At 47.9% G+C, this 60,948-nt stretch overlaps 2 protein-coding genes across 2 annotated transcripts; both read left to right on the forward strand.

Moving 5' to 3' along the window:
• Positions 1-30,490: 30,490 nt before the first annotated feature.
• On the forward strand, positions 30,491-33,643 carry LOC138182670 (homeobox protein Nkx-2.5). The gene is made up of 3 exons (XM_069118702.1): positions 30,491-31,408; positions 31,526-31,614; positions 31,823-33,643. Exons 1-3 carry the CDS (start codon positions 31,114-31,116, stop codon positions 32,591-32,593), a joined length of 1,155 nt encoding a protein of 384 aa, XP_068974803.1. The 5' UTR covers positions 30,491-31,113; the 3' UTR covers positions 32,594-33,643.
• Positions 33,644-40,019: 6,376 nt separating this feature from the next.
• On the forward strand, positions 40,020-45,219 carry LOC138182605 (homeobox protein Nkx-2.5). The gene is made up of 3 exons (XM_069118639.1): positions 40,020-41,017; positions 43,893-44,109; positions 44,431-45,219. Exons 1-3 carry the CDS (start codon positions 40,534-40,536, stop codon positions 44,753-44,755), a joined length of 1,026 nt encoding a protein of 341 aa, XP_068974740.1. The 5' UTR covers positions 40,020-40,533; the 3' UTR covers positions 44,756-45,219.
• The last annotated feature ends 15,729 nt before the right edge of the window (positions 45,220-60,948 follow it).

Below are 60,948 nucleotides of genomic sequence, written 5' to 3' on the forward strand. Positions count from 1 at the left end.
CCCTGGGATATCATTCTCTTTCTTTTACCTTCTACATTCTTCGATATTCACACGACTGTTCGTCGTCAACTAAATCGAATATTATTTTCATTTCGATACGATCCTTCCTTTATATATTATATTTACTTCGTCTCTGCGTCGCCGTTCGTTTCACGGTAGCTGGTCCCCGAATATTTTGAACGTTTTACGCAATTAACCACTCAACCCGTTCGGTTCGAGCCGCACTGAATCCGTGATCTTTAGTGTGCCGGGCATCCGTAAAATTCGGCGAATTTGCATCGACGCGAGATACGAAATCTCGTCGGCCGGTCTACGCGGCCACTGTTCGTGCCGATAATGGCGGCCGATCGCCGATTACCAGCCCCTATTACTTCATTAAGCTCGCCGACACGTAAATTCCTTGTCGCGACTTTAAATACTAACGAGCGAACCAGCCGATGCTCCCGGATGAACAGTTGTTCCGGCGATTACTTCCAGCCGATCCTCGGCCCAAACTCCCTTCTCCCTTTTTCGATCCTGTTCCTCTAATTGCCTGCAGACAATCGAAGTTTTCCTTCTTTCTAATAACAGAATTATTTCTACGTTAATATCGATGCTAGAATTACGTTGTTCCGTACAACCAACACGATCGTTTCTATAAATAAGTTTTGGATATTTCACTCGTTTCTTCCACCCTTGTTTCTTGATAATTTTGACTCAGAGTCAGTCTACGAATCTTTTCACGACTAAACAATTCTCCGTTCCATATATTCCATACACCATGTCCTTTCTATTTTATAAATTTTACATTCTACGATTTTTACTTTATAGATTCTAAATTTTGCCTTATTATCTTAATGCTTGCGATTATACGGTATTTGTCCAACATTTTTTTCGTCTGAAAGAACGAGATTCAACCGAGTTTCCGTCGACTATTTTAATAGCGACGTGACGCGAAGGGAAGGGAAGAAAGGAGGCCTGGAAAGGGTCATCTTTGCGATCTTTTGCATCGTGGCGTACGAGGTGCGGGGGATAGCATAGGGTAGGCTCGATACGCTGCGAGGCCTTCCGCGTATATCGAAGATCGGGACAAAAGTTAGCCAGGGACACGAAGGAGACAGGCGGCAACAATGCCATGGCCCCCCGCGCTTCGAGCTCTAATATATTGCCGTTGGTCGCTTCGTAGCAAAAGTATTGGACCTTGTTAGGCCTACCTGTATAAGGGCCTGTGTAGGTCCATCCCTGCTCGTTCTCGTACGCACAGCCCTTTCCCTGACTCGGGGAATTTTAATGCGAAAAATTGGTTCCGCCTCTGGTTTTTTCGTTACGCCGAGGGATTCGATTTAACGTCGGCCGATTCTACGTCTCGAACTAGGTGTATTAATTCGGATACGCCTATCATCTTTCCAAGAGAACCGTTTCAAACGGTTCCATGATTTAAAAGTATCTTGCGATCGTTGCTCGTAAAATACTTGATATTCTTTGGGTCGGTGATGCCCATTTTTTCAAAACTATACCTAAATAGCGATATAAGAAACGCATCGATGAGTTTAATTTAGAACCAAGATAAAGAGGAACTTTCTTCGAGGAAATATATTAACCTGGAAAGATCTCGGATACAATTTTTACCAATAAAGTTAACCATAGTAAATCGTGCGAAGCAAAGTTTCATCGCTCTCGCGTCAATCTCGCGTTTCGTATATTTTCCACGGCTTAATAAAAAAAAATTGAATAAAAAAAAAAAAATCTAGCGATTACCCGTATTCGGGGTCGTGTACACATTCTTAGGCGAGAAAACTCCGCGAGATCCAGTAGCAATCTCGATTATTCGACCAAGCTGGAGATCTATTAATCTTGATGAGCCACACGTACCCCGCGGGAATCCAGGCCGGCTTACCATCCGTGGCTAATAAAAATCGGTGGTAATCTTCCGCCGGTTTGACCAGCCAACACGACGATAAACAAACTAATAAAGCAACCCTCCGAGCTGGACGATTATCGTCGCCGTGAACGTGCTGCCTTTCCAAAATAGAAATCGAAATTTTCGACTGTATTTTTAATAAACCGACGGTACGGGGTGGTGGTGGTACGAAGCCACCCTCGAAGAACGATTATTCCATTACCACGGGCTGGTGGGAAACGTATACAACGAAATCGTCGCGTGTAATCTCTCGGCCTGTAATAACATTCCTCGATTTGCATACGGGCGGAGGTTAAGTCATGAATTTATTGCCACCCCGTGTGTGCACGCGTGCTATACCAAACGTACATCGATGTGTGGGCATGGGTAGATTGGCACGCGTGCGCGAGTATTAACCTGACACGCGTAATATGCGTGTCCGTTACCGTACACCTATATCGGGACCGATTATTAATTTCTGCGGACGCTGGAAGGGACGTCGCCGAACAAGGGGTGCTGGGATATTGCGCGATATTATATGATAATGAGGCGTGGTTAATCGATAGGGGATTCGTACGGATAACGCCTATCAACGGGCAAATTCCGACAGTTATCGTTAAATTGCGAAGATTCGTGCAATTCATTTTACGTATAGCTTGTTTGCAAAGATCGCGTTCTAATTTTGTATAACGTTTTAGTACCATCGCATTCAGTCACGCAAACCTACATGTATATTCGTTATACGTAACACTCACGCCTTATCGGACCTCATCGAAGAAACGCGAAATCGAAAAATCTTTTACTTCTACATTCGTCTTCGATAACGCGAACGAACGCGCGTCGTATAAATAACGTGCGCACTTATATCGGACGCTGTGGAAAAGTTTCCATTGTAATCCGACGACCTCCATTCATCCACACATTTTTTTCCCCGACAAAATTCATAGCAACTCAAACAAAGAGGGTTTGACACCCTCTTTCGCCAAAAAATCCCATCGTTTCCAAAATTTCCCAGTGGCGCTGTTTTTCACCGATCATTACCCGTCATCGTCGTGCGAAAAGCAAACACTACGGGTGATTTTTACGACTGGAAACGAACCGTCGGACCAGCAAACGTATCATCCAAATCCGACGTTTTAATCGTGTTTACCGGTGCTTTAACTACGGATTAACTTCTGCGGCCACTTTCAGCTCCCCCGCGGTGAGAAACGGGATTCACGGTGGGGCAGCCAGTTCTTTCAACCCCTCGTCGGGACGATGAGGGAGGAGAGCATATGCCACGAGACACGGGGATAACGATGCCATAGAAAAAGTACGCGGTACGTTACCGGTGTTTAACGCGCGTGCGAGTTTCGAGTATTCGAGGACCGAGGGTGAAGAGACAGACGTCATAGGCCGCCAATTGACTCCTATTGTCGCGCGAACGCCACGCGTGGTATTTTCGGCGCGACCGGCATCGAGACTCTGTGCCCTTTGTTCGTCAATCGCGATTTTACGATACACCGGTTGCCGATCGACTCGTCGCGCAATTCCAAGCGTTCGATATCGCGGTGGCTGGAATGGAATCCGCGTGTCCATTAACGAGATACGCTGACCGGTGAATGGCTATTAATGGGTTCGATTCAGACTGGCATCTTGCTCTGTTCTTGTCTTTCAGCAGCGTATTCGAACCAACTATTAACAGGTTTGATTCAGACGTTTCGAATGGGGAGTTCTTTCACCGTCTATCCTCGTTCAACGGAAGAACACGGTACCCGCCTAATTTCTATCGTTTACCCGTTATGGTCTTATATTTCACTGAAATAATTCATTTTCCTTTTCACCTTCTGGCACTTTACCCCTCGATCTCGTGGATAATTACCTCTTCAGTCGAAAACCTGATAAAACTGACAGCTTCAACGAGCGTGAAATATCGAAAGCAAAGACGCAAAGAGATCCTGAGAGCTTCCAGTCGAGTCGTAAATACATGCTCGGCAGTCGATGATTTCTCGACCATTCTCCAGGAGTGTGAAGTGTTTCCGGTGACGAAGAGCAGCGATAAATCGATGAAAAATCACCGGGAACAGGCACTTCACGCCACCGGGTTTTCACCGATCTACTTTTTTTTTCCGTTTCCACTCGAGGATCGTGGTGTATCACGTGCAGCCGACAGAACGTCGCTCGAGCGCCTCGTTAATTATTCCTCTTAACGGTAAGCCGATTTCACGCTTTGTACCGCGCCGACTCGCGAACACGGGACCCCCGATGGCCGGGACAAAAGGGAGAAATTGAAAAACGACGTCCGCCTACATTACGAAGAGCGGTTATGCGTGTATCCGCCGGCTCGACGCGGTGCTCCGACGCTTAAGAGACTCTTCAGCACACGATCTCCTCTCGTTCTGAATTATAAGTTGAACTACACGCAGTTTACTACGTGTAGGATAAATATTGACTATCGATTCGGTGCAACTGGTTTAGCTTCGATAGAGTTTGCTCGAGCGAAAGGAATTTATCGTGAAGTTGTATACTTCGGAGCGAATCGATGCGACGAATCGTACGACGTTTTAATTCTCCTTGTTAAAAAAGATTTTAAATTAGAATCCTTCTATTAAGAGAACATTACGTATATATCGGTACCTTTTCCTATGGCTGAAGCAAGTTGGTCGTAGAGAATCGTCGATAATTCCGACAGAAGGAGAATACCTTTTTACTTATTGCAATTAACATTTATTAGATCGATGTTTTCGAACTTTCGTCTCCGTCTCAACTACGAAACTCTATGATTTTGTACTCCGTGATATCAATAAAATTACTAGCGATGTATCGATGTAAATTTGGACGGCTCGTAGCATCTATCGCGGTATAATTACGGTTCGTCGAAAATTAGTCTGCTCTGGCCCTGGTTGCCAAACAAAACGAACCGAAACGTCACCACCTTCGATCTTCTTTCGAACCCTTCGATCCTCTCAACGATCCCGTACAAACAACCAATCATCGATTACCAACGAGCAAGAAAACCACCTCTGTCGTTGTACAGGCATGAAAACGCATTTTATTCGACACGGAACGATCACGAGGTGGCAAGAACACGCAGTAAAAATAAGCAGCATGCGCAGGAGGGTTAAGAATGACTCGTCGATGCGTTTCCGAGGCCGTGACTCTTCTCTCTTTTCAGGCAGAGAAAGAGAAGGTGAGAGGTGAAAAGAGCGAGAAGAGACTGCGAGTATGGGGATACAGGTGGGGTTAATGCGGCTAATAAGAGAGAAAACAAAAGGCGAACCAAGACGAGGCCACAGAGCCGGCATGCGCGTCCGTACTAATTACGAGGAGCATTGGCGCGGGCCCTCCGAGAGAAAATTAAGTAGGCTTAATTAAACCGGGGCTAACAATATGTATTTAAATTGGCCGGAGCGTCTTCAATCCCTTCTGCCACGGCACGCAATGCGTGCCCGCGTAAATAGAGCCGCCGGGCTTTGTTATTTCAATGAGATATTCCTGAGCAGATTGACGATTGAAAGGCTAAAACCTTTGAAGATGATGAAACAAGGGAGACATTGTCTTTGCTCGATCTTTTATCGAGCTTTCTCGATGCGTCGCACTGCTAGCCGATCATTTTGCTCGAAATTTTTCTACCGTCTGTTTCCTTTGCTTTTGAGAAACGCCGAGGGGGAAGAAAAGGATCGTTCCTCGAAGGAAATTTCCACCGAAACGCAGTTGGCGTTTAATAAAATGATTATTAAGAAACGCTTTACGAGAGTCACAGACGCGGCGGCGTGACGAGCCGTGACGAATACACGTAAAGGGGCTAACGATCGAAACAGACGGGCATGATGCATCGGTTTCGACAGTGTTGGCACTTGTCATTTCAACCGGTTCTAATAAAGTCCCTGAGCGAAGCGAGCCAACGCCTTTGAAACTTTACGTTCCATCGATGTCTTAATTATCGCGTCGCGCATACCCTGCCTCGTAAATAGCCGCCAGCGAGGTCTTAATTAAGCAGCGCGGATTCATTAATCCACCGCTAACTCGATAACGGCACACCGTTTTCCTATTTGCAGTGTCGCGTAATTCGTCGATTCATTGTCGTTTATTCGAAAGCGAGCCGCCCCGAAATCGAGCAAACAGGAGCAACCACGGCAGTTCTCCGATTACAAGATTCGCCGATCCCGTGACCACGCGTTTTTCACTTTCTCAACAACCCTGAGGTCTCATTAACGGACGAACAGGAGGGCGGTACGCAAAGGGAAAAAGAGAAGGAACCCGGACGACGGCGTAAGATTCTGTAGGGCCAAGATTCGCGGCGCGGCGTTGGCCAAAGATCCAACCTAATAGAGTCGTAGCCGGTACAGTCGCTGTCAGAAGCGGTGGTCGACCGCCACAAATCATAAGATTAGAATTTTAAATTCGCCGCGGACGCGTCGGGCCAGGGCTCTGGCTTGGCCACGTGGTACGATCCGCGTGGTTGGATTCCCTCGAAATCTCGATTCACGATCTCTTGGTTACACTGGCGGCGTGCAGAGGAGAGAGAGAGAGAGAGAGAGAACGAGACCCACGTCTCACGGAGGTAAACTCCGCGCTGGCGGCCGAATAAAAATCGAACGGGCCGCACGGAATTTGAATAACGACTATTGTACGCGGGACTCGCGAGGCCGACCCCATTCGACGACCATCCCGGACCGGTCCGTTTCGCGAACCCTCCGATGGATTGGCGACTTTTATTCTCAAACGATCCCCCCTCGTCCCACTCTGGTAATCTTTTCATGTCAAGCGCGCTTTATCTCCGGTCCTCTTCGTTCTCGTGGCTGCGATCGATGAAAGGTTTTGCAGTGTCGCATGTTCTGGAACTGGTGTGGTCGAATGGAGAGGAGAATTAGCGGGGAAACATTGTAACGAAACTTCGTGTCCGTTGGCTTGAAATACGGAGAAACACGTAGAAAGTGATCGAGTAGCGTGATCACGCACCGAAACGGTTTCCCAAGAATGCTCGCCTTTTCCAGTCATCGTTACCGCTACGGTCCGGCTAATTACGACATTAACATCGACTCGATCCAGCGATAGATCGTCGGAAGAAGGAGGATAGAAGAAGGATGGAGGAGAAGCGAGGCAGGTCACAACGTGGCAAAGCAGGCCAGCAGGCTGGTGCGTGTAACGATGGCATGCCCCACGTGTCCAATCAGCGTGTTTCTTTGCCGAGGCCACCACGGGCCGCTGGTGCAGCGGAACCCTTGCTGGCGATCCCACAACGAGGGATAAAAGAAAAGCCTAATCAGCATGCGTCCCGTCCAGCCAATTAGAAATACTCTGTTTTACCGACTGTCACCGTGGATCGCGTATTGAGTTGTATCGGCCGAGTTATGTTCGCTTCGTTAGGCACCGATCCCCGAGCCACCGCACCCGTTCGATCCCTCTCTTCCATCGAATCCAAGTCCACCGGCGACCATCTCTTCGTCCTTCTTTCTTCACCCGGACTTTTTCCCCTCCGCCTCTTCGTCCCACGGAGAGATCGACGTACACATCGACCACATCGGTGCACACCCACACGAACGATCAACACACAGGGCACAAGGATCTCTCCCTCCGTACGGTGGATTCTGTATGGGCCGGTGCTTGATTTACGGCCAACGAGACTCGGGTCTCGGGAGCGGAGCTCTCTCGGTAGTAAGAGAGGACTGCTAATAGTCCCTTCCATGGGCTGCGCTGCGCCTGGCCCGCAAATATTCCGCTCTCTAATTGGAATTGATTAGGAGGGGCCCCGGACTCGTTCGCGGAATAAAGACGGAATTGCTGCCCGGCCAACCGGTGTCTCTTTTCTCTCTTACGCGCCTTCTCTCGTTCCGTTTCTCTCCCCTGCAGCCAAGAAAAAATCCGGCCAGACGAGCGCAACGATCCGGCAGGCCGTCGCTGCGTCCATGTCGCGAACCAGGGTGCACAGGCCCCAGCACCCTATTAGCTGCTCCCAGTCCACGCAAAAATCACCCGTTCCCTGTCCGCGCATGGAATTTCACAAGGATATCGTTATTCGCGCTGTCTATCCTTCGACGGTGCAATTAGCGGATGACATCCTACTCGGCCGTAATACGTTCTTTCTTTCTACGTATTTGGCTTGTTCGCGGTTTCACGAAGAATTCCATCCATCCATCCATCCATCCATCCATCCATCCATCCATTCATCTATCGACGAAGCGATTAATACGATAATACATATCCCGAGCGAAAGCCCACGTATGTTCGATGTCTGAATTCTGTCGGAGAATTTTCCCGGGGAAACTCTGCAACATCGTCTCGCAGAGGTCGATCCGTCTCTCGCAAAACGGACGGCGTATTACGAACGAAATCAGAGGGCAGAGAATCCAGCCCGAAGAAATATGCAAATGACGCAGTTCGAGCCTGATCGAGGTACTTCTCTTCTCTCCCATAGCGCGAACGAGAAGATCCCTTACCCAGGATCCCTCCTCCTCTCCTTTTCCATCTTTCTTCGTCTTCGCGCGAGCAACCCGTCTCTTGCCTGGGGACGTCGTCGGGACCGTTTCATTTTATTTTCGCGTCCGAGGCGCGCTCGTTTGCTATCTCAGTTCAACGCTAACGAGCCTGTTAGCAGCAATTATTCTAATTAATATCTCCCCCACTCGACGACGAGCGGAGCGGAACAGGGAACGGTGCTACGCTCGCGTTTCGCCGTACGTCTTTCTCCAACAGTCGACAACCCCTCGAACGTTTCTCGGGCTCGTTCTTCTCGCGGCCGGCACGGCCCTCGTTCCAAGGCGAACGCGACAGAACCAGAAGCAAGGCGCGAGCGAAACGAGGACGGAACGAGGCGAGCATCACCGAGCTTTACGATGCTCCTCAGCGAGGTTTTTGCGTTCGCCGCGTGATTGGCTATTACCGTCTCCTTCCTCGTCGGTTATATAGCGCGCGGAGCCGCGCAGGATTGAGTCCTCTTCGCCTTCTCCTCCTCCTTTTGTCTCTTCCTACCGTGCCATTCTCTTCTCGCTGTAGAGAACCAGCCTCGAGAGCGCCTCTCGCCCGTAAACCGTTCTTCTTCTTCTTCGTCTTGTCCTTCTTCCGCTTCTGTATCCTCCTTTCGTTCGTCTCTTCCTTCCTCCTAACCTACGAAGCTCTACAAAACGGGACACATTCGCGACGGCCGAAAGGAGAAAGCAGAAGAAGAGGCAGCCCCCTTCCGGCTCTGCCTCTAATTGTGTTTGCTCTCGCGTTTAAGGCTTTTTTCGAGAGTCGTCGCCGCCGCCGTCGCCGCCGCCGCCGCCACGTTCCCTTGGTTCGCGAGGCGAGTCGAGTCGTTATATAGCCTGGCCAGGGTTCAACGTCGGGGTCGCCGCTCATTCGTGCCTCCCCTCTCTTCTCCTCCGTTCATTCTCGATCCCTCGATCCCTGGCACGCAGCCTGCGTCTCTGCTCCACGAATTCGACGTGAAATTGCCAGCTCGACTGGAATTTATATAGCCTTCGGCCATTTCCTCCTTCGACGTCTCTATTCTTCTCCGTGCACATCTACGAGGCAACGGATAGGAACGATATCTGTACGCTTTAGGATTTTTATTACTTTTCCACGAACTTTTCCAGCTCTACGTTTCTTTCTCTAGCTTACACCACCTACACCCATCACGATACTTTGCCCTTCCTTTTTATCATCCATAAGGAAATCAGATCCGTTCGTTCCCGTTGAAGAATCGAAAGAACGATCGAAGTACGTTCGCTCTCGTAATACGGCGAGTTAACGGAGAAGGAAATGAGTGCCCGACGCGGAACGCCGCGCTACGCCAATGATCCTTATCGGAGCTGGTACTGGAAGCGCCGGCTACCCGAACGGAAGCTCAATTGCATCGTGGACGGGGCTCGTCCGCAAACGATACGACCGGCACGTAGCCAATGCGATTGAAGCTAATTTGAAATTTTAAAGCCGGGTCCCGGCTTAGGGTCGGCGAAATAAAAGAAGGGGCGCGGGGGAGGAGGAAAGCGGCCTGGGCCGGGAGATCGAAGAAACGAAAAGGTGCGCTCCGCTCGGCGGACTCGGTGGAGTCGGAGAGAAGAATGGCCCCGCGAGACCACGAGAAACAACCGGAAAGAGAACGAAAGAGACGGAGCAGAGGTGCGCAAGAGGGATAGAGGGAGAAAAGGGAGGATGAAAGTGGGTGTAGGTTCTGCGGCTGACCGCAGACAGATACTAGAAGGACGGAGAAGAAAGGAGCACTGTGGCCGAGACAGAGAAGCAGACTGAATTATCGTGATATTTAAATTAACAAATGACATTCTGCATTACCATAGCCTGTCCGCGGCTCGCCCCCTATTGTACCAGCTTCGAATTCCCCGACCATGGCCCAGGGACGAAGACGTCTAGCCAAGACGACGCGACCGTCCGGCTCCCTTCCGTCTAATGCCTCGATCTTTGAATTCGGCGATCGCTACACTTGTATCCGTGATTTCTTCGATCCTGTAATATTCATAAAATTATATTTCAAGCTATGAATATACCAGTGCGAGTTCGTAGAACGCGATACGTGCTCGTACGAAGCAGCGAAAACGATGCTACTCTTCTCTTACTCTCGTAGAACGCGTTGAAATATTTAAATTTATGGAACGCCGTTAATAGCGCAATTTCTCAATAATAGCGATATTAACAACTGTACGTAAACTAACGTACGTAACGGCGTTGATTTAATTTCCAAACACTCCGGTATCTCTCGATCGACGTTCGCGATTATCGATGGTCCGTGTCTTTTACGTTGTCCCTTCTCCGAGAAACGAAGTTTACTACCGAATCGAGCGATTTCTGCCCGCGAGATACCAGCTTTTTCGCTCGGATTTAACGAGCGCGCGGCTCCCTACCTGACCGTATCTCAGAGCAACTACCCTAAACAGCTAATAATCCTGGTCGCGGGTCGGCCATCAAAGTCGTGATCGGCAGGGGATCGAAAGTAAAACAGATCGTTCCAAGTAATTACAGACCCATGCGAGACCTGCTCGGTTGTAATGCCAACGATGAAATAATTATCGACCGAAATCGGCTACCGTTCAGCGCGAACGAAATTTGATCTATTCGCCATTTAGGTTGGATTTAACTGGCAACGACGCAAGACAAACAAAATTCGACCATCGAACGATCATGGTCCTGTAACGTGCAGCTCCCTTTCACCATTTAGATAGGGAGCATATCTCTGAAAATGTGTCTCTCAGGATGCTGTCCAGATAAAAAATATTCACCTAAAATTATTTCAATAAACGAACCCCATAAAAAAGACCCTCTTAATATCATCATCCTATAATACGATTATCGCGATACTACTCGTAACCGTTTTGAATAATAATTTTCAATGGGGAAAATGCACTCGGGCGAAATTTCACCCGCGATAGCGTTAGCTTTTCGCGATAGCTTCTAAAAGATTCCCTCCTCGATCCTTTGCTCGCGGCAATACCTCGTAGTAGTTTAAGATGTCTATCGACGTATCGCCCGAGTATAGAGCCCATAGCCACGGATTTCGAGCATAGCAAAGGACGCCGAGTTACTTCGATCAAAGGGCGAAGCGGAATGAATCTTCGGCATGGAAAAGACTTTCGACAGAATTTAACATACGGCTGCGGCTGTCGAGACTAGGCTGCTGCGAAACGAGTAAAATGGACCCATCTACCATGCTCGTAGATTCTGCGAAGGAAACGTGTCCTTGACGTTGGTAGCTCGGCGCATAAACTCGGTCGGGTTGCTCCCTGGCCAGGCCGACACGGTGGCTCTCTCGCGGTTGCCCACGTCGCAGCCACGTGAACAAAGGGTGGATACACCTACATACGTTCTCACCACGGATTCGCCGGGACAAAACAAACCCGACACGCCGCGACAACAACGGCAACGAAGACACCGACAACGACAACGACAACGACGACGACGGTGACGACGGTGACGACGACGACGGTGACGACGGTGACGACGACGACGGCGATGATGACGTGCCCCTTCGTTCGTCGGTGTTCTTCGCGACGTTCGGGTGGCGACCGTGCGAGCAGAGGAGGACGAGGCACAGAAGCCTTTCGAAGACGACCACGAACGACGACTAACAACAGGAAGAAGAGGATGAAGCGAAGAGTCGCGGCGTTCGGCGAAGAGGCGAAGGAAAGAAGGAAAGAAGGAAAGAAACGGAAAGTTGGTAACGCTAGAAAAGAGAAAGAGTCGAGGCGAGCGAGTAAACAGAGAGAGGAAAAGTATCCGAAGAGTCGACGAAAGGAAACACAAGCCTCGGTAGAAGGAGACGGTATGGAGGAGAAGGAAAAAGACGACGAAGAGGAGGAGAAAAGATGGAAAGAGAAGAGAGAGGAGGGAAAAGGAGCGCGGTGGTTGCGCTCCACACCGTGGTGTATACCGAACTGAAAGATCTGGTCGTTGAGATAGCGGGGTGATCTGTGAGGCCCGGTGTGTGGTACCCCTTTCGCGAGCTGCTGCACGCTTTCGCAAAGGGGGCTGCTACGATCGAAAGGGGCCATCGAACGTAACCGTGAACAGAGAACGGGAGAAGGAGAGCGGAAAGACACGGCGAGCACACCGGCGCGGCGCAGGGAGGCGGAGGTAAGCGAGGATCCTTTCAGGAGGAGGCGGAGTGTGTGTGCAGCTTACGTAGCCTCGCGGACCCTCCAAGGAGCTCTCTGGGATTGAGACGTTGTGGCCTCTTTGTACCAGCCGTGATGCTTTCGGAGCACCGTATTTACGAGTAACGCCGTGTAACCGTGCGCTTGCCAACCGACCGCCCTCTCAATCCCCTTTCTTTTCCCTCCTCCCTCGCTATTTCTTTCCTTCTTCCGTTTGTTTCCGTTCGTACGCCTCTTTCGATCTTGCCTCGGTCGACTATTTCACGAACCTCTCTGTCTTTCTCCGCGCTCAGAACGCGCTGCACATTTGAATTCCAAGAAAACGTATCCACCTCGCGATGGCGAACACTGGTCGTAAGCCGTGTTAGTTTTCGGTGGTCAACGCTGGACAAGATTTCGCCATCGAATTTCGTTTCAAGCAGATTTTTAACGACCAAACGATGCGTCGATCGATCGTGGTATCGATATCGTAGAGGTAGCCGCGCAGGTCCAGAAAATCCGAAAGAAATACATCGGAACAACGAGTTTCCACGGCTCCGAAAATAGTTGATTTTCGAGACTGACGCGGGTAAGCCAGGAGGAAAGTCTGATCGCGTTACTTGGCCGTTACTTTCCCGTGGAAAAAGCTGCGATTGAGATATCGCGGTTCATCAGCTTACCAAAAGGCGGATATCAATCTACCTCAGCGCTCCGGGTCCGGGAAGGAAAATTGAAGATTGAGACATCGCCGGTTCGCTGTATCGGCCATGATGCCTTCGAGGCACCATATTTACGAGCGCCGCTGAATAAACGAACGCTCGCGAGCTCTCCCTCTCCCTCTCTCGTCCACCTCTCTTTCTCTATCCTGTCCTGGTTCGTTCCCCGGTGGATCGAGGCAGGCTGCGCCACTAGATCGCGGCGCATTTGAATTCGAAGGAAATGTACGATCGGTTAGACGGCGAGGACCGTAAGTCGTTCCATCGTGACGAAGAAACGAGGGCCTGAACGCTGCTTGACGCCGATGCTTCCCGGACTATGTCGGCGTTTTTAATGCGCCGTCGATCCGTACGAATAAATCGTCGATCCACGGTCCATAGCCGCCGGTACACACCGATATATCGCGATATCTAACGGTTAATTAATACGTTCTGCTTGTCGGCCACGACTCCGCTTCTGCTCTTGCTCTGCTCTTGCTCTCCTCTTCCGTTCTCCTTCTCTCTTTCTCTTTGTGTCCTCCTCGTAAATACGTTCGTGTATCCGTGCGAGAATTAATTTCGCGCATGACGAGGATGCTAATGCGTTTCGTATTTGTAGCGGTGTCATTTATGCAAATGACCGTTCGGCAAGAGTTTGATTATTAGTTTCAGCTATTAGTCGCTGGTTTTTGTGTTGCGCTTCGAACGTTTTATCGTCTGTTGAATAGTTCTCGTGCGTCTTTCGTATTTCGTCTCGATAAAGCTACGGAGAACAATTCGGCTGGAAATTTGGTCGAACGTTTAAGAGGAGACGTTTAAACGAATGACGCGTGGGTTAGAAACAGTGCACGACTTTTATCACCGGTAGGAGTGTCGTTTCGTTGCGTCGACAGGGTGTGCTCAACGATGATTTAGAATTCTTAAGATTAACGCATTTTCGCGGGATCCTATCAATAGAACCGCGTCACGCCCCTCGTCGGTCGTCGGCTGGCAAAGATTCCTAAAAACTTGACCGTCGTTTTCACCGGAACATGCTGTAGTAAATCTCTCCAGAAATATCGAACAATACCGTAACTGTATTCGGCGGGTTTTGCTAATGATTCACGCTTAATATTCAAGCGCTGCAACACCAGCTTCAAACGATAAACGAAATAACGAGCTCGAAAGATATCGACCGTCTCGCTTTAAGTCCTAATCTAACTACAACCCACCGACCAACTCACCCTTCTCGAAAAGACTATACCCCGTAAGAGGATCGGATCAGCCTCTTTACGTACAACGCAAAGGTACTTCCTTAATTAACCGGCCGGTGACACAATCCAGCTTTTCGTCGATAAAACGAAACGAGACGAACATCGATGATCGACATCGGTCGTAAACGAACCACCATAGCCCGGAGGATTAATCATTCTTTCTGCGTGAACCCTGTTTCCAACGATGGAGAACGATCTGCTCAGGGGTGGCCCGAGCGGATCGGTCTCCTATCTTCGATATCGCTGCTCGATCGGACGAGCGGTCGCCTTTGACGCGAATGACTGGCTCTAATCCGCTAACTTAGACAAACAAATGACAATGGAGATCGGTTATCTCGAGCCGAGTTCCCGATGTCGTAGATAGGGTTGGTGGAAAGGGCCGACCGGTCCAATTCCACCGGCCGATGCACGATTTTCGGACAGGTGGCACGTACGATCGATGCTACACTCTAATGACCGATGCTCCGTGCTAATTGGCAGAGATCCAATGGCGACAGGAATTTATCGTCGGGGCCAGGGAATGGAGTGTAAAGTGGCGCTCTAAGACTCTAAAGGGACTCTACGGGGACTCTAAGGGCCGATGTATTAGCCCTTTGTGGGCATAACTTTCCACGAAAAGACGACAATTTTGATATAAAACACATTGAGTAGAATAGTTAGCTGTTTTAGTAAAATCGATTTACCGTTTTCGTGCCAATCCCTGGAAGTAGGAATGTTCGGTGATTTACGCAAAATTATTAGACGATACAATTTTTGCGTTCTGCGAGTTAGAGGTAAAATTAGTGATAAGATTAGAGGTAAGACTATCGCAATCCATCCGCGACACTTTGCCGTTCGATGGAAAGCTCTACCTTTCTCGAGCTAAACAATCAATCGTCTTCATCCATTTTTCCACATAACAATACGTAAAATCCCATTTTGAATTCTCGCAATAAGCGACATCCTTCATTTTCCTCGATTTCTTACATATTCACGTTCGTTACTACGTAGTTGCGTTCTACGTTTCAGATAACTGGAAACGAAAATTCGGATGCGCAATTTATTCGGAGACGCGGAAACAGAGGCGTAGAGACGGCACAGGTCGAAGGGGTTAACGCTGTAAAGCGGGCCGACGCCGCAGAAGTGTGCCAGGCGCGGAGAAATCGATGCGAACGAGGAAACATGGCTCGTGGAACGGATGGTCCGACCCGCGACCACGATACTAAACTATCGAACGGGCCGCGAGACCACGAATCGTCTCAACATGCACGAAAACGGTTCTGAAACTCCGTTTTCAAAGCAGTCGTCAACTTTTAGGCGGATACCTGCGAGAGGTGCCATAAAGCATTCCGCTTCGATCCTCCGGAGTAGAAATATTTCCACAACCGTGGTACCTGTTCGACGAGAGGGAACCGAGGAAAAACCGAGGCAAACAAAGGGAATTATTTAAACGATGACAAACGACGCTCCGCCAAGTCCTCGAGCGGGATCGAGCCGAAAAAAATTGAATTTTCCCGCTCCACCCCCCGGTGCGAGGTAGAAAATACAAATTACCCGGTCGGGAATAAACGTCGTCGGTTTCACGTTCGACACCGCGACGCGGAGGTCGCCGCGATCACGTTAAAGAACGATTTTTCTTCTCGTTGCCGGGTATTGTCCAGAGTCCTCGTCGTTCCTACCTGTTTCACGGATTGCTTCTCAGCGAGGAGACGCGACGAACGCGTAACCGGTCGCCCGGAAAATTCTCCAGACGTGATCGACTCCCACGCGAAGAAACGTCGTGGACACGATTTCATTAAGGACTCGTCTCGGGGGATTCACCTACCGGCTTTCCCATGAATCGAACTATATTATTACAGTTTTCGGCGTCGCTGATTCCAGGCACAAAAACCTAACAAAGAACGAGTCCAGGTCAAGAGAGGAGTCACTGTCGAGTCACCTGCTTCTTTTGTATTCTTCGAGGGTTTCACGGATACCTCTAATCGACTGTAAAAGAGAGTCACTCCGAAAGCAGCCACTTCAGAGCACCGGTGGACGCCTATTTGATTTACTGGCGAAACACGTGTCGTTCCATGGCCCCGAGTCGATCGTAACGAGAGCGTGAAGGTGGAGACCAAACGGCACGTACGACTTTCGTGGAATTCGACGATTACCTGATGTTCGACAATTATAAATATACGCCTGACGAGGTGTTCGGGGAACGTTTCGCGGTTAATAACCTCTATTAGTACGCGCGTAAAATCGAATGCATTGGTTTACGTCGACGATTCGCGTTCGACGCTTACGATTCTCATTTTAAGACAGCCTTAAAGTAAATCGTCGATTTACAAAACTCGATTGCCACGACCTAAAGGAACCCACCGACACCGGAGAGCAACATTAACGAATACTTAACGTAAAAACTTCATGCTGGTAGTTAGGTAAGTTAATATTTTTACGAATGCAAATAAAGAAATGGGATATAGATTTGTTTTTATCCTTGGAATATTACACCGTATAACGCTCTACACCACTGATATTCTTCGCATAAATAAATGCGTAAACATTCACGGTCTAGAGAAAATGTTACAAGAGTCCGTCAATGTTTCGCCGGCTGATCGACACCGCAATCTCTGCTGCGTCTCGATTCAGACGTCTTGTTCCACGCGACACTCCCCACGATCTCGCCGACAACCGGTAGAAAAATCAAAAGAGGGAGACGCGCTATCGTTCGAGAAGCAAAAGTTCCAAGAAGAGGGAAGAAGAGTAAGAGCGTCGAAGGCGAGGAGGACGCAAACGCGCGCGGTTTGCGCCGGTTTCTCGCATTCGGCAATCAATAACGGGCCTGTATGACAGGCGACGCACACGGCTCGTTTCCGAGAGCGTGGCTCCGCGACGAGATCGTGGGCCCCGTGCAGGTGTTGGTGCCCTGAACAGGGCACCGGTCGCGGAGCCGACAAAGGGCCCGGCAATGGGCGAGCTGCATTCGGCATTTGTTTCTGGGGATACTTAGATCGTAATCTCGCCGGGGTTCTGACTTCGGTGGTAGTTATACGCGCCGTGTCTACCTCTCCTTCTCTATCCCTTCTTGAATACATGAACAGACCCCGCCCCTTCCATCCTTTTATTCGCAGCTTCTTCGAAGAATCGCTACGAGATCGATAACGATCGAGGGAATAACGACGGTGATGGAAATCGAGGAGCAAAGTGGAAATTTCGGGGTTGCGTTCGAGTTTCCAGATCTTTCGCGGAGCTTTTGGATTCGGTTCTTGCGAGATCCTAACCCCTCTAGCAGCGGTTACGCCGTATACGTACGTCGCGTCCAAAGTCAGTCCACAGCAGTCGTCGCAGCGATGACGGATATAATCGGATTATCAAAATTTCTTGCGTATCTCAATGTTTTTGCGTTGGATACGTTGACGGACGAGACTGTGCCGTGTTAAAATCTCGAACAGTCTCGTCTCGTATTAACCTGCTCGTCCGAACTAATCTTCTTCCGTTCAATAATAATCTCGATCCTCCAGTTAGTTGTAGTCCACTTAGTTGTTACAACGTGCATCATATACGCTGATGGCGGAAGATTCGTGCGATCGTAGAGTGCGCTTTCAGCGATGAACCGTGACGCTCGGGGAGTTAAGAACGTAAGAAACTTTGTTAGCTACAAACGATACAAGAATACCGCTATATTCGAGTTTAACGCTATCCAAAACCTACATGGTGTCGTTTATGAGTAATTAACCTGTTGATTGGATCATTTATTAAACAAAAACTTCTATCGGCCTGGAATTATAGGTTAATAAAGTCGGATTAGCTCCTTAGGTTGGCTCGGTTCTTGCGAACGTAAATACTCAGCAACTTGTTTCTAGAGTTTCGAAGCAAAGGAATTATTAGGCGCGGAAGGCGAACAATCCGATCGTGAGCGAAGAATAAATTTCCTACGATGAACAGGTTAAATACTCGAAAGAAATATATTATTTGGCGAAAGACGAAGATTCCACTATTCGCCATTCGCTTCGACCATCGCTCTGGTAATATCGGGCGAAACGTTCTCAACGATCGAAAATCAGATTAATCGAAGATTCGCCACGAACAAGCAAAACATGACACGCTAGCGTGCGAGCGTCTTATGGGAAGTGAAAAGGTGGAATTTTCGCGCGACCCAACCGCGTCCCCGATCGAGTAGAGATAGAAACACGGCCGAGGTGAAATCCCCTCGCACACCGGCCAAGGAGGTTTACGGTGGTGCTCCGCGCACCACTCATTAAGCATGGTAATGCTCGTTCACCTTGCAGATGGTGATCGGTAGGTACCTACTAATTACCCAAGGCTCGTTCTACCGATGCTGTTAGGACGAGACCGTACGGGAACAAAGATTTCGGGCCCACCAACGCGCGAGATCGACTAATTAATTCTTCTGCGAGCGCACACGGGCCGGCGTTGCCCTCTCCGTGCCACGAGCGAGCCTCTGCCCGTGTCTATCGAGAACCTTCGATCGCCCTCCAGACTCGTGGAATCTCCTTGAATTTCACGCGTTGCGATTAACGCTATCTGCGTGAATGCAGGGCGCTGCGACCAACGCTATCGCGTTAAAAGTATTCCATGCAAATACAAGCTATAAACGCGAAATACGAACAAACGATCCGACCAAGATTTCTCATAATTTGCGATAAATGATCGTGAACCATTATGTAAAGAATATACGATACAACCGAAACAACGATCCTTCAAGTGTCTACCAGCTACTCGACCAAGCAAAAGTAAAGTTTCCAACGCGTAGATTCAAATTGATCACGGACTCCTACACCATGACGTTACGTAGTATTTTCGCGTGAGATACTTCGACGTATCTGCACCACAGAAATCTCCCGTTAGGGTCGATCGATCAAAGATCGAACGTATCTTACAAGTCGTTCGCCCGCTCTTTCGCTCCGACTCCCTCCAGAAGCTTTACTTCTGCCCGATCGGGCTGTACCTCGGTGAAGCACCTCGGAAGACGATCTTTCCAATTGCGTCATCGTCAGCGTAACAGACGTGGAGGTTTTCGAAACGGTCGTGGCTGTTCCCCCCACCAGGCGTCAAACGGAAAAGGTGGACACGATGAAAGATTCGCGTCGGCGGCAATAATTATCCGGCATGGGTCAAGTGGCGAGTGTCGGCCTGGGCCGTGAAGAAGGCCGCGCGCTCTGATAATTGACGTGGCAGATCGTCTCTGTGCCACGGCGCAGACGGACGGACCAAACGAGCGAAAGAGAGAAAGACGGGACGATGCGGAGCTGACCGTGAGTCGAACTAACCGGAGAGCTCGACTAAATGGCCGTGCGATGTTCGAGCGCGGCCTGAAAAGACATTCGTATCAATTATGGGAGGTAAAGTTTCAGTGCCCCGCTAAGGAGTCCGCCGCGGAGACAGAGCAGCGCCTTTCGAGCCAACTGGCCCGCTATATATTACCCAGCAGGGGTCCATCTTACCCCCTCCACTGGTGCACGCTGCCCTAACCTGCGCCCTCCAAGAAGAACGCCGTCTATTCTCCTTCATCCACCTCCTTATTCTCCTCGATCCTCTCCTCGCGCCCTCCTCACCCTCTCTCTTTCTCTCTCTCTCTCTCTCTCGCGCGCGCTCCTTTTCTATCCTCTTTTTTCCTCTTCCGACGCATTTCTACCTCTTTCGTCCGTTCGTTCGTGAACCGTGTTTCTTCTGGCCGGTTTCTAGTACAAATTAAATTAATTTTCAAGGGGCCGACATTATTCTCTTATGAATTCCACATAGGGGCCGGGCCCCGTGACCCGTGGAATGGAGATGTTTTCACGTGCCGCTCACGCTCACGGGACGCTCGGCTACACCCTGGCCCGGCCGCCCATTAGTAAAACCCGCTTTCTTTCCTCGCTTTCTTTATACCTTGTTCATGAGCTCTATCTGCGCCACGAATCTCTCCCACGTCCATATTGCACGGGGATGGTCATCTTGGCGATAGTAGCGACGCGGTGTAGCTCGTGCCTTCTACCGTTTTCACCATCCTCCAACGTGCTGCGACACGAATAATTTTTCTTACGAAGTAAATATTCTTTTTCGATCGTCGAGAAAACACTTGCGGCGTATCTCTTCCCAAAAAATCTCTTACCACGACAACCTTCTATCTAGGGCAGAACCTATCGTTCACAGCTTTCCACGAACAATTTCAAACCTCATCGACTGCGCAACCTTCCACTCGTCGCAGCCTCGTTCCGAGCGTAGAAAAACAAGAGGAAAAAGCAAGCTAGAAGAATTAATTTCAGCTCAATTTCCGATATCGGTCGTACCTCGCCGTTGAATCGTCGAGAAGTCTGGTTTGAAATCTCGTCTACGACCGAACGACGGGGTCAAACGTCGCGATAAGACGACCCAACGTGCTGCCAACGCCGAGACGATAAGCAATTTGTAACGTTCGGTCGAAACGGTAAAAAAATAAAGAGCGAGGAAACGGGGGAAAAAGAAAAGGAACGACGGACCGGGGACGCGGGAAGGGGAGCGGAGGGTACAGAGGAAAAAAAGGAACCGTTCGGTTGGCAGCGACGTCGGCGAACAGATATGGAGCGTCACGGTCCCGTCGGCTCTTGCCGTGATGAAACATAAATGTTACTCCCGCTTGTGTAATTCATGTCTAAACTATTTAGATAAGCCGTTATCGCGTACAAACGAGCCACAAACTTGAACCTCCACGCTCTCGCCACCCACCCTACGACGCTAACCCCCCTTTTCTGCCCTCTGTTATCCGCGTTTGCGTAATCTCGATCCTCCTTCTATGCGGCCGTCATCGTTTCCCTCGCACCTCCGTCGAATCGCGTCCGACGATTGTTTCGTCGTTACAGCCAGATTAGTTTCATCGTCGCGTATTATCGACCAACGAGAACTCTTCGGCCGTTTCTAAAGCGTTTATATCGCTTTGGTTTCGAGCATGCGTTTATTAAGAATTTGCATCCAATCGGACGTGCAGGAGGAGCAGACAGCTTCTATTATATTCGTGTTTATTACGTTACAAGTTGGATAGATAATTTGAACACGATACGCGCTATTTCAACCGTCGCCGGGGTAAGAAACCAAGGGAACCTCTTTGTCACGCTGGTGATTTCGTTGTGCAACGCGCGCCGAGTTATCGCGATCGAATGAATTTAGAAGCTGTTGCCAAAGCAACGTTATTTCCGTGCGTATGAATAGCTGCTCTGAACTATCGCAGCTTCCGACCGTCGACCGTAATCGACTCGATGTTAGATACCCTTTTGATCGCGTCGTTGTTCCGAGAAAAGTGTTCCATTTATTAATTGCAGCTGTACAAATTAAAATTAACATCTAGTACGAAAAAAAAACACATAAACGACGCTCGGATAAGTACTCTTCCTAAAATCCATTGATCGTCGCGACGAATCGACCGTACAACCTCACAGAAACCAACCGATCTATCGTAATCGTTTTAAGCAAACTAGCCCCGTTTTCTCTTCGAGTGCGTCGACTAGCGCGATCGAACGCCACGAAGAACAACGATCTTGTTAATTTCCGGCCGATGAGACGGAAACTTAATTAACTATCTAATAGGAATAGAGGAGGCGAGCGTTGAAGGAAACGCTTGTAAGCCGTACGGCAAGAAAACCACGAAATGATGCGAATCAAATCTTACGCCTCGGTAGACGTTAATTACATAGTAACGTGACCGAGGCGCAAGGCCACAAAAACGATTTCGAACCAGCCAACAGCGATTTCCAGATTACGAGCGCGAACGAAAACGAGTTCTGCCGCGATTAATCATAGATCGATTTCCTTGCCGCTCGGCCACCGCTCCTAGTAATATTTAACATAGTCACCACGGTGCAACGCGGAAAGAAATCGAATTACACATCAACGATCTATCGATCTATCGATCGAATCTATCGATCGATCGATCGTTGTCGCTGTTCCACGCCGATATCCATGTAATTGCCAGCATTTTATTTGTCCCGTTGATAATTAATTGGGAAACATCGATTAGAGAATTAGTTAACTCGCGGTTATCGTCGCATAGTTTGTAGTTTCGACCGATAAGAGTAGATAGATAAATTGGAAAATTAATACAGGAAGAACGTTCGAGATAAGCATGGTATAACTGTTGCTAAACAAACTGCAACAACGCGAGCGTTGCGTTATTAAAAAAAGGATTTAACGTTTTCAAAGTCTTCTCGTCGACGCGATAAGATTCGAGCTAATCGATAAACGGGGACAATTTTATTATATCCGGATGCGAACAGCGAGTTTGGGATGCCGACAAAGCGAGTTTGGCTATCTAAAAACGTCGAGGAACGATGCCAGTTCGAGGCTGCATTATTAAAGATGAGCTCGTAACAATATCGAACCGGCAGACAAATTGGACCACCCTGGGCCTACCCCCTGGTGCACACGACGCGCTGTCCAAAACAAAAACCATCACCGAAGCTACCAGCTGAGATATCAAGATAACGACGATCCCGACAGAGGAGCTTGTCTTGTACGCGAGGAATTCGACTACACGATATTTTCGACGATTCGTTCGACCGTCGCGTCGCGTCGATCGATACACGCTACCCCGTAAGAGAATTCGTTCCGATTCTTCGACTTGCAGCTACGAGAATTACCGAAGCACTCTCTTCGATGCAACAAACAGAGAATCGTGAAATTCAGCGTTGCCGTTCTAAACAAATATGCTTGACAAATAATAATTCTCCGTATAGACGAGATAATTGATCGATTAATCCTTGTTCACCCCTTACATCGACTCCATAAATAATTATCAAGCAAAAGAATATAATTTTCAAGCAAAAGAATTCGCAAATCTATACGACTATCGTGGCCCTTTATCGCGACGTTGGTGCAACGCCAAGAGGCAAATTAATTAAGTTGAGAAAATGAGGGGACTTGGAAATAAAGCCTGTCCGTAGTTTGCCAACTTAGTTTCGCGTATAAGCATCGAAGAAGTTGGTACGATATTGCCACGAGCTACGACGACGCTTATTAATCGGCATCGCTAGAGCTCGATCGTCTTGCGCAAATTACCCAGAAGCCTCGAATCACCTTAACCGGTAAACGAGACGCTAGAGATCCTGACGCGTTTCGCTGGCCGCGCACGTTCATCAGAAAACGCAGTCGGTGTTGATTTATTCTGAAACGCGCGTTGATCACCGTCCACGCACACGAGACACCTTCGCAAATTACGGAGGATCCCTTAATGATTCTCGGTGCACGCTCGGGGACGCTCGCAATCTCCCCTGATGACAGAAAGGTAGAACAGAAAAGAATGTTAATCTCCTATTCTCTACAGCAGCGTCCCGATTTTTTGCCCCGCTCCCAGCTCGCCCCTTCTGGCCTTATTTTTCGTGATTTATGACGCTTGGAAACGCGGGTCCGACTTTTTCTAGGCTGGTCAGCCTCTGGAACGGTCTAAAGGTCCCGGCTAATTTCGTAATACACCGATTCGTGGCCGCTGCTCGAAATTCATTAACGTCCGATAACCGATTGAGATATCGCCGCCAACGTTTTCCCTCGTTAACGATCTCGCCCTGTCGACCCGTGGCCCGATCGTTTTTCTTCGACGATAATCCTGCTTATTGAATTTCTCCGCATTTCTCACCCCTTTCCGCCCCTCCCCCCCCTGTTTTATTTATGGGACATCCTGTCCCCGAAATTTAGTGATCACTGACGGATATCGTTTCGGGTTACCGCGTACGATTGCGATGCATTATCAGTTATACGAATTCTTTTTCTTCGGATTCGATATTCTCTTCTTTGGGAAGTTGGTAAAATAGCTGCAAGAATACGACGATAACTTTTAAAACTTTATAAGATGCGCCATTTGTCTCGTTACGCGTTATCTTCGCGTCCAATTTGATAGTTGCAATAAAGGTTTAACCGACGGGGGACACCAATCGGGGTACCGTAAGGTTCGTTCGTTAATTTCTGATGATTTAGGGGGTTGAAGAGTTGTTGGAAAAAAGAGGGTGTCGCCATCTGGTCGAACAACGGCGAACGCTATCGAGAGGACGACCGACGAAGGATATCTTTCGAAATACGTACCGACGTCGGTAAAATAGGTTTCACTGTTCTGTTCACAACGTTGACTTTGGAAAACGCAAAAGGCGATCGGGTATCCTCGGTAGATAAGTCGACGAACGACCGACCACGTGTAACTGACGATCTCAACTGGTAAGTTACCGCTCGAGCAAAGTGTACTCGCAGAATAACGAAATGTAAACGTATGTAAAAACAACTATCATATACGTACGTACAAAACCTTCAGGAAACTTAAAAAATAAAATTGGCTAACGTGATCAATCCCCGCTTAACATCCGATATAATTCGCGTTATGTTTTTAATACTTTATTCAATGTAACCGACTTCAAACCAATTTTAACCAAATCCATCCGAAACGAATCGTGGCAAATGCGAAAGATTTCTATCTGGGCCGTATTATCCGGATAATCCCAAGTATCCGAAGCATTTAAACCACTTTAAGGGACCAATGAAAGTTGACGCTAAAAGGGATCGGAGTTTGTTGACACAAAGTTCCAGTAAGGTAATCCAGGGATCGGAGATATCCTCAAGTGGCACCATAGACACGCTTCCCTGTTTCTTTTTTCCTTACGGAAAGAAACAGTCAGAACGTGTCTTAATTTGACGTAAAGTTTATTAACGGCACTTTGACGTTCCGTCCTTCCACTTAAAAGTTTACAGATTTTTTCACGAAAGCAGAGACAAGATAGCGTTCTCGGTTCTATCCATCTTCAGCTAAGACGTAGCTTCGGAAAAACTTTCCTTAATTTATATCGGCTTGTGTCAAATAAATTTACGCAAAAATTATACAAATTTCGTGTAAAATATCTGCGTAGAAAAGACACGACGCTTTATTTTTCAGAGTGGAAATCGCACGATCCTTCGTTGGAAATTCTATTCGCTTGTAAATCGCATCGCATCGCTGTAAAGGAACAATGGCGTTAATATCGCTCCCGCGTGTCCGACGTCGAGAATACGGCGATCTCGCGTCGTGACGTTGACCAGAGCACGTGGATCGCTCTTGTCTTAGCATTTGAGTATCGAACAACAAATAGAAGACGTCGGCCGGCTATCCAATTACTCGGTTGTTCGCTACCGATGCCAGCAACATTCGTGGTTATAAATAAGCGACGCGTAACGCGTCTCGCCTCAACCGGCGATTAACCCACCGAATTATTACCCGCGTGATTAGTAATTAACAGGTCGTCCTTCGACCCTCGTAAAATTCCAATTATTTCGAAGAATTAATCGCGGTAAAAATCGACGCCAAGATCGATAAGATACAAATGAAAGATCGTGACGGATTTAACGGAGCGTGAGTCGATCGATTCGTCGTAGGCTTGGAAACAGCAGTTTCTAGGCTTAACGAGAGAAAGAAAAGGCGCGGAAAGAAAAGGGAAACGAAAAGGCGCGGAAAGAAGAGGGAAAAGAAAAGGCGCAGGAAGGAACGAGTGGCCAAGCCGCATCGTCGAGGCGAAGTTTCTGGCAAACGTGGCTGCGTTTTCGGTTGCAACGCAGAAAATAAAAGGAGGGATGCGTCCGTCTAGACATCCAGATCCACGCAATTGTCTGGCCCACTCGTGAGAAAACTTGCTAGCGCGCCTAACTTCAAAAATGCGCTCTCCGGACTCTTCCGACACAATAGAGCGACTGCACGTGACCCTCTCTCCTGACAAACGGTTGGCCTTTGACTCCGTTTCCTCGATTTCTTAGCGTTTGCCAAACGGCGCTTGAAATTAATTGACAGACTTGGATTCGATGGATCGCGAGAATTCATTTGCACGATTGTGGCTAGACGAACGAATAAATAAATATTTCTCTGTACCTTGCGCTTGTTGAAATTTTTACTAGATAAAGATGATCTGGTACTACGAATATTAACTCACCAACTGATTTATAAACTGAGAAAATCAAGTACGAAGTTTGAAAGATTTAATATTACCGAATGGTATTGCGAGTTAAAAGAACTGGATATTTGTCGCTTTCTAAGCAGAATTTTCTTCGTACTATTATAAATTTGTCTTCTTTATACCGATCGAACATACGCAGAACGGTCGATTACATTTTTTTTTTTTTTTTTTTTTTTTTTGAAAAATGGAGTTGGAACAGTTGAGAATTAGAGAAAGGATTGATCCGATACGCATCTATGCGTTCGGATTGCTGCAATGAAAAGAGGGTCAGTTTTTCGGTTTCCCGCGAGATAGACCACGAATATCGCGATCGTTCTCGTTTTTCGTTCCGATAGCTTCGATGTCAAACGCAATTCTTGACAGGTGAACAACAAGACGGACGAAGAGGAAGAAACCTTCCGATAACTCTCATCGCCGAACGATCACCGTGTCGCGGTAATTATATAATACGTAATTTTTCACGGTCGTTGGTGCAAGACGTATGCACGATAAAAGCACTTCTTCCGGTATGGAATCGACCTGTCGGACTTGTCTACCGATGGAGTTGTCTCATTGCTGGTCACGTAAGGGAGGGATAAGGAAGAGAAAGAGCAGATCCTGGAAACGCGGGCCCTCATGGGCGGCATCCGACCCCCCACGATCCAGGAGGCTAGACGATACGGCAACGTGCTCTACGGGATTTTTCTATAAACCGTACACGGATAGTTGGCCATCGTGGAGGCCGCATGCGGCTATTTAGACGAGAGGCGACGGCACAAAGGACCCTTTTGTACGGGCCAATACGGCCAGCCCGTGTTGCAACTGGACACCACATTGCAGCGGAGAAGAGAGCTTCTCGATTGCGAAGCCTCGTTACGCGAGCACGATTCCACGCGAGGAAGGAACCACTTGTCCTCTCGTGCCCGCGGAAATTCTTTCCCGTTTTCCGGTACCGTCGCTAATTACACGCCAGACAAATTTTCGTCGATAAACACTGGAAGATCAAAGGCTGGAGATGACGAGTTCGAGGCATCGTATTTCATCGTTGATCCGTATCGTGTATTTTATACAGTACGAATATCAGCGATGACATTTACCGCGTAAGAGACATGGAAAGTAAGAAAACTTCTCGTAATACGAAGCAACGTGACATTATTAAATAGTAAAAGTATCTAGAAGCTACGAAGAAAGAACGTCACCGAGCCTGCTACTTACTCGAATAGATGCGATCGTTCAATTTTCCATAGCGATCTTTCGATTCTACCATAAACGAACTACAAATGACCACATTACGAATAACATTATGAATAACGACTCTATACTCTCCCGTCGATCCAACGTCAATTTCATCGGATCGAACAAGACTTAATTCATCAGAATCTGCACATACACGTTATAAATACATACACCTAACCGATCGACTCGTATCGGATTTCGTTCAGTTTCAATTCCCGTAAAGTTGCCCGTTGGTCGCCCAACTTCTTTTTCGCGTTTTAGCGAGATATTCAAATATCGTACGTTCAAACGTATATTTAAATATCACGTTTAGAGATCTTAGAAAGTTAGAAACCGACAGGGCAAACGAAGCGGGTGCATTTAAGGTGGTCGCGTCGAGTAGGCAAAGATCGGAGAGCGTAGTAAAAAAAATGGCCGAGATTTTCCAGATCTTTCCGGGGGAAAAGTGCACGGTCTGTGGAGAATTGTTTAAAAATCGAGCGACTTTGGGGCGCGGTGGCTTCACACGACGCAAGCTCTCCAGACGCCGGCGCCGCTTTCCCACAATTAAGAAGGCGCCTCGGTATCTCTTGGCGCCTACCATGCATCACACGGCCACACATTCACGCACGCACGCACGCACGCACGCACGCGCCGCCTCCGTGTAATTCCGCGTACTTTCCACGCGTAGAATAATAAACAGCCGTCTCGGTTGGCAAGGGTTGTCGGTGGTTGCTATTCGTTCGCGAATTAACAACGAATTCCGGAGCCTCTTAAACGAGACACCATTGATATTCAATAGCTCTTTTGCAAGAGTTGTAAGCGCAGAGTGTTCGGCAACGAACGTTTCTCGATCGACGATTTTTTCCACCAGTGTCAAATTGCGCGTTTACTTGACACGACGTTACCCTTTAGATTTAAGCGTTAGATTCAGCTACAATCAAACATACTATAAACTCTTGTAATCCAAGTTACAGTACCACGCCAGAATAATTCACCTATAATTCTCAATGAGAATCGATTGTAAAATTCTTCCAAACAAAAAAAAACATTGCTCGTTCGAATTTTTTAATGGCAAAGAACGGATCGTAGAGAATTTTGCGGTTTCTCGATGAGAGAAAAAATTTGAAACACAACGCGTAGAGTAATTAATTTCTCAGTCGGCGATTTTGTTGAAAACGGAGGTATTGCGCATATAAATTGTTAATTGGCAAAGCGTGGTCGGTGACTGTTTTTCGTTTGCGAATCAGCGACGAGTGCCGCAGCACCGTAACGAGACGGCGTCCAAACGAAAGATCTACTTTTGAAGAATTTCAAACGCAAACTTCTCGGAAATTTTGTCGAGAATATCGTCGATGATCTCTGTGATATTAGACGATAGGAACGAAGAGTACGAATACGAATAGTTTTTCAAATCCATCGACAAGCGCGAGAGGTTTGCAAGGAAAAAATATACAAGATCGGATGGTGTGCTGTTTCGAGAATTACACAAAGGATCAGGTAGACCGATCGAGACTTAAACAGGCTAATTTTTCGAATTCCAAATCTTTAGGACCTAAAGCGTCAAGGGTTCAGTGTGTTCCGAAAGACGCATCTGGTGTATGTTACTTTCGACTCGTCGATGTCGCGGACTCGGGGATGAACCACGAGGATCTCGTCCTGCCGTCGCATCGGCCAAGAAAAATGAATTGTTTTGTTTTCATTTCCGAGCCAGTTCCAAACCCGCTACAAGCTCGTTCCAAGCCCACCAGCGATCCCGTCACGAAATCGATACCCCGTGATCGCTATAACTTGTCACGTCTCTGACACCCCTGATGAGTTTCGTTCCTTTAAAAATTTAACAGATATCGTAGCTGCGAAAGAAGAAGGAGAATAAATAAGAAGAAGAAGAAGAACGAGAAGAAGAAAAATACGAGCAGGAACTTTCGAGGATGGATAAAAATTTGTGATTCGATCCAAACGTCTTTCAAAGACGCGATTAATTGCCAATAAATTTCTAATTTATGCGGCACTTTTGGTCGATGGATTCGAGTCGCGGGGTAGGGGGACCACTGGTGAGACGGTGGAAGGCGGTAATCACGCGAATCGAGATTTAATCGCCAGTTTTAGAAGCCTCGTTCACGGTATGTCTGGATTGGTTCGATTGTTGGAGCATAGGCGGGCCTTCGGTCTTCTCCTCCGCCCCAACGTTAGTCGCCGCGTTATGGCTGACCCACGGCAAAAACCGATTTGCCATCTCCTTGATCGACCCCGCACTTCCGATCCTCGTAATTATCATGCGACGCGAGGATGAGTCGAATTTTTTTCACTTAACCGAGCTCCGACCGATTCTGTGCTCCGATACTTTGCGTACAGACGGGGAAAACACGCTGCATGGAATTCGATGTTACCGACGATGCGTCATCGACCGTCGACAACTTGTCGTACAAGGTGCTTTTGTATAAACGTTCGCTAACAACACGAGCTCGCTAACCGTACTTAACCCCGAAATTGTATTTAGGAAGTCATAGATACCCGGCTCCGAATGACATTCGAGAGTCTCGTAAAAAGGGACATAAAAAATGAAACGACCAACCATCGAAGCTCGCCCCTAAAGTCCCTCTTCCATAGAAACATTGCCTAAACAAGTAGGAAAAAGGGCTGGAAGTATCAGAGACTACCGTATACGATCGATTAAAAGCACACCGAAACTCGCTAAAGTAAAGCGAGATGAACGGGAGGAGAGCGATTAACTCGACTTCATCCCCGAATTATACAGTTATGAAAAAAAAAAGAAAAAAAACAAGGAGGAAGGAATCCCGCTCGAATAGTTTCCCTTTCGTCGATTATCGCAAACTGGCTGGCGAATTATTCATCGACCCGAAGACAAATTAAAATCTCCAATCGGAGGACGCGACCACCCCGTAGAACTGGTGTTTGCGCTGCTCTACGAGGCTCACAGACGTGGTGGGAGTGTGCTGGTAAAAATCAGCCGCGCTCACACGCACACCCACCTCCTGTTCCTGTGTGTGGACCACGGAGGAGAGACCAACACTTGACTCCCTCTGTCAGAGCAAGTCACATTGTGCGTCTGCCCTCCGGCCTGACCGTTCAACCGTGGCCATCATCCCCCGAGAAGGCGATCCGCGGGCGTTCAAGGTGGTGCTCGCGCGTGTCCACGGTTCCAACGAGTCGTCCGAAATCTTGATAGTTTCGTTTGACAGCCCTTGCCGGTAACCATATCCTTTCGCGACATTTCAAACGCGATTAACCCCGCGCCACAGACGAGAAAGTTGGCTCGAGTTGTCATCGGAGATTACCGTTAGTTGAAGTGGACGACGGTTGAAGAGTCGGTGGTTGGAAGCTGGGGAATTATCGTTGTTCGAGCACGTCGTCCGAATGTCGTAAAACGTTTTTTAGCGAGTTTCATGGCTGAATACCGGGCTTCTTCTAAACGAAGATCGCGCGAGTTCTTCGAGTGGCACTGTTCTTTTCGAGGACAACGATGAAATCGTAGAATTTGTCGTGGACGAGCAACCACGAAACAGGATTTTCGTACAGATCGTGCGTGTGTTTGAAAAGTGAGTCTTCGCGCGATAAAAGCATCGGAAAGTGAGGTTTGTCGTTCGAGTATTTGCAAGAGTCGTCAACATTGCTCGAGAATGCGTTAGAATGTTGCCTTCCTCGGTCTCCGGAACCCCGTTCAGCGTCCGCGACATTCTCAGCGAGGATCAACAGCTCGGAATCATGGATTGCTACCCGTCTGTCCACCATCAACATCAGCTTCAACAACAACACGTGCCTCAGGAATATTACGGTTATAATATCGTGCCGGACAACAACTGGGACGTGGAAAAGTTCAAGGAACAATCGATGCCGACTTATCCTCACTATCCTGACTTGGGTCACGTTCATCAGTTGAATCAGATCGCTGCTCCGTACCAGGATCCACCGGTTACAGAGGACGGTGCGTAAGATCGCTGTATATCGTGGCCGATGCTTTGTCTTTGCTTCGCGATGCTCCGATGTCTTATCATCCGTTCGATCCATTTTCTAGCCATACAGTATCGGCAATGTTTTACAGGTAACGTGGTTACATCGAGCAAGACGGAGCTGCGAAAGAGCCAGTCCGGCAAGAGGACAAAGAGGAAGCCGAGGGTGCTATTTTCCCAAGTAAGTTTCCCTGTCGTAAGAAACAACGGTAACGATCACGGACATCATTTTTAACAATAATTTTAACATAACGATTTAAGCATAATTTCGTCGATGTAACACTTCAAGCAATTAAATTTCCCAGCAAGACTATTTTCGTTGAAACGTGCTCGCAGCCCTATTCCAATTCTGTTAACCTCGACTGAAAACTATCACCGATTTCTTACAGAACCAAGTGTACGAGCTGGAACAGCGATTCAAGCAGCAACGATACCTAAGCGCCCCAGAAAGGGAACTACTGGCTCAGACTCTGAAACTGACCAGCACCCAGGTGAAGATCTGGTTCCAGAACCGACGGTACAAGAACAAACGCGCGAGGTTAGAGGACGCGGAGAAACTTCAAGCTCAGAACGCGAAGAACCAGTCTCTGAAGAAGATCCACGTGCCGGTATTGATCAGAGATGGCAAACCGAACATCCAGGAATCCTACAATCCTTCGTACTGGTCCAACATCAGGCCGGAGCTCGGCGTTTCGATGCAACCGGACTTTCGAATGAACGAAATTCGACCGAGCCCCGAATTCAGATCGACGAACGACATGAGGATGGACACGAATATCAGTCCCGAGTTTAAAACAGAAATCGGCGCCGATGTCGCCGGAAAATCGAGTTTGAACGGAGAGATACAAGCCACCAGACAACACGTTCTCGTTACCACGGATTTCCGAAATAATTTGTCCACGGATCCTCGAGCTACCGTGCACGATTGTCACAGGCAAATGAAAGGGAACGCGAGTGCCAACGAAGCGGCGCCATTTCCAGATTTGAAGAATATTTCCACGGAGAGTAAGATCATGGTGAGCGACGGAAGACCGATGATGGACGTCTCCAGCAGCGATTACGGATTCTCCAATTACTTGGGTCCGGCCAACTACCAGATGCAGTACGTCAATTACATGGAACAGGTGCCTATGGACCAGAATCTACAACGATTGTGGTAGGAGAAGATTTCGAGATTTCAATGTTCTACGCTGTGTTCTCTCCGTTACGTATCGACCGTGTCGTTGAATCTTTGATCGAGTTAATATACAGTAAATAGTTTAGGTTCGTAGAAAAATCGAAGCAGTTTTTCGAAAGGACACGGTTGAGCACGCGCAGAGATGAGAAAAGCTGTATTCCATGAAATTAGAAGATTTTGCGGTTCGAACGAGAGTGTTTTGCGATTGGGGTTCCGCTATCGATTCGAGTGCGTCGCAGCCAAAGCTTAGATATTAGGAAATCGTTCGATATCGTAAGAGAATCGAGACATTTTGAGTATTATTTTTGTAACCAATGGTTTCGGCCTTCCGTCGCTTATATCGCTGATCTTTCAGACTTCCGAGTATAAGTTATGTTCGTTAAAGTCGAGTTTCTAATACTTCGGTGGTCGAAAAGCGAGGTAAATAGAAAAATAAAAAACAGAAAGTCGGACAATTTATCCACGAGTCTCGAACGTTGTTTGCTGGAACGACGATTGACGAAAAATAGAGAATCGCGTGACAACGTTACCAAACAGGTAGCCAAAAGAGTAATCGCGGCTGGTGCATCTTTTAATCACCGCGATTGCCATAGCTTTAAGTTCGACATAGTTAGACTGTAAGGCCTACAGGCAGCTGTATTTCATTTTCTTCTTGTTTTTCCCCCCTGGTTCTCTTGTAGTTAGGTAAGATACCACTCTCCCCTTCGAAATAGTAACGCGCCGCTCAAGAAGCCCGAACGGAAATTGCTTCAAGTGGCTTTTGCGGAAACATCAGTTACTTCGTATTCCGCAGACCTCGCCTTTCTCCTAATTCTATTTCTCTTTTCTTTTTTTCTTTTTGTCTTTCTCCTCTGGGTAATTCGGTTCTTTAATCCGTCGAATACATTTACAACCGGAGAAATCGCGATAACTTTACTTCGATTATCGCGCAACGATTGTTTCTTTCGGTGGAAAATCTGCGATACTACGCCGCACTTTTGTACCAACGTTCACGATTGATTACGGGAACGAGGATACGAGAAAATAAATAAAACGAAAGAAACGACTAAATCCTGGAATCGTTTTACTTCACCTTAGCCACCGTTCCCAAAGAAAACCACTCCCTTTCTAAAAATATCGACACGTCGAAAGCGTTCCTCTTGCCCTATTGAAAAATTCCGACATCGCGAGATCGATCGATCCTCGCAGAAGTCGTGCCAAATTTCAACACGAATCTTTCTATACGCGCGGTTACAGCGTTTCGCCGCGAGAAACATCGTCTAGGTCGATAAAACAAAAATATGGCGAAATGGCATTTATAAATAGGTGAGTTCTGACAGCTTGAGCGAAGCCATGGGTTAGCTTTTAGGTTATCGCGCGAGCACGACGGGTCATCTGGCAGTCAAGTGCCTTCACATAGACGATTCATCGTCGGCGTAATCGTTGTTCATGGTGCTACCGCCGCCATAAAGGACCATGGGAACAAGCTGATAAAAATGTCGCTGCCGATGTTGCAGCCGGATCGCGTGGCGTTTCCCATATACGGTCTTTCCACCTTCCACGACTAGCCCGAGACCACCCTTCCGAAACAGAGAGTCGGCTCCGCCCCTGGCCGCACCTGCAAAGCACCTGCCCGCACTTGTTCCTCGAGATCGACTTCCTTTCGGTGGACGTGTTCCAGATACGCTTCGTCAGGCCTCCGCCTACGCGTTAATTTTCATTCGATAACGGACAAATCATACGACGAATAGGATTGGGATATTTGCGAGAAAGGTATTCGTTATTGCTCGTAATATTTAACGCGGTGGGTTTCATCTGTATAATACCATTGTATAATAATATTAGATATCTGCGAAAATATGAGAGATTCTAGAGAACGTTGCAAACGAAAGTTGGACGGAATAGTTAGAACAGAATGTTCGGATGGACAGAGCTTGAAAATTCTTGGCAAGATCGAGCTCCGAAATGTCTTTCGTTGCGCGTTGCATATTTTGTCGCGGCTCTCGTATTTTTCGTACAAGCCATCTTTCGGACACTTGTCTACTTTTAAAATTACGACGACTGCCTTCCACGTACACGCCTATCTGTCTGTCTGTATCAATCGGAAACTGCGTCTCGTGGTGGCGTTTGATTCGGTTAATAAAAAATAAAAATATAGCAGAATCGAGCAATTTGCGAACCAAATGGAATTCCTTCCGCGTTCCCAGCCTGAATTCTGAAAGCCCCCATTAGGAGGAGATCGTGTGTATTCGCATAATCAATCACCGCACGTTAAACTTCGAAACCCGATCCTATTTGCCTACGAACGGATAGAAAGCATCGCAGTTCGGTGAATATCCACCGAACGCGAAAGGGAACACAAAATGTTGATGCTGTTCAAATAAAGACGGGAGTGCATATGCATAGAACGCGCGGCGAATCGTTTGCATTTATTTAGAGACGACCGCGTTTATCCTCGACTCATTAATCACATCCTATCTATCGTATTTCTTTCCTTCCGCTAACTTCGATCGAGTATATTATTTCAACAAATATCGAACCGACGATTAAAAGAACGTGTAATTGATTGGAGTAGAATTCTATTCGTAAACGAGTGGAATTCAAAGATCGTTCTGGTGCCAAGTTGAAGTACTTCTGGATGGATAATGAAGTACGAACGCGCATTTTAACGATGCGAAATATGACGTCACTGACAGCTAATTATAGCGATGACGCTCGTAAATCGAATGACGCGGACAATTTTGTACTTTTTATCCTCGCTTCGAAATATATTTTGTTACACCGACAATTTGCGTTAAAACGTCCAACAACGTTTCTGCGATTCTCTCTACGTTCCATTGCATACATAATTCTTTGTGCAAATCGTTTGTAGATAATCTGTTATACCGATGAAGGATAAGCCAACTTTCCGTAACATAGATATCTGTATAATCGGTCGAGAGTACAGCAGGAACGCTCCAAGATCACGGACGAGATACAGACGAAACTTTATCATTGACTAAATATAGAATAGGCCTGACATTCGATGCTTTTTCGTGTCCCATATGTTCGCGTCTATTCTGCCTTTGGTCAACGGCCGTATTTCTATCCTCGGTCAATATCGGAGACGTTCGTCTTATCGACTGTGGTAAAAGCATTTCAAAGTTATTTCATCGGGTTCCCTTTCCAGCGCACTCTGTGTCGTTCGCTCGAAAAGAACAACCTGATTTTTGTTAATATACAAATCGAATCAATTTATCACGAAACTACTCGGTTCAATTTCATTGGCTCTTAACGTTCGACCGTTAGAGCGTCGTTCGATAGATTATTTGTTACATTTTCAATTTTGCTATTAATCCGAACGATCGACAAATAATTAATCGGCGTTCGTTCTTTAATCAACGGTCGTATTACGAAGGAAATTTCGAGTCATCGGAAATAGCCTCGCTGTCATTCGTCTTTGAAATGCTCATTAATGCTAGAATCGGCCGCTACAAACGGCCGAAAATAGTACCGATAAACTAGCCAATCCGCAAACTACCGGAACCATTAAAAGAACAGGAGTTTCTGCTGTCATCTCGCCGTGGCACAGCAATCAACTCGCCTAACAAGCAATATAACGTGTCCTGATTCTTGGATTTTGGTTCGGTTATCCAAATATTAGTACGTACATCTTCCACAAAAAGAACCTGCACGATCTTCCAGCGATAAACCAATCGGTCTAAATCGATCCGTCGATTAGAAAAGGCTCCAAGCACGATATAAATACCGCGAATAGGAGAAAGAACTGAAAAATCAACATTCCATCTCGCAAGAGGGATCTCTGTCTCGTCGAACCTAACGCGAACTTTTCGAAAGCTCTCGAAAAGCAACCGCGGAACATTACGAAACAAAAAAGCGTCGAGTTTACGGGCTGAATCTCGGCAGAAAAGATTCATTGAGCAATTTCCTCGGCTTAAAGGGCGAGACGTAAGGGGTGGCGAGAAAACGCAGGACTCAAAGGTAAACGCAGAGAGGATGAAACGGGAGGAAGAAGTAAATGAGCGAGAGGCAGTGGCGGCAGCGTATACTAAGCACTAATATTACATCTCTGGACTGACAGACGTGCGGACTTTAAAACCCAAGACTAACAAACAGTTAGCAGTCATCCGGTCTTCTTGTTTTTATATTCTTATGCCCGCCCATAGAGCGCACGCATTGCTCCCTCTCTCTCTCTCTCTCTCTCTTTCTTTTTCCCTCTCCTCGTCTCCCTTTCAGCTCCCAGAGATCTTCGTTACTTTTCGTGTCGTCGAATGCCAGTTAAACGCCATCCACGAATTTCCTGTCTGATCTTCGAGGAACCAGCATCTATATTCTGCCCTTGGCGTTTCGCGTTTCGCGTTTCTCCACCCTTCCGCAAACCATCCACATCTCAACTTCGGCGATCTAACTTCGTACTTTGGCAAACGCGACCGGATCTCGTTCGGATCTTCACCGATCGAGACGTCTTTACCGATCCGCGAGACGCTATTTATAAAAGGCACGGTTACCGCGTGGGAAACAACGACTTCGGAACGGTCACGATCGCAGCGATGAAAAGTGGCTGGAGGAGTTTCCACGGATCGGAGGTTGCTCGATCAGAGCGGGCAAGGCGAAAGGAAATATCCAAGTGGAACTCGTAAGAAGGCGAATCGCGGGGGCGAAGGTAACGGTGTTCGTACGGAGCGGATAAGGAGGGGCTGGGGGAGGGGGAGGAGAAGGAGGTGGGAAGGGATGGCTGTTCTCGTTCGAGGGTAACTGAAATAAGGTATAATTTTCCGCGCCAATTAAGGTCTTTAAGAATTGCGACCAATTGAGCGGGAGGGTCAGGGCTTAGCTCTAGGGGAGAGATGTACCGACGAAGTCCCCCTATAATTTATTATTGATTAGATCGAATCGAGAAAAAGAGAGCCGCGACCGTACGGAGGACCGTAGTCCGTCTTCGAGATCGCCGTCTCCGAGACGGCACGTTCTCCCGTCTATCTGCTCTCTTTGTGAGCCTGGAATGGCTAATAGGGAAATGGCGGACGTCGTTTTTCCGGTTCGATTACCCGTCACCTGCTAATTGCCGATCCCTGTGCGTCGATCGATCCCGCAGAAATACTTGTCGCGAGGGTGCCACTTTTAAGAACGGGGACGAGCTCGTCGATTTTTCGGGCGACTTTTCGCACGCAATCGCTCGTTGTCCGCAATAACTCGCGATACACGAATCGTACTCGCGATCGTGATCTTCGTAGATCGATCGACACGTACGTAGCGGACAATCGCTTTCATCCTTTGATCGTAGATTAAAGAATAAAAGTGATCTGTGCGTTCTTCGAAGGCACTTTCTAATAACTTTTCAAAGGACAGATATCTCTATATCTTTCGCTCTTGATAAATAAGAATACGATCTGTCCGAAAACGATTAGTCACAGATTTTTTTTTTTTTTCATCGAAATGAAACGAACCAACGAGCAGAATTCCAAGAAATATCGCGGAAGGAACGTGGAATTATTTCCTCGTCGATATCTGGAACGCGCGAGGCCATCATCGGATCAAGTGAGGCGTGATCCACGCTCCTGTGGTTCACACTTAATTAAACCTCCATAGGAACTCGGCTGATAGCACGTGGCGGACAATGCTGCAAGTCTTTAGCGGCGATTGTTATGTAAAGCACACCCTATATATGCACCGCTCGTCTCCTCTCGACTCGATACGAGACGAGAAGTACGTACGAACCGTAACCGTCTCTATCTACCCACATCCACAGCCAGAGTAACTTTTTGAAAGCGTTAGACGCGATTCACGAGCGACCAATTGCTTGGATTTCTCACCTGTGAAATGCCGATTTTATATCGAAAGAGCCAAGCCTCCGAGTAGCTGCAACGGTCGAGAGAAACGGGACACGCGTCACTGTTGCAGAAATACGGACAATTTGGTTTTAAGATAATCGAGTCAACGATAATCGGGACAATCGTACAACGATGAATTTAATAATTGTTCGTTTCTTGAGAATTCCATTTCTTCCGAATTTTGTCGAAGGATCGTTGGAAAATGTGCAGTAAAAAATCGAATACGATCGAATGGTCGCGTTCGAATCGGCTCTGAAGCATCCTAATTGGAACTACTCTGGCACACCTTCGATTTCTACGGAAATATTTTCCGACGCGATCACGGACAAATGTCGTTTTCAATAAAAACTAAACATCTAGAGCATCGCAGTATTTTCGAATAACCTCGACCTTACGCGAGTATCGATATAAAAGCGAACATCAGCCCGGTCCTTAAGTTCGACCCTTTAAACGGAGCGCGCGTTTGGTGGTTCATCAAGCTCGAGGATAATCAAAATTTCCCAGCAGCCTGCACAATGGGAGAACTACTTGGAGAAAGTAGCTTTACTTTCGCGAAACGAGGACGCGATACCTGAAAGAGTCTCGTTTGGTCGCAACCCTTCGCCACCCCCGTCACCCCCGTCCCGGCGGCCGTGAAAAAAAGCGACGGAGGATCCCACTCCGAGAGCCGATCTCTCGTCACCTCTAGGCTGAAGAGCTTCTAGGAATCGTCGATTGGCTCCTGGGGAAAAGCGACAACGCGGCCAAAGTCGTGGATTGGTCGTAGGGCGAGGCTTGCGTCGTGACGGAAGCCTCGTCGGGCGTCCCGCTTCCAACCTGGACCTCGTTTAAAGCTCCACCTACGCCACAACCCGCGAAACTCGAATTTAACCTACACCACGAGCTCGTTTAAGCCGGCGAACGACGTTATCGTCGCGAATTTCGAGGTTCGAGCGAAAGGGTTGGAAACGAGACCGGAGAGAAAACGAGAGAAAACTGCGGTGGGACATGCGATAGAATTTTATAACAGAACGCGGCGGTCTCGAAAGGATACCGAAATAAGATCGAATGTTCTAGCAAAGGATAAAGATCACGGTTTCGTTCTCTGTTAATTGCGCGATCTTCTTCGGGCAAGGTCTGTACAGACACGGTTTATTCCACTCTACTGGTACCAACCTACGACAAAAGGATGTTACAAAACCGTGTAAATAGGATACGTTGAAAAAGCTTCGGCCATCCTGGCAAAGAATTATCCCTGTTTAACCGGACCAGTTAAGCTCGCGATCCAGATTAATCTGAAATACCGTCGATGCAATTTCAGATCGTGCAACAACCTCCGAAAAAGACCGATCGACCATTCACCCCTAGGAAGGATTTCACTGCCGCTTGCCGTTAATCGGTTAAACGTCCTAGGATCACCGAAGAGACACGTAAAACCCGCGTCCTGAGCCTGGAACTCGATGGACAAGGAAGAACGAGTCTCTCGTCACCGATCGACGAGAGTGGAGGGATGTTTGGCTGGTGGGGGTGGCTGGCATAGAAGGGGAAGATGGCGGGCGTGGGTGGAAGGGAAGAAGGAAGCTGGCGGCGAAGTGGCCGCGGACTAATTCGAAAAATAAGTCTCCACGAGCGACAAGCACACTTGACCGAAGCACGCTCGCCGCGGAAGGGTGCACGCGGCCCTCTCGAGCGCTGCCGAGTGACAATTAATAAACGCGTCGCGTCGTTTCAGCGCGATTCTTCCTCCTCTGTACGAGAATCTGGCCAACGGGTCGGCCAGTCGAGTCGTGGCTACCATCGAGCGTGGGCTGGGTAGAAAAACCCTTGATTCGAGTCGGTGACGAGGGTTTGCCGAATAGAGGATCGAACGAAAGAGAATAGAGATCGATCGGGCTGCGCCGCTGTTCGACGAAGGAATAAATAGAGGTAGTGAACGATGTCGGAGAAACGTGGCCGATGAAAGTGCGAAGAGGATGTGAAACGATGGACATCGAAGGAATACGATCGTCGAACTTGTGAAAATATAATATAGGCGAAAGACAAAGTGTGCGGGAAATCGAGAGACTTTTCTGGTAGTAAGGTTCGAATAGAGCTGTCTGCGGAAAATCGAGCTCGATACAAGAAAGTAGAAGACATGTCGGATATCGTGGAAGACGACAAACGGAGCGAAGCTTCCCCGAAACCGTCTCAATTAACTCCCTTCAGTATCGCCGATATCCTCAGTAGAAGAACCTCGTACACGGAACGACGACCTTCGGAGTCGGAAGAAGCGCAAGCTGTAGCGTCGTTCGCGAAGAAATCCCATCAACGCGACTACGATTGTTTGGAGAACGGCCACAGGGAAACATCTCGATCGGAGGATCGTAATCAGATGGCCAGATTCTCGAGGCTACCTTCGCCGGATCTCAACGTGGCCCGCGAACTCGACATCCTGACGAGGAACCTGGTCCACGCGAATATCTCCAACTTTGGAAATATTCCACACTTGGCTCAGGGAACGTTCAAGCATCTGGAGAGCCTGGGCAACATGGGTGGTTATCAGCCGGTGAAGGATTCGAGGGATTCTTCGCAGAGGCAACAGGACGAGGCGTTGGACATGAGCAAGAACAAATATTTGGGTGAGCGTCGATAATCGCAACGATACTAATCTCTGTCGAACGATTCTTAACCGTGAGAATGAAAGCTGGCCGTCGAACCTACGGTCGGATCGGCTCGTTTCGCGCGAACTCGTAGAGAATTTGCGAAACGAAAAGTCGCTTAAATTTTCCACGTCGAATCTTCTCTCGGTCTCTAACGACGGGTTAACTGGAGGCAAAATTACGAGGTCTGCGATCGGCTCGCTCCGCGTCTATCGATGACCCGATAGTCTGATAGAACTGAATGAACCGGAGGAGAGTAGGGAGTCGGGTCCACTTAGAGTGAAAATCCCGAGGCCGCTTCCCTTCTGGGTGATCGTGTGTCTGCCACGAGGATGCGGACTTAAGAGATCATTTAGGTCTCCGGTATCCTTGTAACAGGCGAGCTTTCAAGGGTTTTTTAAGTTAACCCGAGCGCAGATAACGTGATCGAATGTAATTTTAGTAGCATAAGTGGTGCTCGACTACGGCAGACGTCACAAGTGGCCGGCCACTCTGCTTCTTGCACTTGTTCGATCTCTGGCCACACTGTTGCTCTGTCTTGGATCCTCGACGATCCGTGGATCGCGGTAAAAAACAAATTTAGATCAAGGTTACCTAGATCGATCCTAAAGAAATCGCTTTTTCTACCGTTCGCTTCGACTTCTTCATCCTTCGAGACTCGTCGTCGTCGAATACGTCCGACGACCCGAGAGCGTTAGCGATCGCTCGATCGCAACATTCATTCTCGATTCGCCAACATTTTGCGTAATTGAAATACAACGAGATAACGAGAGACCGGTAATTAAGTAATTCCTACCTAAAGCTGTTTCGTACGCGACGATTGCTCGCTCGTTCGCCGCTCGAGAGGGTTGGAGAGGAGCAGGCACGACCTGGCACCGTTTCAAGTCTCACTCACGAAATTACGGAGTCCCCTGATTTCCGCCACCATGCTTTCGAATCGCTTAATACGGTAATGGATACGATGTTCTTCTGGCACTTTCTTAACCGAACCTCGTCCCGAGTAAAACAACTCCACCCTCTTCGATGTGAATATTAAACCGTTGAATCGCGTCGGACCTACACGGAGCAGCTTCTTCCGATACCTTTCGATACCTACAATTGTAAAACTTTTGCGCAAGATGATCGAGTTTGTCGTGTATTATGAGACGCGAGAAGCTCGTAATACAACGAACTCTCGTGTCTCGTTTCGCTTGTCGCGAGAGTCAAGTTTGTGCAAAGAATTCATCGAAATGTCCACGTCTACGATTCGCCGGGCAAAATGGGGATATAACGTTTCGTTTGATCGAGGTTTAACGTGACCATATCAATTTATTTGAAAACGATGAGCGGCCGCTTCGGAGAAGGTGCACACGAAGGGTCATCTCTCGATGTAATCGGAGTGAGAGCAAACGGCACTTGCTGCTCTCGAACACTCACGATGTGGGACGCGTAGGAGATGTTTGACGAGCGTCAGAGGAGGGACGCATTAGCCGGACGAGATGGCACAGAGTTGACGTCGAAAGTGATCAAATATAGATCTCTCTAAATGCTTCGAGTCCCCCCATCGGCCAGGCTACTGCCGATAAACATTGACGCAGGACCCGGGCTACGGACGAAATAATTATGATGTCACACGAAACTGATTTTTCAGTCTGTATTTTTCTCCGAGATTTCAGGCTTCTCTCTTTTCTTCGTCTTGGCTCGTTTCGACGTTCGTTCCACGTTCGCCGGATACATCGGAACGGTGTTTTATTCCCCGAGCAACGTACGACTTCTTCCGTATTCCACCGCTACTTTGTTTCTTCTTTCTATTTTCTTTGTTTCTCTGTTTCCATTTTCTCGGTCTTTCCACAGCGACCGATGAAAATCGGTGCAAATTACTCGGTACGATCGGTCGGCTTTGCGCGTAACGACGTTAAGGGACCAACTGGCAGCTGGAAAAGCTACGCGAAAGAAGTTCCAATCTCTGGAAACTCTTACGAGTAAAAACGATCTCGTCGATCGAATCTTAATTTTGACGATTCGGAGAAAATTTGTGTCGCCGAGACAGAAGCAAACACGACAGCTACCTTCGCTAATTAATCTACCTAGCTCCTCTTCCTAATCGTTATTTTCGATCTGATCCTCGACCGTGTCGTACCCCACTGTACCTTCACCCTCGTCTCCTCGTACCGTACGCTCAATGTCTCCTTTGTCTACGGCCCTTTGCCCTAAAGTGCATTTTCAACGCAATCGCCAAAACACGCAACGCCCCGCTGATAAATGATAAAACTGCCGAAAGAAAGCCGTTTCAAGGTAGCGCATAAAATCCAACAATAGCCCGAATTCCCAGCTAAAAGTTTATTCTTTGGCTCGAAGCTCGAGAAACAGAATGACCGTCGGCAAGGGAGCAGAATTTTCGTGGAGCCGAGGGGAACGCGATTGCACTCCATTGCAACCGGTTAAACTTAGAGGAGAATTACCGTGGAACAGCAGCGTAAACATGTCGGAGTAGCGAGTGCACGTGTTAATGTTTGAACGAGACATCAAAAGCTGGCGGAACTCTCTCCGATCGTTTGCCGCTTCTATGGCTGCTGTCCGTGGATGGTTACTCGTTCGTTTCTCTATCCAACGTTTCCTCTCTCTCTCTCTCTCTCTCTCTCTCTCTTCTCTCGTCGTTGTGTAGTGGAAACGTTTGATTTATGATCGCGATAGATCATCCTTTCCCGATCCACGCGTTTGTTTACACGCAAATTTGGAGAAGCTCCATCGTGAATTTCTGTCTGTAACTCGAGTTTGTTTCTAACTAGAACGATCAACCGGCCGATATCCTCGCGAATATCCTCGAGTTCGATGATCATCGTCGCACAGGTTTTTAACGCTTGTGATTTTGCAGAGGACGGGGAGGAAGACATGTTCGAGGCGCAGAATCACGGACAGAATCTGCAGAGCAGGAAGAAACGTAGCAGGGCGGCCTTCTCTCACGCCCAGGTTTACGAATTGGAGAGAAGATTCGCGGCGCAGAAATACCTGTCGGGGCCCGAGCGAGCGGACCTTGCGCGAGGACTCAAGCTGACCGAGACTCAAGTCAAGATTTGGTTCCAAAACAGACGGTACGATGATACGGCGTAGTCGATAGACCCTGGATATTTATGCATTTATGATAAATTTAACGGGTGCAAGTAATATGCGTCGTTAAACCGCTTAAGAGGACGAAACAAATCGCTATTTAGGTAGAAACGTGAATTTGCATAAACATCCGTGGTCGAACAGTTGATTTCTCGTCTTTCAACGCGAATCGTTCATTCCATTCTACTCTGTTGCGAAAGCAAACATTCGCCACCGATTCGATCGTAACCGCGTCTTCGAATCGGACAAATAGGAATTCGAGTATCATAGAATGTTAATTAATTTGCAATTTGTCGACGGTCCAGGTACAAGACCAAAAGACGACAGCAGCAGGAGCTAGGCGCGCTGGTTAATTCCGGAAACGCGAGGCGCGTGGCGGTACGAGTGCTCGTGCATCCGGACGAGCATCTGAGGGGATTGCCACTTCGTGGTTCCGGGCAACTTCCCGGGCAAATGTCAGCCCCGCAAATTCATCCGGCGAACAAAGCGCTCGGCGGTTTCCCGTACTACTGTCTCCCCTATCATCCCTTGCTATGCCCGCCCCTTCACTCCACTCACATTCAGGTGCAAAACACGATCGCGCCGGACCTCGACCCCAGCCAGCTGGCGAAACTCAACGACGAGAAGTAAAGGGAAAATTTCGCCATTTCGCTAGGATCGAGAACGAGAGTGTCGTTGGTTGATCGATTTGGCGAACCGCGGCTCCAAGCTACCACCAAGTCGTCCAGCGTTCATCGTGCACACGTATCGCGTTATCCTTACCGAATCAAAGTTTCCAAAGAAGTTTTAGATCGTGTAATTCTCGGATCGCGATTAAACTAGTCCGTTTCAAAGTGCTCGATTCTCTCGCTACCTTTTTTTTTTTTTTTTTTTTATCGATATTCTACTTGATCGGCGAAAGAATAGATCCACGGAAGGCTGTTTTACGACGGTTACTGGTTTTCGTAGCTGTACTTATCGTTCGCTTTGTACGGTCTTAGTCCGGTCATCGTTAAACCAGTCTACCTTCCGACGTTCTATGCGAATCGAAAAATGTCGTCGGCTGAATCAAACTACACACGAATGTTAAACGTACCTCGATTGCAATGTAAATTTAATTACATCTCGTAATTACAGTCACTCGCACTACCTACTACGAGGTAATGGTTAATGGTTGATAAATGAGCACGTTATCGATTAATCCACGTAGTGTCCGAGGAATTTACTGTACGCGTTAATTATAAATTTTCTTATAGATATATCAGAGTCTAGGACGAAGGTCGATGTAAATTAGCGTGTAAATAACTGTATAAAATGGAATCTCGAACGGCATCGGTGAGTGGAGTATTTATTTATTCTGAAGCCGCACGTAACGATAGAAATCTATCGCTGTATACGGCTGTCACGGAAACCACGATTAATATCGTATGATAGTTATACCTCCAAATTCCACCAACTTCCTTTTAGTGTTCAAACGTGTCGCTGTATTCCGTTTTGTTACTTTGTTTGTACTTAACCAACGTAATTTCCTCGATATCGGAACTGCGTCAAACGCTGTTAAATTTATAAATTTTTCGATAGAGAGAGAGAGAGTGTGTGTGTGTGTGTGTGTGTGTGTGTGTGAGAGAGAGAGAGAGAAAGAGAAGGAGGCAAAGAGAGGAAATAAAGTAGAAACATTTAAGAAACAAGCACGTGCAATAAAGTCGATCGACACTGACACCGATTAATTATAGTCACCGTAATGTAAGACGCGCGTCGAGCCAACGCTCCGATTGTTTCTGCGTACGTACATATGTGATCACACAGATCTATTCGAAATATACGTGGTTCATTAAAAAGAGAGAACAAGCGTGTCTTCTTGCCTGCAACACCCTCCTTGACGAGTCACTCTCTCGAATGTCTACACGTCGAAGCTCCACGAGATCGTAAAAACTCGACGTGCTTGACCCGAGACATCTTCCAAAGAAGTAGCTCCTTTTTTCTGGGCCGCTGCTTGCGATCTCGTTTATGCTCGTACGTTCCTGAGAGCAGCGTTAAAACGTCGGCATTTTTTTGCTCCTTGCACGAGGGCCCGCAGTTAGCCGTTTAATTGTTGGAAAAATAAAGAAACATTAGAAACGATTTACTCCTCGAAACGAAAGTTCTTTTTACGATTCTCAAAGTCGCTGGAAGACAATGTGGAGTATCTTTCGCACGAACCGGAGAGTCCTGTTAAAAGCGTAGAATCGTCGACAGCCGTACGGAGGAAGCTCGAGTTTTGTCGGTTCTAACAGACGTATAATTGGAAATCGCATCGGAGAGGTTTCACCAGCAAACGGTACACGTATCCGGCTTGACCGGCTTGACCAGAGCGGTTCGGCAACTCGATACCGGTAACGAGAACGGAACGAGCGTCGATTGAACTGCGCACGCGAAAAATCGCCGCGCTATCAGCCCTCCGATGGAAGGGACTTTCCCATAAGAATTTTAATAGCTTCGTCTGGGTGGGCCCGACAGACATCAGATATGTTTATTCAGACGCGGAGACGAGCAGACTTAACCGACGAACGAAGGAAAAAAGCTAGATCTGACACTCATCTGTTATAAACAAAGGAGTTACATTATCCTGCTGCAAAGGGTCTTTGCGGCTCGTTCTCCTCGATCTGCACGAAAATGGAGTGGATGTTCAAAAGCAGAACGCCGCTACTATGCCGGTCACGATTTTGAAAGTTGTTACCCGCAAAGGCTTCCTGCGTTATTTTGGAAAATCGTAGAACCAAAGCGAGAGTACGCAATATTTTTCCAGGAAAGAAGTACGAGCTTAGACTCGCTCGAGACTTTCCTTCGCGAATCGCGATTGAAACTTGAACAATCGTGCGTGTAGCGAGCAAATCGAAACAAGGGTTCTGTCGCGTAACACCGCGCCTTTACGCCTTTTTTCTTTATCGAACGAATAGCCGACACCGAGCCGACGGCGACCATCGTAAAACAGAGAGAAAAGAACGGAAGGAATTTCGCTGCAATTAAATCGTCCAGCCGCGAGACCATCAATGACAAAGTTGACTCGCAGCAACGACTCGGGATCGGTTCGTAAGATGGACTTTATAGTCGTTTCTGCAGTCCATTACTGCTACGTTTATATAGTCTTCTAAACATTCGAAAGCCATAATGCTCTCGCGTTAAACGAAGCCTTGTGCTGACACGCGATCGTAACTAGTGGCCCCAACTATTCGGGATTACTTGTGGTTTCCATTAAGAAATTAACGCGGTCTATTGTATCGGACGGAATAATCAACCTTCGAGACGGTCCAAATCGAATGACCTATTTTTGACGTTGCTCGTTTCGATTTTCGAGGGAAACGCGCCACGAGAATATTCCGCGATATTCATTACGCAACGCATCGCCGACTAAACTCTGTTATTCGCGCGATGTTTTTCCGAGCTTTCGTGGTAAATGCGAAAGATACCGTGAAATTTCGAGAGACGTTTATCGAGAGGAGCAAAGTACTCCGCGTTACTCGACGCGACGAAGAAAAGGGTAGCATGTTATCGCGAATGCCACGGAAGCTCGAAACAATTCGCAACATTCTGGGAAAGAACAACAAATATTCTTCCTACGAAGCACGCGTATACTTACGTGGAATTCTACCACGAACTCGAAACGACTGTTCAAATTCCTCGATTCACAGCCTCGGAAATAGAGAGGAGACTTAAAAACAAGATCGCCATTCTACGCGAAATCATGTTGCACCAAATTCTGCAAGAATCACAACTCGCGTTCATCCTCGGGTTCTCTCGACTCGCAAATTCCACGATACGGATTAACGTCGACTCTCGCGTTAGTCGTACGAGATTCTGTACGATTGTTCGACGGAGGCCGAGGACTGGAGCACTTCGCTCCGGAATTTCCTTGATCCGCCATAGAGTAGAACGAGCGAACGAGTGAAATGTGAAGAGAGGGAGAGAGAGTAGGAGAGAGAGAGAGAGAGAAAGAGGACGAGGAGAGCACTGGGATTCGAAACAGGAGTACGTCGTCGGTCTAACGACACCGGTGGCGGACTTCTCTCTCCCGAAACAAGAAAGGGACGATTTGACGCTCAATCAACCGACGAAAGCTAATTTTCATTAGCTGTTAATAGCGCTGAACGGTCTTCCGGCTGTCCGACCGTGCGCCGCGCGGCCCCTTTTCACCCCTTTCAACCCCTTTCCCTGGCCTCCGTTCCGACGTTTTCGACCGTCTGCGAACCAAGTAGTCGAGACTCTCCGCGTCGAGGTTAATTCGGAAAGACGCAAACCGTTTTAAAAATATCACCGTCGCGAGTTCGTTAGCGCTGGAGACGGAGGGTAATTAGACTCGCTGCAAGTAGATCGCACGAAACGAGTACCAGCGTGAGAAGAATACCGTTTCGTTATCTAGTACCGTTATCTAGTATCATCGAAGATAACGGCCGACCATACATTTTCGTTACAACGAAATGGAAGCTCAGAGTTCGGTTAGCAACGATTTTCAAAGGGTTTCACGAGGGAGGACGGTACAGCGAGAATTTATTTGGCTAGATGGTAGCTATTATCAATTTCATACGAACCATTTCAGGGCGGAACAAAAAATTGCGCTTTTTCGCGGGGACGAGCAAGCCGCCTCTTACAATAGCCACGAAACAGGAATTTAAAAGTATAATCTACCTGTGCAATCCCTGCGAAATACTCTTCATCGGGCTCGGCCAATCCTTTCTCGCGTTCGAATATCTTTTTACGTAGCGCGAGAAATCGTCGAAAACCGAAAGATATTAAACGATATTTACCGATCGATCGAACAATCGTCTAAAAAGCGATCTTCCTTGAGCTAACGACTACTACTTTACAACGACCTAATAAAGATGTTTCTGGACCGTCCTCGTAATTTGTACGAGAATAGGGGAACTTGTCACCGCGTTTTCAGCGCACTCGACGAAAAGGAATCGCAGTCCCCTTTAACCTCTTCAATAGTCCGCGTGACACTCCGGTTCCTGGGTTTCCTTGGCAACCGTCCCGATTGAAACGCGTGTCACAAGTCACGAGGTCTGCGTGTAAGAGAGATGAAAAAAGGAAGGCGAGAGGCCGCGGCCGGAGAGACGACAAGTGGCGGCAGAAAATCTCAAACTTCGAACCGGCAATTCCATTCGCCTTATGAGCAGCAGGCCGCGTGTCTGAATAAAAATCAGCCTCGCCTCCTGTCGGAAGACCGCCGTGTCGGAGGATCGCATCGAGGAACGTGTTACTTTGTTAACTCTGTCTCGACACGCCGACAAACGCGATTCTTGTAATTGCGTCTATACGCAACTCGCACAACGCCTCGTATTTTTCATCGCACGAGTTACGATACCGGTAAAAAAAAAAAAGAAAAAAAACAACGATCACGTACTTCTCGATTTCTAAGTGGAAAGTAGTGTGAACATCGTGCGGTCATCTTCTCCTACGCTTTCGTATTGAAAAAAAAAACACGTATTTTAAGAAAAGTGCAAATTTGTAATATATACCGATACCGTATCGATATTAAAAATCGAAGGTAAAGTACCGATGATTAAGGCACCCTCTCGCAACCAGCCCTCTCGTCTATTCGTGATTGGTCGCGAAAACGACAAACTTTATCGGCGAACGTCAGAGGATGGAAGCCACGAAGTTCCGTCAGAGGGACGGAATTTCGAGTAACGAGACGCGTGTTCTAAATTCGCGGTCGGATCGAGACGACGAGAGAAAGAATCGGTCAAAGAGCGCACGGATCATCGAGCGTACTACAACGATGCTTGCTCCGGTTGCACGAACGAAGGAGTCGTCTCCGAGGAACTACGAAGGAAACTGTTCCCTCCGGCTTTTCCGGCATTTCAAAGAAGCAATTTACCGATTTTTCGTGGCGAAGCGACGTCGAGGAAAATTGGCGCACGACCGGCCAATCAACAGCGTTTCATGCAGCTCCGCGGCTACGAGTTCGGAAAATTCTTTCGCTCGACTTTTCCCTCTTTTCCCTCTTTTCCCCCCTTTTCCTCTGCGCTCCTCTTCCCTGACGCAGCAGCCTCGAAAGCGTCCACTTCTCGTTGGTAATTTTGTTGAGAATTAAGCGACGATTTCTGGAGAGAAGAAGCCTGGTCTTTGGAAAATTGAAAACTTCCCCGTTGATTCGTGGGAAATTTAGTGGTCAAATTTTCGAATCTTTTGTATTTGTCTTTTTATCTGTTTTATTTACGACTTTGATCCTTCGTCGAAAAAACGTCGAGGATATGGGAAACCTAGCGAGAAGAACGATCCTTCGGAATTACAGTGAAAATCTTATTTTTCGTGCATTTTTCGTAAATAATTCTGATAATAATAATGATGGAATGTAAATAATTAATTAGTCGCCTAAATATTTCCAACCCCATATGCCATATGCATCGTTGATTCTCCATCTTCTTAGCTCTTTCCTTGCGCCTAATCTAGTCCGTATTATTGCGAACACGGCAAGTTGACCGTATTGGAAGAATGCGGTCAAAGGTATGAATCGAAGCGCGCCGGTAGCGGAGCAACCTCGATCGGGGCTACTTTATAAAAACCGTTCATCAATAGGTCTGGGTTAGGTGGCCACCTATAAATAGGTCTCAAATTACTCTCGCGAGGGCTCGCGTTAGACGGCGGGAGCCGGTGTTTTAGCAGCCATTTTGGAAAAATAAACGACATAGCCGCGTAGGAAACAGATGACTCGGGCTGCGGATGCCAGCCTCGTCGCCGGAGTGACAGCCGCCGCTCACTCGATTGTTTTTCAGTTTACGTTAACGTTTCGTTTTCCTTTCGATACGGTCGTTGAACGAGAGCCACCGGCGTGCTCGCCCTTTTATTGCCGTTCCCGCGGATATATCGGGCTCCTCGAGCCCGCTTTCGACCGAATTATTTGATTTTATGAGAGATCTCGCTCACACGCGTTCGCGCAAGTCGCACGCAGAAATCGCGGCAAAAGCAAAAGGATAGCGAGCCGTGTTTTTGCTAACCCTTTCGTCTTCGCTATCGCGACAGAACGGGATCGAACGATGTACACGAACCGAACCACTGACGGTCGACTCAACTTTCCAAGTTCGACGACGAACCGTCGTTTCTTCGTTCTGTGTGCGTGATTTCGACGAATTAAACGGTTTACACAGATGCGATAATTACTCTGAAAATAGTGGCAACGTATTTGCGACGATGCCTTCAACGAATAAAAAATTTATTATTCGTACGAATTTATGTCGAACGAGACTCGATTTGACGAATGTTGTCGAAAAGTAGTATCGTCTTGCCAATCAACGAAAATGAACGAGAATTACGAAAGCGTAGAATTTGGAATTAGATATTATTCCATTCTGTTACCACGATTGAAATCTCACGGTTACGTTTAATTTGAATTCCAACCGTTATCGACGTGGTAATCTTATTCTGTAGCCGGCCGATAACATTGGAAACGTGGCAGAAAAGCGTATCGAAAGTAGGTAAAACACTGGCGTCGCGGTAATCTTTAAATAATCGTCTACGGATCAAGTAGATTTCTGTAAGAGTTGGGCAACTATGGAAAGTACGAACGACGTCGATAAACTAGAGAACATCTTGGTCGCAGCTGTCGCAGGTTTACGCTTACAGGGTAGCCGGTAGATGACGAAGTAATTCCCCCAGCCTATTTCACCCTTTCACCCTACTACTAGAACGAATCGTAATGGCCCATAAATCCTGGCTTTTTTTCGTAGGCACCGCTTCTTTTTTCTCGTTTTCGACGGAGCGAGTGTGAATAATCGAAGAATTATCTCTCCAGCTCGCAATTAGGCCACCACGGAAGAAGTCTTTTTCCCGGAGCTATCGCCTCGAAACCGATTCTCCCTTCCGAGCCGATCATTCGCGTAATAACCTGTGCAAGCTTGCGAATTATCTATCACCCTTTTTTACCTAACTTTTTTACCCTATTAGATATATATACAAAGCAAAGAAAAATTAAATCGACGGTTTATCTACGATGTCTTCAACATCTGCGTTATCTAGTGGAAAGAAAAAGGAAAGAGAAAAAAGGAAAAAGGACGCAGATATATCGGAAAACTGATACTTCCAAAAATCTGCTGTCTACCCATCGTCGGAAAAACGCGTTCGTCTCTTTCAGAGACGATGAAAAGTTGGGCGAGTTAATTAAATAACGACCGGTTAGGCAACTTGCAATTAGTCGATAAGAGGATCGACAAAAATCGCCAAGATCAAACCCGTCGTAACGTTCAGGAGAAAGAAAAAGAAGCTACAGCAAGCAATTACTCGCTTTAGTTAAGTGGCCACGAGGATCCCGTATCTACGAGGAATCTGCGTGGCAGAATAGGAAGTGGTTCATCGATAGGTGAAGGATCCTCGCACCTTCGGTCAGGCCGGTCGTGCAGACCGCTAATTTTCCTAATAGATTAAGCATCGGAAGAGGTTGTCATTTGGCTGGCACGCTAAGTGAGCTCGAGCAGCGTGCACCATTGTTTCACAAACAAAAGACGGCCGCTTTGCGAGTCATGGCGGCGTTCTTTGAACGCCCCTCGGCCAATCGGCGGCCGCCTTTAGCGGGCGCCAAGTACAAAAGAAACCGGCCGGGGATGATTGAGATTTTCTATGTGAATCGCTCGTCGGTGATTTCTATGCCAACTATGTGTGCTTCGCGCGATAGAATCGGATGGGAAACACCGCGACAGATTGGAAATAATTGCAGGGAATAAAGGAGAGAAATGGCACGGAGATTGATGAACGTTAGGAAAGTGATGAAAAAAGACCACCTCGAGGAGATCGAGATCGCGTCGTTGCGTAAGCTACAACCTGATAAACCACCACCCTCTTGAAACGCTGGTCGGTCGCGAAGGACAAGAAACGTGCCACCAACGCGATCAGCCGAAGAAATACAAACTTACCGTGTTCCGTGAGTGAACCGCCACTTTTTTATCCGAGGATCGATCGAATACAAAGAAAACCGAACGACGATTCTATTCGCGGTTCGCAGGAATAGAACGTTGCGCGCTGCAGGTAGCGTATCGATGAAAAAGAAGGGTTTACAGTTACGAGGCAGAATTTTCGAGACTTTTGTCGGTCGAATAAGATTCACCGATAGCTAGATCTAGAAAAAGATATACCGGCGGGAGGGGGAGGGCAGAGTATGGTCGTACTCGACCTGTCTTATTCCCGAAACACTGCTAGAATCTGTAGGAAAAGAAACCACGACCAGGATTCAGCCGCGTCATCGACGGTTCCTTTGGTTGGCCAGTTTTTCAAGCTCGCCCACCATCAGCCTTAAAGGAGGTCCTGAGATCGCTAATTGATTAATCATCGTCCTCCTCCTATCCAGCTCTGTCCGTTCCTCCGCTTTTATTCCTTTTGTCCATCGTCGTGAACCCACGTCAGCTTGTCCTTGAACAAGAATCAAGGACGATCGTGCAAAAACATGGCGTCATCCTTGCCCTGGAAAACGTCCGCTCCTTTGAACTCGGTCACCGGTGCGACAACGTCCGGTAGCGATCGACGAGCGCTGGAAAGAAAATCGGCTACAGAAATTCCGGGCTACACGGTCGCCTACCTCCACGGTGTACCTCCACGGTGTACCTCCACGGTGTACCTCCACGACGCGTGATCGACATATAACATTGAATTTTCATCGAGCTGAAACGGAGGGGAGGCAAATGGCGCGCGAGCTGCCAGCAACGAGCAACGATTTGCATTTTAAATCGGGCCGGAACGCGCGCCAACAGGCCCAGCCACTCTGCAATTAGCACGATAAGATTTACAGCTTCGTGCAGCGGCGATGTCTCGCCGCGGATCGCGTTGCCTCTCGCGCGGAAAGCGCGGCTTTATCAGCGACGAGAAGATGAAATTCGACCACCGATCCAGCGATTCCGTAGCGAAGCAACGCGATCCATCTCGGCAATCAGCGAATGTATTATACATTGTGATCGCGGGGGGAGAAGCTGACGACGATTCGAGGGAAAGAGAGACGCGTACTCTTCTTTCGGAGCGGAAGAAAGAAAGACTGGTCCCGCCGCGCCGGTCCGTTTTAAAGGGACTTTGAATTTACGCGCGCATAAATTTCGCTCTAGCTTCCAGCTAGTAAACGACTCGTTCTTGCGTTTCCTTGTGTTTCCGTTTGCGGCTACCGCGTTTCTGGGTTTCGGAAATTCACCTCTACCTTCTTCCAAGTTCTTCAGGTAGTTCTAAAATCGAGAATGGCCGAGACTTGTACGTGTCTCTGAAGGTGCTACTAAAATACGACGTCCCTGAGAAAGCCAGCAAGTCCTATAATTTGTAAAACTCAAAGTCTTCTCGAGTATTTCCGAATAATTTTCCAACGTTCGAACGATCGATCGACTAGAAGGCAAAGAGAGTTTCTCGTTTTCGAGAGACGATCGTTGACAAGCAAACGGAGCGTTCGATCCCGGTCGTTCGTGGTTTCGAGAGACGCGGTGGTAACGGGTCGAGTAACAGCTTCAAGAGCTAATTAAATCAAAGGTTGCCGCCGCGGCTCGGTAATAAAAGTAAGAACACGTCTAGGGATATGCATTATAGGTGGACGTAGCAATCAAATAAAAAGCTTTCAGGACGGAGATAAACACAATAGGCTGTTCGGTGTTCCTCGACCTGCCGATCCTCCGACCTGTCGTAAAAACGAAGATTGTTTTAATTAACGTTAAGAGGGAATCTGGAAATCGTGAGGTCACGTAGGAAAGAAAGCAAAAATCCGGCTACAGCGTTCTAATTCTAAATTTCTATTTTTCCTTAATAGCAAAAACGTAATTTGCCGAAGCTTTTAGAAGTCAGTTCGCCGATCGTTCTCTTCTCGGTGAATACTCTCTTCGTCCTCGCTTTGTAAACAACTCAATCTCACGAAATATGCAGAGCCGCGTGGCTAGGCAAATAGCGTCTGCTGTATTCAGGCTTAATAGAGATTCTCGGTCCACTCCATCAAAGATATCGTCGCCAATGGTGTCCTTCGTGGCTTTGCGTCACCTCGAATTCGTCCACCTATCTGCGACTATGCGCGCTCGTCCCTCGTGTTATCTTCCTCCGAATGTAACCTACGTCGCGTCCGTTTTGCGCCTTGCTGTCGCGTTAGATCGATCGGATCTTTCGAATCTTTCGAATCTCAGAGTTTGATCGTTGGTCCAGCCGCGTTGAAAGGGGCTCGAAATCTGCCGGTGAGACAAAAGGGAGACGAACGAGGTGCAACAATCTGTCACGATGTTTGTCACAGGCGACAACGGCGCGATATTTGCCAGGGCAAAAACGAAAGAATCTGTTAACGACTTTGAAGAACGAGACTCGATGGTGGAACGTTGGCGGGCCTTAAACTTCTGATAAGCGCAAAAAACGGACTAATTTCGTGTCGTACAAAACATCTGTAAAACCAACATCCTTAACGTCTTAAACGCGCCTAAATTTTCTCGTTGACCTCTTTTTACTTTACGAATAAAGTAGCGAGCTGTCGAGGGACATCGTGACTGCTTTTTCTGCAGGGAAAGCGCAAATACGGAGCGAAGCAGGGTGCGCGATTCCACCCGCGCGTATTTCCTGTAAAAAGCCGCGTAGGGAGATGTTCGCGGAGCAGCGAACAGCGTTCGTCTCTATTTAACAGGAAAATTTTTTTGGCCATGTCGCCATTCTGCTCGGGCACTCCCAAGTCATAGTCGTTCGCAGGGCCGTACCTGGCGAGCGACGATGACGCGTGAGCGTGGCTTTTCGCAGAAACGGCCTGATACAGACGTACACGCAGCTTCCAGAACTCTCGTCTCGACGATTTCCGCAGAACATCGTATGGGGAGCCGACGTTGCCGAGCTAAACGGACCAATCTCCCTCTCCGAACGACCGTGAGCGAAACCGTATTCTCGGTGTCTCTCGGAAAATAACGTCTAAATGTCCATCTTGAAAGATCGTCGCAAGAGGAGAAGAAAAAGAGCGAAGCTTTAGCGAAAATCATAGCGCGTCAAAGCATAGAATAATAAGTTCGAAGTGGACAAGAGCGCGGAGAGGGACGGTGATTTTCTGAAATTTGTAGCCGCCGTTCGGAAATCACGTGCAAAGTACCACGGTTCTAGGCGAAGGTGTTGGACAAGAGGGAGGGGAGGGCCGGTTCAATGGACGATAATTAACCGAGCTACCGAAAACGAGCTGATTATACAAATACCGTTGTTTCTCGAGAAGAGGTATTCTTCGAGGGTGCTACCGAACAGACCTTTCGACGACGCGTATCGACACCGATAGACGTCGTCGCATCTTCGCGCTTCTCGTTCGCTAAACGGTAGTGACAGTCGCTGGATCGTTTTGTCAATATACTACGTCAATACGCTTCTTTCATTTGGACAATAGATCGACCGACGACGTATTCGTTAGCAACGTAAATTTAGAATTTTAAAACGGAAGATTCCAACCGCGCTGTCGAGTCCCAATGGTCGACGATCCTGATCCAATATCGCGGCGATATGCCTCTGACCGAGAAACCAGTGTATCAGAATATTCAGAATATGCAACGGGTAAGCAGCGGAGACGAAAGAGCACAGAGTCAAAGGTCAACATGGTCGCGGAAAAGGATGAGACGGAAGAGCAAGAGGGGAGAAAGAGCAGGACGAACGGGAATAAAGACACGCAGAGGCGAAGAGGAGGAACAGGGAGGAAAAAGAGGATGCCACTCGCGGACTTACGAGCCCTCGACCGACTGCGGCCTCGGACTAATGATCGAAGAAAGGAGCCGCCTAAACGACCCGTGTCCTCGGGTGTTAGGCTCTCCTTTGGCCGAGATTCACCGAGGAGTCCCGGGGGTTCCCTCGTTACCGACTGCCAAACTCGGCCGCGTTTCCCACCGATGCGACGGGATTAACTTTTATGTCTTTACGAATCCCAATTCGTTTTACGATCGAATAACGCTCTTAAGACCATAGAGGTTTAATCGGAAACCGAGGACGATGATCGTTGCTCGGAGGGTAGAGCGTTTTCTAGGTAGGATGCTTCGACGTCGCTCGATTGGCACGAGACGCGTACGCGATAACGCGTAACGTTTATGTTCGAACATAGTTGATCCGACAAGCTGCTGTAAAATTGGTCGAACGCCGGGGCTGATCGGCAAACGTCTCCTCTATCTTTCCTCGTATTACAAAGGTAAAAAGCGCGTTTCGAATCGTTCACAAATCGTTTTACAAGCCGATCCTCTGGATATCAACGTTGGATCGATCGGAAGAGGAGTCGTCGGAGTAAGCATCCCGGCCGAAACGGCCACGGAATTCTCTCGGCTCTCGACGCGATTAGTCGACGCGGACGCGCGAAATAATAGACGTACAATTTTTCGAGTCGAATCAACTTCGGCCCTCGTTGGCCACGACCGACGAGAAAACAAACGATACGAATTACAAACGATAAAAACGGCAAATCGAAAATGCTGCTTAAAAATGACGCTGGCCGTGCGTGATTCATCTCCGAGGTCGGATCGCAGAAATCATCGATCGTTACTACGCAGGAACCGAGGGGACATGCGAGTGGCGCGGGCGAGGTATAAGAGTGGCCGCTTTCGAGCGGTACAGGTGTATTTACACGCATACGTCCGACGATTAACCAAACGAGACAAGGGTCTCCCGTATCGAACACTATCTACCCAATATCGAAACATCGTTGAGCGATTTCGTCCGTCGTGTTCGTCTCTCACCTTCGTCCGTCTCTTTTAACCTCACGTTCCGCTCCAACTCGCCATCTTCGTCTCGACTCCAACGAGACAGCCCGCTGTCATCTTTATCTCGCCAACACCTTGTCCGTATATACTGGTCCTTTTCCTACCAATAGGTGAAGCGCATGCGTATTATCTCTAACCCGTTCTCTTCCCCCACTCCAATCATCCCTACCATTCATCCCCTGGCACTCTCTGTCCTTTACGCGCTCGCGTCCCGCGCATGGCGCGTGTAATTTTCACGTAGCCGCGTCTTCGTCTGCTGTTCGCGTCTTCCTCTATACGCTGCCTAATCGCGTACATCTATCTTCGTCCAACGGCAGCAGCAGCCGGACGAGCGAGCCGACGCGATCGTTCGCTCTTTCTCGAGCCCGTGTCGGCGCGGATGAAGGAGAGCGGCACCCTTTGAAGTCCAGTTGGGAGCCAATTACACGAGTCACACAGGGCCGCACGCACCGCGTCTCTACCGCACCGAAAATATTATTGCGCCCGCGCCTCATAGATCGATTAAAACCGAAAATTATGATTGTGGCCGCGCGGAACGAAAGCTGGAAAAAGGGGGCCGCCGGTGCGGTTCTATGCCCGTGGAGGGGATTAAGCGCTTAAATTAATTAACGATCGAGCTGCTCGGGGCCGGCACGGAAGCAGATGGACGTCGGGATCGATTCGTGGATTATTGTACACGGCCGCCGGATTTTTCACCGCCACTTCGCTACCCGGTCGTTTTCTACGTATTTTATCGCGTCTCGCAGTCCGAGATCCGTGACCAAGTTAGAACACGCGGGCATAAAGACGATTAATAAGCACGAACGCTGCCGTACTTCATTAGCTAATTGCGTTTCGCGATATTTTCACCCCGGGGACACAGGCGTTCGTACGGCGCCGATTAATTTCCCGCCGATTCGTCAGCGAGGAAACCAACTTCGCTGCTTTCTCACCTGGCTAATAACGCCGCGTTCGATCGATTACCAGTTGGATTACGTTGATTTTACACGTTTTACAAGCCCATCGACCGGTACACGAATTAGAAACGCGTAACAATACCTTTTTCTGATCAATTACGACGCCATTGAAACGCGATACAGCTTCCGTCCGACGTCGATCAATCTTTCTCTCAACGAGAGATTCAAATCGAAGAATCTTGTCTCTTCTCGCGCCAACGACGATTAAAATTGCACGAATGTTTCCTTCGATCTGACAATGTCATTCGGACATTGCGTCGCGTTACGTCGCAAATTAAAACCATCGCGTACAGATCCCCGTTCGTTGCATTCCAACAACCACATTCGTTTCGCGTTACAAATTCCTGTCGCTATATCGCATCGTCGCGTAATTTCAGCCATCGACGAATCCAGTTGCCGATTATCGGTTCGATCGCAACCGATTAGTAGCTCTTTTGACAAAGAGCGCCAATCTATCTATGCCCGTATCGACGACTAATTGGAGCAGTCGTCGCACTACGACTAATTGGAGCAACAGCCCCTTACATGCTCGTTATATCGAACATTATTATATCATTATATCGAATATCGTACCGTTCCGTAATAAAGAATCCTTGTCGTTCCGTAAGTAGTAAGTAGTCTTTTCTTCATCCCCCGATGAACGACGAAGATTCTCGCGTAGCTCGAATTCCACCTCGACCAAGGCCGTGTAACACGGTCGACGACGCTGTAACCACGAATTAATTATACGATATTCGCAAACGGAAATAAAATCAGAGAACAAGAAGGGTGCACCCTCCCGCGTCGACCTGCGCTCTCCCTGATTCATTTGCCCGCGTCATGCAACTTTGTGATTCGTCCTCGAGCGCATTCCTGGCGCTGCCGTCTACCGTTCCCGCGAAAAGAACACCCAAACGTTTAAGCACTTCGATCCGCTGCTTCCACGAGCGTAACAAGTGTTTTAAATTCCTTCGAAACCATCCAATCGGCTAGCTTCGTATTAGCTGCTTCCTATTTCCGTGCCTCAGTTGTTGCTCGAGTCCACGACATTGCCTATTATCGCGTCCCCTGTTTCCAACGTTTCATTCGCCGATTTTTTCGCAATTTCTTCGACGAGTAACCAGGGTGTTGGAAGATGCGCGTAACGCGCCTAAGATTTTCTATATGGTACACGCGTACGTTACGTCTCGCGTTTCTACCGATTTCCAGTCGTGAATCAAATTCCTGCAACTTTGACGCAACGGTTAACGACAACGACAAACAAACGAACGAGCTTTCGCGCCGAAAGGCGACCAACCGTTTACGATTCGCCGCTCGCAAAACGATCGACGTTGCTGCATTCGCAGATCCGATGGCACGCACGCTCTAATTTTGAACTATGGTCGTTCGTGGAAGAAATGTTTGACGGTAGGCCAGGGTTTGCTGGGTTGGCTGAATCGTCGTTCGGGCACATCGCCGCGCGATAATCGTAATGAACGACAAATATTCATCGCGGTCGTATTTCAATTAGTTGCTACGGGCGGATAACTGCCGCGATCTGCGATCCGATCTATGACCGGTTGCTCGCTTCTTGGTCTAGAAAGCGACTCGTGGCACGAGACCAATGATTTAGAAAGTACGTAACTCGTTCGCCGATAATTGTGACCGTAATTACGGCACGTATTAGCGTGCTTTGCATGTGGTAATTTCTGTTTGGTCGATTCAATTTGTTACGCGATACCTGTTCCAGTAATTAATCGTCCAAAGTAGAGGTTATTTGTATCATATTTAAATTTATATCGATAGCCGTGATAAAATTATCGTGGGATATAGAATAATTGGCCGAGTCGTTGTTATCTCGATCCTCCAACGATATCAGAGCGAATTATCGGTAGCCATAAAGGTGTTCGGATGTTAATGGCAGGCCGACTGACGAGGAATTTCCAGTTTACGTTCCCCTTCGAACGAGTTCTTCTTAACAGCAATAATTGTGTTTCGTGCAAAGAAGCCTCGCTTGTCCGCACGATAAACGACGCCGCGGACGAGTTACGTTTGCTTTCGATACACGAAGCGTCGATTCTTAAAATAACCTTCGCTCGAGTCACAGCCAAGGCCTTCGTACATCCGACTCAAAATCACGGTGAATGAAAAACGACAATGGAAATCCGCTTGTAAACCGTGTAAAATTCGCGATCAAGCCCGTTCGATCGCGCGTTGAAACCCAGACCCCGACTATGTCCCTGAAAACGGAACC

The sequence above is a fragment of the Bombus flavifrons genome, chromosome 8 (genome assembly GCF_040668555.2).
Source record: "Bombus flavifrons isolate JBK064 chromosome 8, iyBomFlav1_principal, whole genome shotgun sequence".
NCBI lineage: Eukaryota > Metazoa > Arthropoda > Insecta > Hymenoptera > Apidae > Bombus > Bombus flavifrons.

Bases quoted from the DNA above. Each gene is read 5' to 3' on its own strand.
- LOC138182605 (XM_069118639.1), top strand. From the start codon at position 40,534: ATGTCGGATATCGTGGAAGACGACAAACGGAGCGAAGCTTCCCCGAAA. The intron at 41,018-43,892 runs GTGAGCGTCGAT...GTGATTTTGCAG, and splicing joins GAGCAAGAACAAATATTTGG to AGGACGGGGAGGAAGACATG. The intron at 44,110-44,430 runs GTACGATGATAC...TCGACGGTCCAG, and splicing joins ATTTGGTTCCAAAACAGACG to GTACAAGACCAAAAGACGAC.
- LOC138182670 (XM_069118702.1), top strand. From the start codon at position 31,114: ATGTTGCCTTCCTCGGTCTCCGGAACCCCGTTCAGCGTCCGCGACATT. The intron at 31,409-31,525 runs GTGCGTAAGATC...AATGTTTTACAG, and splicing joins TCCACCGGTTACAGAGGACG to GTAACGTGGTTACATCGAGC. The intron at 31,615-31,822 runs GTAAGTTTCCCT...GATTTCTTACAG, and splicing joins CGAGGGTGCTATTTTCCCAA to AACCAAGTGTACGAGCTGGA.